At 39.2% G+C, this 72089-nt stretch overlaps 2 protein-coding genes and 1 long non-coding RNA gene across 3 annotated transcripts; all 3 read right to left on the bottom strand.

Annotated features, from left to right (window-relative positions):
* Positions 1-18454: 18454 nt before the first annotated feature.
* Positions 18455-36433, bottom strand: LOC132152562 (uncharacterized). The gene is made up of 4 exons (XM_059561315.1): positions 36224-36433; positions 35873-35977; positions 35555-35719; positions 18455-18699 (listed from the first exon to the last, which is right to left on the bottom strand). Exons 1-4 carry the CDS (start codon positions 36348-36350, stop codon positions 18455-18457), a joined length of 642 nt encoding a protein of 213 aa, XP_059417298.1. The 5' UTR covers positions 36351-36433.
* Positions 36434-38075: 1642 nt separating this feature from the next.
* On the bottom strand, positions 38076-38977 carry LOC132152349 (uncharacterized). The gene is made up of 4 exons (XR_009436493.1): positions 38854-38977; positions 38675-38768; positions 38415-38544; positions 38076-38325 (listed from the first exon to the last, which is right to left on the bottom strand). It is a non-coding gene; the product is annotated as an uncharacterized LOC132152349 (long non-coding RNA).
* Positions 38978-69868: 30891 nt separating this feature from the next.
* Positions 69869-71693, bottom strand: LOC132152348 (uncharacterized). Its single transcript, XM_059561116.1, has one exon. The coding sequence runs from the start codon at positions 71476-71478 to the stop codon at positions 70036-70038; it is 1443 nt and encodes a 480-aa protein (XP_059417099.1). The 5' UTR covers positions 71479-71693; the 3' UTR covers positions 69869-70035.
* Positions 71694-72089: the final 396 nt, after the last annotated feature.

The raw sequence follows: 72089 nt of genomic DNA, 5'->3' as shown, positions 1-72089 counted from the left end.
AAATAAAAGTTGGAATGTTGGGGTTATGTGAAGCCCTAGATAGGTAAAACCTGACATGGAATATTTAACAGGGAAAGAGGAGAGCATTTGTGTTTCCGAGGCAAGGCTGCCCAATGGTAAAGCAACAGATTTTGTTAAATTAATCTTATAACCAGAAAATTCTCCAAAGAAGTGTATAACATCTAATAATCGTGGAACTGATGTATTTGCATCCGACAAAAATAGCAGAATGTCGTCTGCATAAAGTGAAATCTTATGTTGTCTGTCATTTATTGTAACCCCTCTAATCACCGAATCATATCTTATTGCTTCTGCCAAGGGTTCAATGGCAAGGGCAAACAATAATGGTGAAAGTGGGCAGCCTTGCCTAGTGCCTCTACCCAGAAGAAATGTTTTAGATCTAATGCTGTTAGTGATGACAGCAGATGAGGGTTTATTATAGAGCAGCTGCACCCACCTCAAAAACGTATCTCCAAACCCAAATTTCTGCAAAGTGTAAACTAAATAGGGCCACTCAACACGATCAAAAGCCTTTTCGGCATCTAATGAAATAACTAAAGTATCAAGTTTTTGATTTTGTGAGATATTAATTATGTTTAAAAGCCTTCTGACATTGTGGCTAGAACTCCTTCCTTTAATAAAACCAGTCTGGTCCTCACAGACTAATATTGGCAATACCTGCTCTAATCTAAGTGCAAGTATTTTGGATAACAGTTTCAAATCCGAATTGAGCAGTGCTATCGGCCTGTAAGATCCACAGTCCTCTGGATCTTTCCCTTTTTTTAAAATTAGTGAGATATCAGCCTCTCTTAGTGAATCAGGTAGCAATCCTTTTTCAAAAGAGTGGTTTAACATCTCAAGAAAGGGATCCAGCAGGACATAATGGAATTCCTTATATAATTCAGAACTTATGCCATCCGGGCCAGGTGCTTTACCGGCCTGGAGACTCTGAAGTGCCTGCATAGCCTCTTCTCTACTGATTGGGGCATCAAGAAGGTCCTTATAAGTTTGTGGGAGAGTTTTCAAGGGTAAATTATTAAAAAATGAATACATTCGCTCTGCACTGTCCACACATTTTTCAGATTTATATAAATCTGAATAAAATTCCCTGAACACATCATTAATTGAAGGATTATCAAAATGTCGTTTGCCAGATGTGTCCAACACAGAGGTAATTAATTGTTGTTTTGCCCTAACCTTGGTCAGCTGAGCAAGATATTTACTTGGTTTGTTACCATGCTCATACAATTTCTGCTTCGAAAATAAATAATTTGTATTAGCTTTTTGTGTTAATAACAAATCCAAAGAGGTCCTAATGTTAGATATTTTTTCAAGCATTTTAGAATCTGAAGTTGCATTAAATTCCTTCTTAGTATTATCAAGTTCAGTTTCAAGAAGTTTTTGTTTTGCCAATTGTCTGTGTCGCTTGCTAGACAAATATGAAATAATCAGCCCTCTAATATATGCTTTGCAAGTTTCCCATACTAAAGATGGGCTCACTGAATCAGTAGAGTTAATTGAAAGAAAAATTTTGAGTTCTGTACAGAAAAAAGAGAGAAAAGCCGAGTCCTTAAGTAAGCTAGTGTTGAAACGCCACCTTCTTGTTCGTTGTGGGGCTCCCTGAACTAATAGATCTAAATATACAGCGGCATGATCTGATACCAGAATGTTACCCAGCTCACAGCAAGCAACCGATTGCAAAAACAGCTTATTAATTAGAAAATAGTCAATTCTTGTATGGCATTTGTGCGGGGCAGAATAGAAGGTAAAGTCCCTTTGTGTCGGGTTTAAAGTTCGCCAAACATCCACAGTTCAGTTCTTAACTCAATATTTATTCATTTGGATAATTATCAGGTAATTACATATACATTTTTATCAAGAAAAAGAAACCTCTCAACTTATGCTGTAAACATACAGGGAGCCCTTTCATCTGATATTATCATTAAAGGTTAAAATTTACTATTCAAATGAATATAATGCAGGTTTTTATAATAATATTTTTTTTTTATCACGAGTACATATATAAATATGTAATAATACATTTAACAAAATACTGCTCAATAAAATTTTTGGTGGTCAATAGCAAGTCTACACCAGACACACAGGTAGCATCCCTGAAAATATCAAGAAATCATTTTTGGTCAAAATCACACTCCGCTAATCTACAGTACTTAATCATTATCTATTGCTACGAACCAGGTTCACAAATTGCCCTCATCATGAATCTCGTTCAAGGGGTGGAAAGGAGGAGTCACATAATAGGAGAATCTGTTCATAATCAGCGCATAGAGCGCCTTTGGAAAAATGTTTTCCTCCATGTGCTTCAGTACTTCTACAATTTGTTCCACAGTCTAGAGGATTCTGAGGTCCTTGATCCAGATGATGATGTCCAAAAGATGTCCCTGCAAATCGTTTTCCTCCCAGAGATACAAAAGAGATTGGAGATTGGAAACAACAAAACACCTGTCCAAATCTGGACTGCAGGAATGCTTTCCAACATGGATGAAAACTGCAGAGCCATCAGCCATGTTTTTGGTGAAGATCAATACAGCACACACACTCTTTTGGCACAACATGGCATAGACATCTTCCCTGTGACTGATTACGAAGAAGAAAATTTTCCAGCTGTAGTTGTGGAACAACCCAGAATCAATCTGAGCCATCAGCAGCAGCAAAACATTTTGCTGAGACCATCTCAGATGCTACCAATAAGTATCAGACGTGTTGCAGAGAAATTGCAAACATATTACAAGATGGCTGATACACATCATTTTGATAGAGTGTGTTTGTTCTTGCAAAATGCCTTCAGCATTAGTGTTAAGCCCAGACTTTTCATTAATGTCATACTTAGAAATTTTTGTAGGATATCGAGCATCGCGTTAATTCAGTCAGGCCATGTTAGTCACGCTTGCATCAGCTGACAGTCAGCTGTTCCTGACATCTACCAATCCAGTCTTGACACCTATCACCTGCGGTCTATTTAAATTCCCATTCTTCAGTGTCTCTTCCATCGCATCGCTGCTTGCAATTAACTCCCTCCTCCAACCCCAACTCCACCAACTGAACCTGTAATCCGATCTAACTTGTTCTTTCTTTACAGTGTCTTCATTGGAAGCAGTCTCTATCACATTTTGTTTATAACTTATGTAATTGTGAATTGTAATTACGTATGCTTATAATGGTTCTGTTCTGTACCCCAGGGGGGTTTGTCTTGCTGCTCTCCCCGCAAGCATGGCTGCATGCACAGAACATAACCATACCGCCAACACTAACTGTATGCAATTATAATTGTCATAAATATACTTGACGGAAGTGGTCCTGATTGAAATAAGCTGACAGGCAAACATGCTTCATTTGTAGTTTAAACATCACCTTCCACATTGCTTCAGAAAAATGTTGATGTTTTCTGACTTGCTAATCAAGTCAAGTCAAGTCACCTTTATTTATATAGCACTTTAAACAAAATACATTGCGTCAAATAATTCCTAATCATCTCAAAGGAAATATGTAAGATTTTCCTAATAATATATCCAAAATGTGCACAGTGCAATATATTCATTCAGTTGTATACTAACTTTATTCCAAAAGTTCCCAAGGATTTGTTAATCTAGTGAAATTCCAATTGTTAAAAACTGGTTTGTCCCTGTTCGTTGAAGGTCATGGTCACCTATCAATGACGTAATATCCACGCTATCCTCAGTTTTCACTTGTAGGAACTACGTACACAAAAATCCAGCTGCACAGTTAGAGTAAATCCATTACAGCTGAAATGAAAAATGTTGACCGCAGCATTAAATTTATATCTGCACAATGATGCATCATGATACTTTTTTCCGTGTTTTTAGTGTTGCGCATTATAACCAATCACACATGAGTCTGTTGAGCTAATGATTTCAATGGCCAATCAGAAGCGTTCAGATGAGTCTTTGCTGCAACAGCGGAGTTTTGTTGCGTGTGCGCTCTTGTGAATACTTTCATCATAAACAACAAAGTGCAGATGTATGATGTAAGAGATTCAAACAGATTCATCATTCAAACACAAGAGACTCATCAAACAGTGTTTAGAGAGCTTTGCTGATTACAGTGGCAGTTTTTTAAGTGCTTAAAATCGCACTAGATTGAAATCCATCATAATGTTCTTTGCTTGCTTTCTGTATAATGTATTCACTGTTTCAATAACTGTGGAAGGTACAGGTAATAAAAAAATAATTCATTACCTCATCCGTGAACATGATTCGTGAATTCCATACATCTCTTTCCACTCCTCTTTAAAGCATCAAGCTTGACGCTTATTTTGAACATGCATCCTCTAGCGGCGAAAACTTACAGACTGTGCCTTTAAATATCATCAGGTAAACACTAGTCCGACTCATGCACTTGACTAAATGTTTTCAGATGGATTACTACACTACAATATAAACAAAGAATTCAGTCAAATGCGATCCAAAATTCATTCAGGTTTTATTGTTACAGTTATGAAAGGATATATTTAGATGTCAGATGGATCACTGTTTTAGTTACTGTTGTGTACTTTTTCAATTTCTAGGAATATATCTGATGTTGATAAATTGAGTAAATGAAACAAAGTGTGTATCTACAACTGTAAACAAAAACTAACATTAAAGGTAATAACAGTACAACAATAACAGTAAACACAGTAACTGTAAAACCTGTTTGAGATGGCATTATAGTTAAGAAGTGTTAAGAGGATTGTTTCATTAACTTGTGAAACTGTGCTGAAACATGAAGTATTTCATTTATCACCCTTACATGAACAAGGTACATGAATTATTACATGGTGCCGAAAGTTAGTGACTGCAAAATACCTTCGCCTATGTCGGTTCTAAAAGATTCGTAAGTACTGTGAATTGGAAGTCTAAGAACAATAAGGCATGTGTTGGCTTCTAGAAATACTCTGGTGTCTTCACCAGATGTATGAAGAAATTAGATTTTTGGCTGATGGAGGAATCCTAGTGGAGGCACAGATGAGGCTCCAGAAGCAAACTCCAGTACCATTGGCAGTGTCAACGGATTGCAGTCACCTTCTGTAATCACACAGATTAAAGAACGTTAGGGATGTCATTAGTAAAGATTCAACAACAAACTAAAAACAAAAATGTAGTCAAATAATACACAATAACTATATAGTTAACCAAGACTAATTTTAATCTTAGCTTAATAAAGCCTGGCCAGAAATCTTGAAGTTTTAATGGCTTGATGTTTTAAGGTTTTAAAGCCAGACGCACAAAGCATGATACGATTTAAAAACATTATCAGATTCAATATATTAAACTTTTTTTAATTAGAAAGAAATGTAACTTTGCAAGAAAACACTACCTTCTACATCAAGTAACCAGTCTCTCCATAAACAGTATTATTTTTCAGCTGCCTTTTGTTGCTACCAAAAGGTGAAAAGTCCACCTCAAAAAGAGTGGACAGATCTTTTGCCTCAAGTGGTCTGACTGCATTGATGAACAAGTCCTCAAAAATGTCAGGATGGTTCTTGAGCTCGTCAATCAGACCAAGTGTTTTGAAACCCTCTTCAAATCTGTCACAGCACATTTAGTCTTAATGAGATTTTAGACACAAGCAACTTTCAATTTACTTAATATTTCATTTGTAAGTCATTTAAATGGTTCTCATGATGGATACTTACTGTCTGAGAGCCAAATTTGTCTGCCAATTCACAAAGTATTCTACTGCAGATTGGACCAGGGAATCTCTCTCTTCAAGAGATGTACCTAAGTGCTCCCATCATGGACAGACTGTCTCCAGCATCTGAGATTGCAGAATTTGCATGTTCAACAGAGTCTGCTTCTTTAATCTACAAGTAAATAATTAGAAAATTGTTATGCCATGAAATCACAAAGCACATATTACAAATGATACAATAAAAATCCCTGAGTAGATGAGACAAGTCTAAAGTTACAATAATCTTTGAGAGTTTTTCTCTGCAGCTGCTGTCTGCTATTTCCTCAAGGGAAACAGGAAGTGTACACTGACCACAGAGTTGCATGAAAAGATGTTTAGAAAAAAAATGAGGGCCAACTCCACCATGAACTATGCACACTGCAATCATTTTTGCAATGGTCGAGTACAAGCCTTTCTCAAGAGCTGAAAAAAAATACAAAGAAATTATAAATAATTTATATTTTTATATTTCATAACAAAAAATGAAAAGCAAATAAGATAATGCTTACCATGAGTATCAAGAACCAGTAGTCTTTTGTCTTCCGGTCCTTCAAATATTTTGGACCTCTCGATTTCCCTCATTAGTAAGCCTAGGAATTCCCTGGTTGGTCCACCTTCATCTACAGCTCCTTCTCCATTCTCATCAGAGTCCACAAAAATCACATCCAACCTTGCTTCTGGATTAAAGTGCCTTCGCTTGAAAGCTTGCAGGCTACCTTGTAATATGCTGTCTCAGCATACATTTATTTGATTGCTTGTAGGACAACATGAGAGATTGACTCTGCTATGAAGCTTCTTCAAAATCATCTGCAGATCAACTCTAAAACACAAGAGTAAAACATTTTTACCTGAATGTGTCTGAAAAGGTTAACTGCTTAAAATTACTTTTAAATATAATGTAACGTGTGTTGCGACCCTCCCTCTCAAATGGTAAATAACAGAAATGAGCGGAAAAGGAATACACCGTTTCTAAATTTGGACCAGCGACCAGATTCGCTCAAGAGACTATGTCAGCAACAAGGGTAGAAGGAAATGACAACAACACTGGCTGCATTAGAAACAGGTAAGGTGTATTAAAGGGAATGCAATAATAAAAGAGGAAAAAATATAATAATAATAATAGTAAGTCAGAATTTCAATACATCATCAAAACCAACAAACAGAAAAAAAAACAAAATAAAAAATGAGAATATAGTAACCCAAAAGGGGGTAATAGAGATAAAATAAATAAAAAGAATGAAATAAGTAAATATTGTGACGTGGTGAAGAAGCACACGACACAAGGATCAAGGTAAGTTCCCCGAAGGGTGGATTTTATTGAGGTGGTGAAGGGAAAAATAGCCAACGTGAGGGGTTCCGGTGCTCAGTGCTCGGCCTTCTCTTCCTCCTTTGGTTCGCAGTGCTCTGTGGGTCCATGTCCTTAGTGGGCTGGCGGTCACACACTGCTGTCTGGGGGGGACACACAGAGAACTGTAAGCCGAGTCTTTTGGAGACATCTCTCACCTCTGTGTTCGTCGACGCTGCTTATAAAGCCCGTTCCTGGTGGGCTGCAGGTGTGACCGCTCAGCCAGTAATGAGCAGGTGCTTGGAGGTGAGGGCGGCCTTCACGCGCTCTCCGTTTCCAGGTTCCATGGGACCTTCTCTGGCTGCCCCTTCCTGGTCAGGTCTGTCAGGGGAGAGGCTAAGGAGGAGAAGTTAGGGATAAAACAGTGGTAGTAACCCGCCAACCCCAAAAAGGCCCATACTTGCGTTTTGGTGGTGGGCCTGGAGAGGATCGCCGCCACCTTCTTCTCCTGGGGTCGAATGAGGCCGCGGACCACTTGGTAGCCGAGGTACTTGGCTCCGGTGAGGGCCAGGTGACCGGGGGTTGGCGGTCAGCCCAGCCCGGCGGAGTTCTGACAGCACCTTCCGCAGCCGCTCCAGGTGGTCTTCCCAAGTTTCAGAGTGTATGACCACATCGTCTAGGTAGGTGGCGGCATAGGCCTGGTGGGGCCGCAGGAGGATGTCCATAAGCCGCTGGAAGGTGGCGAGAGCCCCATGCAGGCCGAAGGGTAGGACCCGGTATTGCCAGTGGCCACTAGGGGTCGAGAATGCCGTCTTCGGCTTGGCCTGCTCCGTTAGGGGGACCCTAGCCCTTGGTGAGCCGGCCGTCTACCGCTCCACCATTGAGCATGTCCGGGAGATGCGGGAGAGGATTGACAGGGTCATGCAGTTTGAGGCGGTCGTCCTCGTGCTGCTCTCAGGCAAAGGCCCCAGCCCCAGTTACCTGCTGGAAGAGGTCATAATAGAGGTTAGGGTTATGATGGGAAGACTCAACCTCTCTGGGGCTGTCCGAGGCCAGCAGCACGGGACGCCGTCGGGGCTTCGTGGTCGTCCGGTGTGGGGGGCGGTTCCCGGCGGGGCTGACAGGCTGGCTCGCGGAGGCGAAGAGGCGGTCGAACCCTGGCCAATCCCTGCCGAGGAGGACAGGGAGATGCTTGACGATCCCGACTTCCACCGGCCAGACTCCAGGGGGCGCCGTGATGGTGACGCTCCATGCCGGTACTTCTCTAGTATTGCCGTGGACACAGGTGATGGGCAGTCTGGCTTTGGGTTCCGGCCGTGGAGGAAGGACAGTTGGCCGGACAAGGGTGACCACGCTCCCTGAATTGAGGAGGGCGAGGACTGGCAGACCATTTATCTTCACTTCCGCCTGTGGCGCCCGCTTTGGGGTTTCCGCGTAGATGGCACAGCCTGCCAGCCAAGCGCGTCCAGGGGAGCGAGGAGCTTTGGTGGGCATGGGTTCATCCTGTGGCCCGGGAACCGCCGGCCTGCCGACTGGTGGCTGGGTGCCTTCCAGCGCGCATCGCTCCTGGACCACCCTTCGGGGAAAGGGCGGCGTTCGCTCCCCAGCCTCCGGTGTTGGGTGGCCTCAGCCAGCTCAATGGCCTCCACCAGCTCGTCGATGATGGTGGGGTTCCGCATACCAGCCGCCTGCCGGAGAGGGCGGGGAAGGGCCTGTAGAAGACGGTCCACTACAACGTGCTCCGCTACCTGGTGTGCGGTTGGACCCCCGGCCAGTAGCCAAATAGTTGGGCGGCACTAATAGGTGGCAGTCCAACCCGCTCCAAGATTTCCTTCTTCAATTCTTCGTAAGAGCCGCTCCGCTCAGGGGTAAGCATGAAGTACACCGTTGCTACTCCCGTCAGCAACGGCGCCACGATCCGCGCCCACTCGTCCCTGGGCCACGCCTCCTGGACGGCAATCGCCTCGAACATCTGAAGGAATGTCTCGACGTCATCATGCGCCGTTATTTTTGGGATAAGTTGGGTAGCCTGGGCTCAGGGGTCAGGTAGCGGAGTTCGCGGGGCGGCCGTCATGCGGAGGGCGGCAAGCTCTCGTTCTGTTTCCCCTTGTCGGGACGCCATGTGCTCCATAATCTGTTGCTGGCGGATGCTCACCTCGATGAGGTGCTTTAACAGATCCTCCATCGTTGGGGGAGGAGCGCCACTTGGGGAAACAGGAAGGGGACGTGAGAAAACAACCCCGGATAAAAAACGTCTGTCAATAAACCAAGTAAACAGTGACAGTGATGATGAGGGATCCTGGTCGGTGACTTCTTCACTGCAATGCCCGCATTCTCCACCAGTGTGACGGGGTGAAGAAGCACACGACATGAGGATCAAGGTAAGTTCCCCGAAGGGTGGATTTTATTGAGGTGGTGAAGGGAAAAATAGCCAACGTGAGGGGTTCTGTTGCTCAATGCTCGGCCTTCTCTTCCTCCTTCGGTGCGCAGTGCTGTGTGGGTCCATGAGGTCCGTGTCCTTAGTGGGCTGGTGGTCACATGCTGCTGTCTGGAGGGGAAACACAGAGAACTGTAAGCCGAGTCTTTTGGAGACATCTCTCACCTCTGTTCGTCGATGCTGCTTATAAAGCCCGTTCCTGATGGGCAGCAGGTGTGACCGCTCAGCCCGTAATGAGCAGGTGGAGGTGTGCCTGCTCTGTTTCCAGCACAATATATTCTTCTTATAACCCTTATGTATTTACATTTCTATTTTTCTATTTATTTATTTTTCTATTTTATTAATTGTTTTTCTATGTATTTTTGACCTATGTAGACTCAACCTAATAAAGTTAAATTACTCTTATTCTGCTAATATAGAATATATATTTCACCTATTTATTTAATTTATGTTCTAATTGGCTTATTTAATATAGATAACTTTGAATTTGACTGTGAATACAATTCTTCCAAATGACTCTTTGAAATATCCTTTTCACTCTTGTTCTTCAGAAAAACACAACAACAAAAATAAAAATAAAACCAAATAATTTGACAGTGGAATATGAGTAAAAATAGAGAGACGGAAATTAAAAAAAATAAATAACAATAGATCAACCTTAATGCTCACAATAACAGTCCCACTGTGGATTAGGGTTTCACCAAACTTAAGCTCCAGTTCAGTGCTGCTTACACGAGATCCATCTTCCGCAATTGAGTTCTGAGCAACACAGTTCAGTCAGGAAAAAAAACGAAGGAAAGCGTGTGTACAATCCTACTGCTCTCTAAATTCACGTAGCTCGATCCTTATATGGGCATGGCTCGCCAGTTCCTGCTCGCAGGCTCTTTTTTAGTGCAATGCAGGGACAGTTTAAGTTCAAAGTCTTCTTCGACGATCGTCTGGTTCCAGAAAATATGCTTGTGGCAGGGCGGGCGTGGTTTAGCAAAGTCTGCAGCGGGAGAGAGAATCAGGAGACGAGCGGTAAGTGAGTGGTTTGGCCAAAAACTATCAACACCTGTTTCTCGTTTCAGTAATTGGTGCGGAGAGAGTATAAAACGCCAGGAGAGACAGAAGCAGTCCCCTTGAGCAAGGCTGCTCCCCGGGCGCCGCAGCATAAATGGCTGCCCACTGCTCCGGGTGTGTGTTCACAGTGTGTGTGTTCTTCTGCACAATTTGACTTTGCTGGAGCCTGGAATTGAACTACTGGTTTTGTCTGGTCAGAGGAGAACTGGCCCCCCAACTGAGCCTGGTTTCTCCCAAGGTTTTTTTCTCCATTCTGTCACCGATGGAGTTTCGGTTCCTTGCCGCTGTCGCCTCTGGCTTGCTTAGTTGGGGTCACTTCATCTACAGCGATATCGTTGACTTGATTGCAAATAAATGCACAGACACTATTTAAACAATTTATTTTACAATGTTTTTGTGAGCTGTGTGATCCTAGCACGTGGGACTACGGATGGAAATTAGCCTTTGGCTATAATCCGGCATTTTTACATGCATGTACTCCATGTTATGTTCATTAAAATGCACTGTCCCAATCAAATAAAAAATTAAACAGAGATGACATCACTGAAGTCAATGATGAACTGCCTTTAACTATCATTTTGCATTATTGACAAACTGTTTTCCTAATGAATGTTGTTCAGTTGCTTTGACGCAATGTATTTTGTTTAAAGCGCTATATAAATAAAGGTGACTTGACTTGACTTGACTGTTCACTGTTCTGTGTGTGTGCACTTTGGATGGGTTAAATGCAGAGCACGAATTCTGAGTATGGGTCACCATACTTGGCTGAATGTCACGTCACTTTATCACTATATCACTTTTAAACAGAGGATTAGCTTTTATACATCTTATGTACACTACTGCACATAATACAACAGCCATTTATAGCTCTCAGTGATATGTGTTGGGTCCCCGCTATAATAACAGCAACATTCACAAATGCCTACTGAACAAGCGGGAACCCAGTGTGCCTGTAGCTTTCTCTAATTCAGTTTTATCACGTGATAGAAAGTCTAAGGCCATCTCAAGCCGAAGGGCAAACTCATCTAATCTGCGGCCTATTATGCATCAAACTAAAATTGATGTAAAGACACAAAGCACAGCCATCAAGTTAGCATCTTTAAACATTCGCTCACTAAAAAATAAATCATTTCTAATCAATTAATTCTAATAAATTTTATAACCACAAACAATCTGGATTTGATGTTTCTAAATGAAACATGGCTTGAAGACAGCTGCAATGCAACAGTCCTTAATGAAGCAGCCCCTCCTAACTTCACTTACATGAGTGTCTGCAGGACTGTTACGCCTGGTTCATACCGGACGCCGAAGCGACGCGGAAGCGGCGCGGAACGGAAAATCACGCGCGGTCCGGCGCCTGCCTGTTCACACCAGACGCGTATTCTCCGCAGCGGTCGAGAAGCACTTCTGCTCAGTTGTTGTTTATTCAGGGCACATCATGGGTAAGTAATAAATAACTACTTTGTCTTTGAAACAACAAAGATTTATTCAGGTTCTCCCAGTTCTACTCAAAATGGTGGAATGTTGTGGGGGGCGAGAGGTCTTCAAGCTCCTCAAGCATAGACATGCTCCTCTTCACACCCCTTTCTCGAGCTGGAGTTCGCAATGGGGTGTATTGTTGTCTCTGCTGTGAGTGGGACATTGTTTGTTGTTGATATGATGGAGTGGGGGGTGGAAGGTGGCTTCGTTGATAATGGGATGTTAATGGATCTGAATAATCTGGTGTTTGTGACTGGGTTGGCTGCTGCCAAGATAATGGGGTTGGTTGGATAGCTTGGGTCAGTTGTTTTTCTTCTTTTTCCAAGTCTGTGAGGTACTTTAAAATATGTATTTGATAATTTGTTTGTGAGCTACGACGCAGTCTGTTAAGTCTGGGGATAAGGCTGAGGGCGAAAAAATACATCTCCTCCTCATCTTTGGGGACATGCGGAGGGACCGGTGCTTGTTCGGCTGTGAAGAATTGCAGGAGCCGTTGTTCTGTTGGTCCTTCTACAGTTGACCTACAGTTCTACAGTTTTTTTTTCTTGTTTGTGAAGTATCAGTGGCGGCTCCTGATGACAAGGACTGAACTCTGGGGTGTGTTGGGGGGTTTGCAAGCTGGGTAGATGTAGTTCCTCCATCGGTTCGATGTGGAGAGGAAGATGCAGACCTCAGTGTCGGAGTTCCTGGTGTTGCAGGCTTTGAAAGCAGTCCAGAGGGTCCAGTCTCATCACAGCTTAGATCTGCAGATGTTCCTTCGCTCAGATCACTAGGCTGGAGAGTACTTTTCGAGCTTTAAAAAAAAAAGAGAAAAACCTTTTGTTATGATATACAGGCTACAACCAAAATATAAAAAATTATAATTTGCAACAATGAGTATGAAAGTTCACAAGATCAAATACATTTATCAAAAAAAAAATACCTCCATTTAGAAAAACAAATACTAACCTTCGGGGTTGCATATAAGGTATCAAAAAGGACATGATAGTGCTATATTTCCAGTCCCTTGCACTGCCCCCAGCGGACCCACTCGGAGCAGTTTTGTTTTTGTTCTTCACAAATGTGTCCCGTAATTGTTTCCATCTCCTTTTGCATTCTTCCACTGTGACACAGTAACATACATGAATTAATAGGAAACAATGCAATAACTAATTTTAATATTATCTGTATTATTACACAGTTATGATATTTCTATTATGATATTTCTTTTTAAATACTAATAAGTACTGTTTACTGTTGTTCTTGAATCATATACTTTAACATAGGCTACACACTTTTCCTCCTGGCGTCAGGCTCACATTTTTTTCCTGATTTTATCCCACAGATATCATTTAAAATTTAGTTACATTTTCTTTATTTTCCACAGATTCCTTGGTACAGGGGAAACATTTTCCAGCCTGGCTTTCCAGTACAGGTTAGGGAAAAAAGTACTGTGTCCACCTCCGTACACATGACCTGCCGGGCAATAGAGAGGCGGATGAAGGACACCCAGTTTCCCAGGCCCACGGAGCAGATGTGGAGAGACATCGCCTCTGCATTCTGGATTAAGTGGAATTTTCCGAACTGCCTTGGCGCCATTGACGGGAAACATGTAAACATCAAAGCACCATCACATACTGGAAGTCAGTACTTCAATTATAAAAAAACATTTTCCATCATTTTATTAGCACTGGTAGATGCAAACTACCGTTTCATCAACATCCAAGTGGGGGACTATGGACGGGCAAGTGATGGAGGTGTGTACAGTGGATCGGACTTGGGAATTTGCATGGAGAACAAAACGTTGCATGTTCCTGCTGACTGTCCTCTACCAGGAGCCGTCCAAAAAGGGCCAGTACCATACACCATGTTGGGAGATGCTGCCTTCCCTTTGAAAAGGTACTTGATGAGGCCATTCCCTGGGCAACGCCTTGGTCGGTGGCAAAAGATATTCAACTAAAGACTGTCCAGGGCCCGAATGGTGGTGGAATGCGCCTTTGGCATTCTGGCAGCAAGGTGGAGAGTTCTCTATACACACATTGCAATGGCACCAGAGAATGTGGATGCTGTTGTTATGGCTGTGTGCATCCTGCACAACTACCTCCTTAACGCAGTGGAAAATCAGAGTTTGTTGGAGGAGGCAGAAGAGCGAGGGGAACATCTCCAGGATGCCAGGAACATGGGTGGCAACAGAGGATGCAGGGATGCATATGAAACAAGAGAAAAACTCAGGGCAGAGGGCAGTGTGTCCTGGCAGGATCGGATGGTGTGAGTGACATGCTGAACCACAGCTAGAGGGACTTGGATTTGAGGGGAGATAGATATGCACATTATTTAGGGCCTTAATTTGCTGTATATTATGCTTGAAATAAATGTGAAGGAAAATCAATTTATTTGTCATTATTTCATGGACTCTTACATCAACCTCTTCTTTAGATAGGAATTTACATGTCTATTTACAGTAAAGCAGTCTTCACTGAACTATTTAAGCATTGCTTACATTTTTATGTATGATTTTTTTTTTACATACTTTAGATATAAAGATAAATCTATGGGTTATTATGAGCCAAATGTGTTAATAGATGACATATTAACATTACGTGAGGAATTTATTGTCAAAACTTTATAGGTACAACCACAATATGCAATACATAAAAATAATACTTCATGTCTCTTCCAAATGAGCTTGCTCTAGTGGAATATGAGGTCTAAATAAAAGTAAAAAGGTTTAAACAATTAGAGCTGTATTTCCAATGATACTTCTATTTATCCTATCTGTATGTAAGCTAAATTATTTTTTTCTTATATAATATTGCTGTAAAACTGCATTTAATGAGTAGCTATTTAATGAATGCTATATTTTAAGATGTCTATCAATGCAAGCGAGTGTCATTTGGTCAGTACTTGCCTTTTGAATATCTAGGGATTGTGCTGAAAGGTGCTCCACGCATTCTGTTTATTATTATTTACAGGCCTCCAAAATACTCTCCAACCTTTGTTGAAGAGGTCACAGAAATGTTATCAATGATTTCCTCAGAGTTTGACTGTTTTGCTATTGCAGGGGATTTTAATATTCACATAGATAATTCAGAAAACAAAACTACAAAAGAAATGTTAACGGTTCTAAACACTTTTGACTTGACTCAGCATGTGCATGGACCCACACACAAAGGTGGACACACTCTAGACTTAATCATCAGTAGGGGTCTAAACATTTCATCCATTGTTATTAAGGACATAGCACTATCTGATCATTTCTGTATTTTCTTTGAAATTTTGTTGTCTGCTACAACTGAATCTAGATCGGTCTCTGTCAGAAGGAGATGTATTAACGAGAACACAAGTGTACTATTTATGGAGGCTATATCTTTAACACCAAGCATTTCTGCAGACTCTGTTGATACTCTCCTTGATTCATTCAACTCAAAAGTTAAGAATGTTATTGATGATATTGCTCCAATAATAATCAGAAAGAAAACAAACAGACAGAAATCAGTTTGGAGAAGATCAACAGCAGTTCAGACTATGAAAAGACAATGCAGAAAAGCAGAGCGGATGTGGCGGAAGACAAAACTTGAAATTCACTATAGCATCTACAAAGACAGCCTTCATGCTTTTAATGTGAAACTTGCCACAGCTAGACAGAATTTCTTCTCAAACCTTATAAACAGTAACTTAAATAACACTCGTACTCTTTTTGCCACTGTTGAGAGACTGACAAACCCCCCAAGTCAGATTCCCAGTGAAATGCTCTCAGACAGCAAATGCAATGAGTTTGCATCCTTCTTTTCTGAGAAGATCATCAATATCAGGAAGGCGATTAGCACATCCTCAAGTAATGCAGAGGTCAGACAGATTAAGCCACAATATAAAAAAGATACTATGTCGATTTTTGAAGCAATTGATAGCAAAATTCTGGAAGACATAGTGCAGCACCTAAAATCGTCAACCTGCTATCTTGACACACTTCCCACATCTTTTTCCAAAAATGTGTTTAACTGCTTAGAAGCAGATCTTTTAGAAGTGGTGAATGCCTCACTTCTTTCTGGGACATTTCCAAACTCCTTAAAAAATGCAGTTGTTACGCCCTTCCTGAAAAAGAGCAATCTTGATAACACCATTTTGAGCAATTTTAGACCAATATCTAATCTTCCTTTTATAGGTAAAATTATAGAAAAGGTAGTTTTTAATCAGCTGAACAAATACTTACACTCAAATGGATACCTGGACAATTTTCAATCTGGTTTTCGACCGCATCACAGCACAGAGACAGCACTCATTAAGATAATAAATGATATTCGCTTAAATTGTGACTCTGGCAAAATATCGGTGCTGGTATTGCTAGATCTCAGTGCTGCGTTTGACACTGTCGATCATAACATACTACTAGAGAGACTGGAAAACTGGGTCGGGCTTTCTGGGATGGTACTCAAATGGTTCAGGTCATACTTAGAAGGGAGAGGTTATTATGTGAGTCTTGGAGAGCATAAGTCTAAGTGGACGTCCATGACATGCGGAGTCCCACAAGGGTCAATTCTTGCACCGCTCTTGTTTAGCCTGTATATGCTTTCACCTAAGTCAAATAATGAGAAAGAACCAAATTGCCTATCACAGCTATGCTGATGATACCCAGATTTACCTAGCCTTATCTCCAAATGACTACAGCCCAATTGACTCCCTCTGCCAATGCATTGATGAAATTAATAGTTGGATGTGCCAGAACTTTCTTCAGTTAAACAAGGAAAAAACTGAAGTCATTGCATTTGGAAACAAAGATCCAAAGTGTTCAAGGTGAATGCATACCTTAACTCTAGGGGTCAAACAACTAAAAATCAAGTCAGGAATCTTGGTGTGATTCTGGAGACAGACCTTAGTTTCAATAGTCATGTCAAAGCAGTAACTAAATCAGCATACTATCATTTAAAAAACATTGCAAGAATTAGATCTTTTGTTTCCAGCCAAGACTTGGAGAAACTTGTTCATGCCTTCATCACCAGCAGGGTGGATTATTGTAATGGGCTCCTCACCGGCCTTCCCAAAAAGACCATTAGACAGCTGCAGCTCATCCAGAACGCTGCTGCAAGGATTCTGACTAGAACCAGAAAATATGAGCATATCACACTGTGACGAGTGGGGCGGGGCCGAGGGACATGGGAGCGAGGCCGGTGGAGTGATTGGAGATGAGCTACACCTGTTCGACCCGCCGGTCTCGAGGCCCCAAAGGAGATGGAAGGATATAAAACTGGAGCGACGACAGTGAAGGACGAGAGAGGACCAGGCCTGGGATTTTAGTTGTGTTTTGGTTTTTATTTGCGCGCACCAGTCGTCCGTGAGGGGCTGGTGCGCTGTTTTGTGTTTATTTTGCTTTATTAAAATGTTGTTTGATTGTCCACCGGTTCCCGCCTCCTTCTTCCCGATGATTAGCAAGGTTTAATTCATTACACAGCCATTCTGTATCGGCGCCAGAGGACATCCATGAAATGGATGAGTCATTTAACTTTATTAGGCTATGAGTCTAAATAGGTCAAAAAATAAATAGACAAACAATTAATAAAATAGAAAAATAAATAAATAGAAAAATAGAAATGTAAATATATATAAGGGTTATAAGAAGAATATATTTACTTATTTCATTGTTTTCATTAATTTTACGCGTTACAGAAAGTTGGCGAGCCAGGAAACTGTTGCTTAGCAACAAGGACAACAGTAGGAAAGGCAGAAAACGATACAATTTATTACAGAAAAAAGTGCTGACTTTTCTTTGTGATAATGGAAATCATAGAGAGAGAAAACGTGAACGTGGAAAGTGCAGTCATAGTCAAAGGCCTCACGTTAACTGAGACCGATAGCGAGCTAGAGACATTCTTGCAAAAGTATGGATCAATTAGACATAATTTGATAATCGATGACCAAACTTCTGAGTTCCATCACCATGGTATTGTGGAATATGCTCACAGCACTTCCATGTTGAACTTAACACCATTGTTACCCTTAACCCTGGGAAGTCTCTCAAACCCGAGTGTTACATTCTAAGTACGAGCTCTGGCTAGCGTCTGTAAGCAGACAGCTAGCGGTACGGTCACTGAAGAGTATCTTGAAACATTGAAGGCCCTTGCTAGGGGAAGTGGGAAACCTTACTTAGATGTGCTTCAGGGGGAGTTGGAAAAGCTTCGGGAAGCCCACTCCGCTAACCGTACTCCAGTAAGAGCACAAAATGCAAGCATTGATGATTCTCAGAGTGTGGAAGCAATCGTTCCAGAAACCTGTGTGTTGTTCCCCGATACCCTTGTCTACCTCTGCTGAAACATTAGAAATGCGAACCCAAGAATCAAAAGACCCAACCAAGAGATGGGAGGCCCCTATGGCCTTCCCTAATCCAGAAAATGTTGATTGTGTTACCGTGACAACTAACCCTACTTTTCCTGCGAGCATTGCTGACCCACCGGGTATTCAAAGAATTGTAGTAGAGCACATAGTGAAGACTGCTGATGCCACAATGGCACAGCAGGCCTCAGTTCGACTTAGGGTTTTCTCAGGGAGGAGCCCGCACCCTCCAAACGAACCCGATTTTGATACTTGGCGAGCAAGTGTAGATCTCCTGTTAAGTGACCCGTCGGTTTCAGACTTGCATAGAGCGCGGAGGATCTTAGATAGCTTGTTGCCTCCAGCCGCAGATGTAGTGAAGCACGTGCGACCTCCAGCTTTGCCAGCAGTATATCTTGAGTTGCTGGAGTCAGTCTATGGTTCTGTGGAGGATGGTGATGAACTGTTAGCCAAGTTCATGGGCACCTTACAGAATCATGGAGAAAAGTCATCAGATTTTTTGCATCGTTTGCAAGTTACTTTGAGTACAATGATTAGGAGGGGAGGCATTGCGGAGAGAGATCACGATCGTTGCCTCTTGAAACAGTTCATGAGAGGGTGTTGGGACAATGGTCTCATAGCAAGCCTTCAGTTAGGAAGGAGGGAAGTTCACCCACCTTTGCTGAGTTGGTTGTATTAATCCGAACAGAGGAGGGTAAGCATGCCTCCAAGGAAGAGCAGATGAGAAATTACCTTGGGTTGTCAAAAGCTCCTAATACCTACCCGAGACCACGAGCTGCCACTCAGCAAATATCAGCTTATTCCCATGAAACACCAAATTCTGACACTTCTGAAACGGACCTCATAAAGAAAACTCTTGCAGAGGTCCAGGCCCAAGTTGCTAATTTAGGTCAAACAACTGGCCATAAGCAGTCAAGTGGGTCTTCTGAGAAGATGGAGCTGAGCACTTTGAGGAGGGTAGTGGAAGATTTGCGTACTCAGGTAACCACTCTTAAAGCATCCATGGCCCAAGAAGTAAGGCGCGAAAATTCAGATGATTCAGAAATCATTAAGCTGTGACATCAAGTTGCTGAACTGCAGGCTCAGAATGTTACTCAAAAGAGTTATAGAGACAACTCCCATGAGAATGCTAGTCCTCGAGTTTTCCCGCCTCAGAATTTGTTTGAGACTGACATTGGTAGAAGTGCCAGAAGGTTCCAACCAATGACCAATCGGCCTTGCCCTGGATATTGTTTCAGATTCGGCGAAGATGGGCATTTGGCTGTTGCTTGTGATAAAGCTGCGAACCCTGCAAGGGTTGAGGAAAAGAGGCGTAAGTTGAGGGAGCAGCAGGCTTATTGGGACTCACTGCATGGTCATTCCCCTTTACCTTTAAAAGTAAGGGAAGTCTCTGTAGCGGGGCATACAGAGAAGAGGGGTAAAAGGCAAGAGCAGTCGTCATTAGCCAACACTAAAAAGCCTGCCGAAGGGGTTAGTAGGGCTTAAGTGCACTGCGAAGATCATTATTGATGGAAAGGAAGTAGATTGTCTCCTAGACTCAGGCTCTCAGGTCACTACAGTTCCCTAGTCATTCTATGAGGCACATTTTTCTGATTATCCGCTGAAGTCATTAGAAAATTTGTTGGAAGTGGAGGGAGCTAATGGGCAAGTTGTCCCATACTTGGGGTACACTGAACTGACTTTAAAGTTTCCTAGAGAGTTAATTGGCGTTGAAGTCGAGGTCCCCATGTTAGCTTTTATAGTTCCAGATCTAAAGAATCTGTCGCAAGTTCTTGTTGGAACCAACTCCCTGGATGTGCTTTACAGCCATTGCATTAAGGAAAGTGAGAGTAGCCCTTGTTCGAGTCTCCATGGATATCAGGCTGTGCTTACAGTCCTTGAGGCAAGGTGGAAGAAAACTAGCAGTGGAGCATTAGGACAAGTGAAGCTGGTAGTGAATCTTCATGAAGTTGTGCCTGCCGGGAGCACGGTAGTTCTGAATGGATACATCCAGCATCGGGAACCCTGTATGGAGAAGTGGGTAATTCTTGAGCCACCATCAGCTCCATTTCCAAGCGGCCTCATGGTTGCGAGCTGTGTGCACACATTGCCTTCTTAACGCTCCTCTCAGCTGTTCGTTCTACTTAAGAATATTACTCAGACAGAATTAACTATTCCCCCTAAAGCCGTCTTGGCTGAGATCCATGCTATACAGAGGGTCATAGAGAAACCAGTTTAGAATTCAAGCAAGGTTGAGTCACCAGCACCTACCCATGCCAATCTTACCTTTGATTTCGGAGACTCTCCCTTGTCTTCAGACTGGAGCATAACAAACCTGTTAAATTCCATGCCTGAGGTCTTTTCTGTACATGATCTTGATTATGGCCGTACAGGTCAAGTAAAACATCAAATCAGACTAACTGATGAAGCACCCTAGGGCACGTCCGATTCAACCACAGGACATTGAAGCTGTTCGAAAGCATCTTTAGGAACTAATGACTGCTGGAGTTATTCGTGAGTCTGAGTCCCCGTTTTCTTCACCCATAGTGGTAGTTCGAAAGAAAGATGGCTCGGTACGGCTCTGTATCGACTTTCGGAAGTTGAATTCCCAGACGATCAAAGATGCATAATCTCTCCCCAATCTGGAAGAAGTATTTTCTGTATTTACAGGCTCAAAGTGGTTCTCTGTGCTTGATTTAAAGTCTGAGTTTTACCAGATTGAGATGGATGAGGCTGATAAGTGCAAGACTGCTTTCGTATGCCCTCTTGGATTCTGTGAATTCAACAGAATGCCCCAAGGAATCACGAATGCGCCAAGTACGTTCCAAAGATTAATGGAGCTGTGCATGGGTGATCTTCACAGGAAACAGGTACTGGTCTTTATTGACGGCCTGATAGTCTTTTCAGAGACCTTGGAAGAACACCAGTCGCGGTTAGTACAAGTCCTTAATCGGCTTAAAGAATACGGGTTGAAGTTGTCGCCTGAAAATGGCGTTTGTTTCAGACATCAGTCAAGTATTTAGGGCATGTTGTCTCGAGGGATGGGGTAAAGACTGACCCGGCTAAGATTGAAGCTCTTAAGACTTGGCCGAGGCCCACAAATTTGAAAGAACTGAGAGCGTTCTTAGGATTTTCAGGGTACTACAGAAGGTTTGTGTGTGACTACTCGAAGATAGTCAAACCTCTCACGGGACTCACTGAGGGGTACCCTCCACTTCGTAGGGGCTGCAGTGGGAAACGAGAGGGGGCCGAGTACTTCAATACCAAAGAGCAGTTCGGAGATCGGTGGACCATTGCATGTCAGAATGCCTTTGATGTCATAATTTCTAAGCTGAGCTCCACTCCTGTCCTGGGATTTGCTGACCCCAAGCTTCCATATATGCTTCACACCGATGCCAGTACTACGGGACTGTACTACGAGGCATACCAGGAGCAGGACGGGCAGATGCGGGTAATAGCATTCGCCAGTAGGGGACTGACAAAGAGAGAAGGGAGATACCCCGCACATAAGCTTGAATTTTTGGCTTTAAAGTGGGCTGTCACAGCAAAATTCAGCGACTATTTGTATGGTGTAGATTTCACTGTTGTAACCGACAGTGATCCCCTGATGTATGTTTTGACTTCTGCAAAGCTTGACGCTACCAGTTACCGCTGGTTGTCTAGTTTGTCGACATACACTTTTAAGCTCCAATACAGGGATGGGAGTCAAAACCAGGACGCGGACGGGCTTTCCCGGCATCCGCATAGTGAGCCTTTGGATGATCTCGTCTCTCAGAAAGAAAGAGAGAGGATCAAGCAGTTTACACTCCACCACCTGGCGGAGCCTGAAACTGGGTCTGAGGTTCTCATGGCGGATGTGGTGAATGCCATTTGTGAAAGGCATCAGGTGATTGGTTTGCCAATCATATTGGATACCAAGAACATATTGGTTATCACCGACCATTTCATGAAGTATGCCGTTGCAATACCGACTGCGAACCAAACAGCTCATACGATCGCAAAATGTCTAGGCGAAAATTTCTTGGTGCACTATGGGTTTCCTGAGAATCTACATAGTAACCAAGGTCCTGATTTCGAATCCCATACAATTAAGTAATTGTGTCATGTTGTGGGTATCCATAAGATTCGTAACATGCCCTATCACCCTAGAGGTAACCCGGTAGAACGTTTTAATTGGACGCTTCTCCAAATGCTGGGAACTTTGGAGAATGAGAAAAAGTCTAAGTGGAAGGAGTTTGTAAAGCCCTTAGTGCACGCATACAATTGTACACGCAATGATACAACTGGGTATGCTCCTTATGAGCTCATGTTTGGGCGGCTGCCTCGCTTGCCAGTGGATTTGGCTTTCAGCTTGCCAATAGAATCTCTTGCGAAATCTCACTCTCAGTATGTGAAAGATCTGAAAGACCGGTTATGAGGGAGCTACGAGATAGCTAGGAAAAATGCTGCTAAATTAGCAGAACATAACAAAAGAAGGTTTGATGAACGTGTAGTTGCTTCTACTTTAGAGGAGGGTGACAGAGTTCTTGTGCGCAACGTTAGGTTGCGAGGGACGCATAAGCTCGCTGACAAGTGGGAGCAAGGTGTCCAAGTAGTATTCAAAAGAGCGGGAGAATTACCGGCGTACACTGTCTGGCTGGTTGGGCAGAGTGGTTCTCTCAGGACGTTACATCGTGATCTGTTGTTGCCCTGTGGATTTTTGCAGCCAGATCAACATGAGCGGCAGCCTAAGCAAAGAGTTTGCAGGCCTAGGACTAGAGCTTGACCAAATAATGAGTTACAAGAGTCAGAGTCTGTGTGTGAGAACTCTGGGTCGGAGGATGATCAGTTTCTTAGTCCTCTGTTTAGGGATAGGCTGAACTTTGAAACTCAAGTTTTAGTGAATCCTGAGTCATTACCCTGCCCAAGACCCCAGAACGTCCAAATTGACTTACCTGTTGGAGAGAATGTACCTACCTGTAGGTTATCAGGGGAGATCTTAGAGGAACCTGTAGAGGAAAGCTTACCTGAATCAGGAAAAGTAGGAATGCCTTCTGATGAGCTAGAGTTAGATTCAATCGATACAGGGTTGGATTTCTGTTCCAAGTCGGTAGATGAGTTGCCTGCCCAGGAGACAGAAATGAAAGCAGATTGTGAGGGTGAGAACAAGAGTAGAGAGAATCCAGTTCCGAGTGAAATTATAGATGCTGTAGGTGACCAGAGTGAACAAGTGAATGACACTGACTTTGAGCACGGAGTGATTCCCAGGCATTCACAAAGAGAGAAACTGCAAAAAGCCTGCAAAAAGACTTGAGTATCCCCAATTGGGAAACCCACTTACCGTGGTGATTCAATCTCTGTTGCAAGGTCTAAGTGCTGCATTCAGCACTTCTTTAGAGGTGAATGTGGCTTCTGCTGATACTGCGCCTGTAGTTTTAACTCAACTCCAAAAATTTGCAGATGCAGCGGGACGTGGATGAATTCAGGAGGGGAGGATGTAACCCAGGTTACTAAGAGCCCTGTTAATGTAAAATACAAAAGGGAATAAAATACCATAAAACTCGTGAATATGTAAATCAGCACTTTATTTTAATAACATTGTGAAGTAGAAAATGCATAAATAAATAAAAAGAAATAAAACTATTAAAAAAAAATTGTATTCAAATAAAACAAAGTGAAAATTGGTCCAATGAGGAGAGTGAAGAGTTAGCCCCTCCCTTTGATCGGAGCTGTGCGAGAGAAAACGCTTGATGCGAGAGAGAGAAACAGCAGCTACGACACGGTCTTTAAAAAGAAGAAAACAGAATTAGAACACATAAATCAGCAGTTGTGTTAAGAAAAATAACAGCTTTTTTGAGAAGAAATGTGAATTGAACATCATCAGTCGTTTATCACTATTGATGCTGGCGCAAACTGTTATAGAGGAGAGAGAAACTCGCAGAGGTTGGAGTGTTGCCTGTCTGAAACCTTCATAATTAGAAAATTTTAATTCTCTTGGTCAGTAAAGTGATTAAATCCTCAATTATAGAGGTTGCTTTGTATAAATGTTCTGTAAATGGTGTTTAAGGCAAGGCAAGGCAAGTTTATTTATATAGCACATTTCGTACACAATGGTAATTCAAAGTGCTTTACATAAAAGAAAGTAAAATAGTAATGAAGAAAAATAATAACAAGAATAAAACAAGCAATTTTAAAACTTTTAAAATTATACTTATTTAAAATGAATTTAAAACAGTAAGAAAATGATTTTACATAAAATTAAATAAAAAAAACAGTGAAAATATATATTGCAATCAGTTCGGACATTGCACAGTGCTCATTCAATAAATGCACAGCTAAACAGATGAGTTTTAAGTCTAGATTTAAATGTGACCAGTGTTTTAGCACATCTGATCTCTTCTGGAAGCTGATTCCAACTGCGGGCGGCATAGTAACTAAAGGAGGACTCTCCTTGTTTTGTGTGAACCCTTGGTATTTCTAACTGACTCGATCCTAATGATCTGAGTGCTCTGTTAGGTTTATATTCAGTGAGCATATCTGAAATATATTTCGGTCCTAGGTCATTTAGTGACTTATATACGAGTAAAAGTACTTTAAAATCAATCCTAAATGTAACTGGAAGCCAGTGTAAGGACCTGAGGACTGGTGTGTGTAATGATAAAAGACTTCATAGTCATCGGGAAGAAGGAGGGGGGAACCGGCGGACAATCAAACAACATTTTAATAAAGCAAAATAAACACAAAACAGCGCACCAGCCCCTCACGGACGACTGGTGCGCGCAAATAAAAACCAAAACACAACTAAAAGCCCAGGCCTGGTCCTCTCTCGTCCTTCACTGTCGTCGCTCCAGTTTTTATATCCTTCCATCTCCTACGTGGGACTCGAGACCGGCGGTGGGTCGCAGGTGCCACTGATTTGCCCAATCACTGCCGGCCTCATTCGTGTTCCCATGTCCCTCGGCCCCGCCCCACTTGCCACATACCCCCATCGCCCCTTGTTCCGGTTCCCAGACGCACTGCTGCTCGGCCCTCCACCGGCTGGGCGATCTCCTCCGCGGTGCCTGGCGGTGGCACTGGACGGCCCTCGGCGGACAGCACGACACTCCTCCGCCGCCCGGTGGACGGCGACGGCTCCTCCGGTTTTGAGCAGCCGGCAGGAGTCCCCCGTTCCCTGCTCCTCCGGATACCTTCACGGAGGCAGCAGGCTCCGGCCCCCTGGCGAATATATCAGGTTATATAATATAACCTGGCGATATATTTTATATCCTTCCATCTCCTACGTGGGACTCGAGACCGGCGGTGGGTCGCAGGTGCCACTGATTTGCCCAATCACTGCCGGCCTCATTCGTGTTCCCACGTCCCTCGGCCCCGCCCCACTCGCCACAGGCTGCCTCCGTGACGTGCCCTGCAGTTGTTTTTGTGTTTTAGTTAGTTTGTCCTTTCTTTAGTTATATTCCTGCAATTCCTGCTGAACATTCGGCAGAACACACCACAATATATTTTTCCTGATTTAAATTATTCAGACGTTTTACTGAACGTTGTTATCGGAGGAGCAGCGGCGCTGATCAAACGCTTCAGGATGCGCAGACAGGGGAAGCAAGCGGGAGCGCTCGTCAGACTCAGGAAGTGCGGATTTCGCACGCTGTTGCCTAGCATCCAGCTGGCAAATCCACGCTCTCTACCCAACAAAACGGACGAACTCCTTCTGCTCTCTCGGACAAATAAGGATTTCTCACACTCTTCTGCTCTGTGTTTCACGGAAACCTGGCTGAATGACCCCATACCGGACAGCGCACTCCATCTGTCGGGCTTTCAACTTTTTAGAGCGGATCGTAACACAGAATCAACTGGAAAGTCCTGATGCCTTTACATCAATGAACACTGGTGTACAGATGTAATTGTGTTAAAGAAGATGTGCTGTCCTGATCTAGAAATGCTGTTTGTCAACTGCAAGCCATTCTATTCGCCGCGGGGGTTTCACTCAGGTTGACAGCCTATTTGGGCATTACCACCGCGTGCCGCGGCATTAATTGAATTCAGTCGCATGTTAAAATAATTCGCTTAACTACCGCCAGGTGGCGCAAAAGGACAAATTTTGAACTGACTGTAATAATAAAATGAGGGTTTGTAAACGAAGACGAAAGGACAAGTAAAGCATCAATAGCATTATATTATAACATTTTAACATCCTTAAAAACCATTATAAAATTTAAAGTAAGAGTTAATTTAAAAACGTGGGATAGTTTTAGGCTGCAGTAACAATGTAAAAGAAAGACCTTTACACAAAGCCTTACTGCATGCTATTGCCATTAAACATATATATATATATAAACAAACCAGAATAAAAATATTAAATGTTCTAATCCGTGTGTGTGTTCCTATATACTGTATATATATATATATTTATTTATTTATATATTTATATAGGAACACACACACAAGGATTAAATATATATATATATATATATAATAAATAAATAAAATCCTTCAAGTTCCATATGAGGAACGAAATGAGAACGGTCCAGCAATAAGACCGCACTAACAGCAATAATTCTTATTAACTGCTATTGTTCTTGATTTTTCAAACTGTCTCTAATTATGCTTTAACTGAGTGAGCAAAAATTGAGTATGGTATATTTCAGCTGTTTTATGCACTGGTGCCTCACGCGCACGTTCATTGTAAACAGCGAAGTTCCCGCATGAGCAGCGGTCTACTGTGGCATATTTTTGCTCATTATAATATTTTTCCATCGATACTGAAACACACGTGAACCACAAAGCCTATTTTACCTAATAAATAATAGTTTAGCTGCAAATACGCAACATCACAAATATGGAAACATTTGGATGTGTCCAGAATGAGAGAGGTAAACCCAGCAGGTAAGCTAAGTGGATATACTGTATATCAATTTATTTTATTTACTTATTTATTTCGTGTTTATCCCATTTTTTTTCATTGCATATGAAAATTTAAGAATAAAAAAAATCCTCCTACCCCCTAAAAATTCTCTTCACATACACTTGTGCGCTCTTGCGCAATACCTTCCTCTCGCGTTGCTCAACTGTGGACGACGTAAAAGTGTTTGATATAAAGGTTGCTGTCCCATATTATACATGAATTTGTTAGTTTAAAAAAAAATCTAATTATTCTGTTAGTTTCATGGTAAAATGCAATCAAGGTCTTCTGTTATATAGGCTATATTTAATATTCACTGTGGCATTTTCACCCGTTTAAACTTAAAATTCCATGAGATTTTAATTTCAGTTTATTAGTTTTAAAAATTCTGATTTAAACTAGTATAAAACGCATTAAATTGCTTAAATTATTTCTATAAGTTAAAGTAGCCAACCATAAAAATGTGTTGTCATGACTTTTTCATCGTATTTTTTTTACAGTCTGATAACAAGCTGTATTCGTTTTTCTTTTTTTATTATTATTTTTGTTTTAGTTTATTTAAAATAAATTGGCTAAAATAGAAGCAGACACGTTTAAATTAAAACAACCTCAAAAACATGACTAGTCTTGAGGGAAATATAGGTTTTATTATTTTTATCAATCGCAGATCTCACAGACGAACGTCTTAATATGATCGCACGTTAGAAATGTTTGGTGAGATAAAATGTGCACGATAACATTAAGCAAATATCTTCACCATCGTCACTCTTTATTATTAAGCAGGAGTTTACGTACAGTTAATGCGTGTGCGTGCTCCGTGCTCGTTTTGGTGTGTGTGTGTGTGTGTGTGTGACTGACAGACAGCCTCCGCGGCGCGCATTAGAGATCTCGCAGATCTCACAGACAAACGTCTTAATATAATCGCACATTAGATATGTTTGGTGAGATAAGATGTGCATGATAACATTATTAAGCAAAAATACATAGTACGTTGTTTTTTTTCCCCTTGTTCCAGTACCGAAAGCAGAACCGATAGCGTCAGATCTTAGTTTAGTTTAATAGTTTCAGTTTACCGGGTTTCGGTACACATCCCTGCTTATACCTGACTCATATTTTTTTCCTCTCACAATCTCTGATTTATTTTTTAGCGTGTTAAAAAAAATAAAAATAAAAAAAAACATGCAGCAAACAAAGAATAGGTGATGAATCCGTTAAAATGCAACTATAGACGACTTATATTTTTTTTTCCTCTGACAAACTTAATTTATTTTTTAGCGTGTTTAAAAAATAAAAAATGAAATAGACATGCAGCAAATGAAAATAGGCGATTAATCCGTTAAAATTGTATACTTCAGAGCAGAGCCTGGGCCTAATATAGGCTATCCAGGGTTTTTTTTTGTTCTTTCATTGCATCTGAATATTACTTGATCAGCCTCCCGCGATGCTCAGCTGTGGACGATTTAAAAATGTTTGATATAAAGGTTGCTGTTCATTTAAAAAAATCGAATTATATTGTTAGTTCTAATTATATCGTTAACACAATTTCATTTAGACTATTTAACATGCACTGTGACATTTTATCCTTTTTTACTCCTTGATATTTTAAAGTTAGTTTAATAGTATTTAAATTCAAGTTTAAAAATAGGTTCTAACTGCTAAATACAAACAACCATACAGCATGTGAATAAATAAAATGCATACTTTTCATAACATTTCATTATTCATAAAATGCATAATGTTTCTGGTGTTTGGATTTGTACTTCAATATAATGAGCTCTAAGTTTAATTGACTGGTTCTCTCTCTCTCTCTCTCTCTCTCTCTCTCTCTATTTAACAGCATTAGCTCAATGAAATACGTCTTCCTTCAGGTAGAATGAATGTTTTCCTGCTTGCTAAATATTGGTCTCATGATCAATAAGTTGTATTCGCCTCAATCTGATTCAGTAAAGTCATACCGCAGACAGTGAAGCTGCACAGAACAGAGGATTCCGCTTGGTCTGAAAGCCTTCCTCAAACATCCACGATCACAAATAACAATGATTTTCGTAAAATAATTATTAATTATTAATTGATGATTTTTTATTATCATTATGGTCTTGTGAAAAAATATATATACGGATAAAAAGCTAAATGTTTTCATTTAATTTTCATTTCGGTTCATTCTTGGTTTAAAAAAAATCTTCAGGTTCCATATGCAGAGCGAAATGGAAACAGTCCAGCACTTAGCAATAATTATTATTAACTCTGTTTTTACTCTTGATTTTTTCAAACTACTAAAATTTTACATTTTTGAATTATGCCTTATGTGTGTCCAAAAATTGAGTATTTTCTGTTTCAGCTGTTTGTTCGCGCTGGTGTCTCGTGCACACAGGGCCGGCACGTGCCTATAGGCGAACTAGGGCGGCAAGAAAGAGAGAATGCGAGAGAGCGAGAGAAAGATAGAGAGAGAGAGAGAGAAATAGAAAATTATTAATTTATATGTTTGTTTTACATTAGGTTACAGTTATCGCACTTATATCAAAAGCATTTTTTTTACCCACTCCATTAGTATGAACTTAAATTCACTTTAAATTTAGAATTAAAATTCCCGCCCGGCCGCGCTCTATTAGTATATGCGTGCAAAGTACTTTAATGTATATTCAAAAATGTCAAAATGAATAAAATTAGGCTATCTGGTTATGAGTAAAAAAGACGACCGCTTTTAAATGAGACACAATGAGGCTCCTTTTTTAAATTCATCGCCTCCGTTCTGTGAAAGAGCGATTTTCGCTGCTTCGAGACCATGGGCGCGTATTTGGATTTTAAAATGACATGCATCTCTCAAAGAAAAGGAGAATACAATAGTTCTTCAGGATTGCTTAAGACTCTTCAGGATTGCTTAAGACTGGAAAAGGCCCTGACTCATGGAGACACGCGGGACGTTGAGGGCATGAATTGTTCGAAGAGCAGACTGCTTTGGGCAGAAGCCTGGTTGCTAAACCACTGGATGCGCTTAAATTCATCTGTGAAAAAGGGATGGAATAAATTTTTCCAAATGTTTTTGTAGCATTGAGAGTGCTTCTCACTGTCACTGTAATCTCTGGAGAACGCGGTTTCTCAAAGCTTAAACTGATTAAAAATTATCTCTGACATACAAATTAAACTCGAGGACGCAATCAAAGCGTTTGTCGCTGCCAAAACACAGACCGAATTCTGTTCAGCTGGAGGGGGTTGGGTTTTGGGGTTAGTTATGCATGGCTTGTGGGGGTCGAGATAAAGGTGTGAATTGCTCTTTCATATGGACAGTGTCTTATGAGGCTTTCATAGTTGTTGAACCAGTTTATATAGGACTGTTGTTTTGGTTAGACAAAAAATTGGTTTGAAAAAACTAAGATTTTTATAGTTCTAGTCATTCATTTGTTATATTCAACTATCAGAGGTTTATATAAAATTTACATAATCAAATCTTAATATATTCTGCGCTCAAGCACATCCATTAAGTTTGCCACAAAGTACATGAAGTAGCCTAATAATTGTGAAAAATGAGACATTTTAATTATTTATTAATAAACAAATGTTTTCTTGTCTGCTGCAAGATGAAATTCACAGTGCTGGCTCTCTCCAACAGAGAAATGCAACATTCACAGATTGTTGAATGTTGAATATTAATGCGCCCTGTCATTAATGCGAATTAATAATTTTTGCACAAATACTTGCATATGAATATTAATATGAATATGAATAATAATTAATTATTTTACATGCAATTATCCAAAATGAAACCAAACAAGATTTGTAATGAAGATAAAATAAATAAGAATAAAAGCTGCACATCTACCATCACACCTGCAGTGCAAATCTTGCACATATTTTACACACCTACATTTAAATGCAGCTGCATTTTCTTTTTTTTTCATTAGATAATATGAAAGCAAGTAGGGCTGGGGGATAAATCGATTTTATCAATTAACTCGAATTTGTAATTTACATCGGTTTGTTTGAATGAAAATCGGTTTTCTTTTTAACATCCACCGACGCACCACTCGGGCTCCCGTAGTTCAGAGTGGCTCAACCCTCCCCCGCGCGTCTGAGACAGAGACATGCCGCCGAGCAGAGGATGAGCTGAACGGTGTGATTTTGACTGGAGCCCGTGATATAACTGCATATTCAGCAATAATTAATTTTAAACATATTTAGCTATGGCTTGATCAGGTCATAATGACTGCAATAGTCGAGCAGGATGTTAAAGGCTATATGAGTTCTTTTACTGATTATTTTCGGGTTAAAGCATGATTTAAACAGATAAAGCACATTCACACGCAATCGCTTTAGCAATAATGCATTCAAACAAATGTAATCTTACAGTGCTACTACATTATCAGTAGGCTATTTGATTTTGAAATCTTGAAGAAATTAATCGATCTGTTTAGATAAAATAACTGACAAAAATGTACTTTTATTTTCCTCACAAAAAAAATTTGCTAGTATTAACAAAAAATAAATCATAATAAAAAATAATATATAATAAATAATAAAAATAAAATAAAGGTCTTTCCAGCATTAAGGTAATAACATCACAGTTGTTTTATCATCTTGTCTCAGTTATAAGTTTATAACTATATTAAAACTTGTTTTGAAAAATTTCTTTGTCATTTGAATATTGATTTTAAAATCGATTTAAATCATAAATCGGGTTTTTTTAGGCCATATGCTATCGCCCAGCACTAAAAGCAAGTAAAGAAGGCTCCCTTTAAAATCACTTATGTTGTCAGTTAATGAAGCTCTTTTTTACATCGTGTGTATTTTGTTGATTATAATGAGAGAACTTGAGTTTAATCATGAGGACGTTTTATTAATCCCTCCATTTATTAGTTTCAAATATTTATTCGTGCAGGTTTAATTTTATTCGTTTCTTGTTGTAGGCAAATTAGGCCTAAATAATGGGAACGAAATTATACAGTGCTTCATGTTTAAACATGCAACAATTTCTTAATCAGTTTACAGACAAATGTTTTTTCCCCAATAAGTTAAAGGACAGATAACGAATAACAAAAATGCATGTTGTTTTATTAAAGGAAAAAATATATTTATATTGAAAATATAAATTAAAATGTAGGCATAATATATGAAAATATTGACATTTTGCATATTAATCCATGTAACCAACCCCACTAAAATAGGCTACCACTTATAATGCTCCGATGCAAAGTAAACCACAATTTCTTTTGAATAATATAACGCATAATTAATATAATATAAATAATACTGCACACCTTTTAAATGTGTCAAATCTAAAATATGGTTTAATACCATGTAGATTAGAGAAAATATAATCACGGGTTCAGGCACAGGCTTGACATTTATCCTGCTTGAATTCGTTCTAAGAAATGCACATAACTTCATAAGTACCAAACTTTCGTCTGTGGATATTAAATATTAAATATTTTAACTACAGTGTTTTTCTTTCATTTTCTCTGACTGAAGCCATCAAATCTAACACATCAGTGAGGCAAAACTGACGTCTATTAGCGAAAATGTGCTTTGATGCGCTTGTTTGATAACTTGTGGTTAAAATGCCACTCAGCGGTCAAAGGTTGCAAATGCACTTTATACCGCCGCGGTACATGCGGCGGTAAAAAGGGCCTTTTGGATGTCTACTTAGTGTACATTCCTCCACAAGGGCAAGTAAGCCTGGCTTTACCGAAACTCGCTGATCAGATCACAGAGACAGAACAACAACACCCGGACTCTGTTTTAATCAATCAGGGACTTTAATAAAGCCAATCTCTCCTGTGAACTGCCAAAATACAGACAGCATGTTACTTGTCCCACAAGAGACAGTAATATATTGGATCACTGTTACAACACAATAAAGAATGCATATCACTCTGTTCCACGAGCAGCTTTGGGACGTTCTGATCACTGTCTGGTTCATCTTATACTGACCTACAGGCAGAAACTAAAATTAGCAAAACCTGTATTAAGGACTGTAAAAAGATGGACTAATGAAGCAGAGCAGGATTTACAATCTTGTTTTGACCTCACTGATTGGAGTGTTTTTGAAGCCGCTGCCATCGATCTGGACGAGCTCACAGAGACTGTAACATCTTATATCAGTTTCTGTGAGGATATGCGTATTCCTACTAGGACTCATCTAACTTACAACAATGACAAACCGTGGTTCACTGCAAAACTCAGACAGCTCCGTCAGGCCAAAGAAGATGCTTACAGGAAGGGGACAATGTCTTGTATAAACAGGCTAAATAAACACTGGAAAAGGAGATCAGAGTGGCAAAGAGGAATTATTCTGTAAAAATAAGGACTCAGTTCACTTCCAACGACTCAGCATCAGTGTGGAAAAGTCTGAAAGAGATTACCAACTACAAGACACCACCCCCCAGCACTGTGGAGAATCAACGACTGGCAGACGATCTGAACGAGTTTTACTGCAGGTTTGAAAGAACACCCATCACCTGCCCTGAGCACCTCCCCACACAACCATTCACACCAATAACAACTCCCGCAACCCACCCTGAACACCTCTCCAATCAAGCACTCTCACCATTCACACCTCCTGCATCCCCCCTCTCCCCCACACCTGCAATTCAGATCAGCGAGGATGCGGTGTGCCAGGTCTTCAGGAAGCAGAAAAGGAAAAAAGCACCAGGCCCAGATTGTGTTACACCAGCCTGTCTGAAATTCTGTGCTGACCAGCTGGCCCCCATCTTCACACAGATCTTCAACAGATCGCTGGAGTTGTGCGAAGTCCCTTCATGCTTCAAACGCTCCACCATCATCCCCATCCCAAAGAAACCCAAAATTACAGGACTAAATGACTACAGGCCTGTGGCTCTAACGTCTGTAGTCATGAAGTCATTTGAAAAACTGGTGCTGGCCCACCTGAAGGACATCACTGGACCCTTGCTGGATCCACTTCAGTTTGCCTACAGAGCAAACAGGTCTGTGGATGATGCAGTAAACATTGGACTGCATTATGTTCTGCAAAACCTAGATAGACCGGGGACACCTGTTTGTGGACTTCAGCTCGGCCTTTAACACGATCATCCCAAACCTCCTCCTGCCCAAGCCAACTCAGCTCTCCGTGCCCACCTCCGTCTGTCAGTGGATCAACAGCTTCCTGACAGACAGGCAGCAGCTAGTGAGGCTGGGAAAATACACATCCAGCACCCGTACAATCAGCACCGGAGCTCCCCAGGGCTGTGTTCTCTCCCCACTGCTCTTCTCTCTGTACACTAATGACTGCACATCTAAGGACCCCTCTGTCAAGCTCCTGAAGTTTGCAGATGACACCACACTCATTGGCCTCATTCAGGACGGTGACGAGTCTGCTTACAGACAGGAGGTTAAAGAGCTGGCTGTCTGGTGCACTCTCAACAACTTGGAGCTTAACACGCTCAAAACAGTGGAGATGATCGTGGACTTCAGGAGAAACCCCACTGCTCTCCCCCCACTCACCATCATTAATAGCACTGTGACTGCAGTGGAGTCATTCAGGTTCCTGGGCACCACTATCTCTCAGGACCTGAAGTGGGACATTCACATTGACTCCATTGTGAAAAAGGCCCAGCAGAGGTTTTACTTCCTTCGCCAGCTGAGGAAGTTTAACCTGCCACAGGAGCTGCTGAAACAGTTCTACTCCACCATCATTGAGTCCATCCTCTGCACTTCAGTAACTGTCTGGTTCAGCTCAGCTTCTAAATCTGACCTCAGAAGACTACAGAGGGTAGTCCGGACTGCTGAGCGAATTATCGGTACAACCCTCCCATCTATTCAAGAACTGTACTTATCCAGAGTGAGCAAAAGGGCTGTTAAAATCACTCTGGACCCCTTACATCCAGCACACTCCCTCTTTGAACTGTTGCCATCTGGTCGACGCTACAGAGCACTGAGCACCAGAACGACCAGACACAGGAACAGTTTCTTCCCTCAGGCAATCCATCTTATGAACAGCTGATACACACTGAACACACTACACTTTATATTTATATACACATACACTTAATTTATCTAACACACATACTTAGTATACACTTAAATTTTGAACATAATATACATGTACATACATAACTGCATTTTTGTAATATACCTGCCTACAATTGTCAATTTGTATATTGTCATTCCTTATCTACTTTTTTTTATTTTTATATTTTTATATCCTTTTATTATGTGTTTTATGTTCTGTCGCTGTCATTCTGTTGTACTGCGGAGCTTCTGTCACGAAAACAAATTACTCGTATGTGTAAACATACCTGGCAATAAAGCTCATTCTGATTCTGATTCTGATTCTAAAAGAGACCAAGGACTCAGTCTTATTCTCTCTTTATAAATAAATGTGACATAAAACTAAACTACATAGAAACTAATTGTGCACTATTGTGGTAAGTGAAGACAAAGACAACTTAAATACTGCGTTGACAATTATATTTCCTGTTCCAATCTCTACCTGTTTCCCAAGGCCATATTGAAAAGTCTTGTGCTAAAAGGGCGTCTGCTGGATCCACAACCTCTGCATTTGAGACCAGAGCATTGTATGATGTTATGGCCTCTTCTAGTTTGCTCTTCTCTTTAGCAATGGCAGATCGCTTGCGTCGCCTGTCTTTGTTGTTGTCTACAAGGAGGTAACACATGAACACAGATTTCAGAAAAATATAATTTTAATAAAGTACACACATTATGAAATTTCCATTCAGATTTATAGATTACTTTCACAAGAATGTGTAGGATCCTACAAAATGAATAAAAAAAAACCTCAATCACAAACCTGTCTCTCTGTACAACTCCATTTTCTTTTGGTGGATTTTAGGGACCAAGCCTTCCATTAGACGCTGCAGCCCCTGTGGGTCATGTGAACTGATGGTACTCGGAGCTGTTTGCAAACAAAACGATAAGCGTACAAACATAATATTCAAAAAGTTATAACATTCAAATTTCACAAATGGAAGGGCGTAGGAGCGGGTGGGGAAGTGGGGACATGATCCCGAGTGGCAGTTAATGTGGTCCCACCCAATAAAAACAACGATTGTTGAATAAAATGAGTCCCCCTCAATATCAAACTCATTCCTACACCCTTGCACACATGACATGATTTCTTTAGATTTAGTAACAAACTTACTTGATGCTGCCCACAATTGAACATCTGTGACCCACTGCTGAAGATCTTCACTTGTTTTGTTCAGGTGGGATTTGGTCATCTCAATCTCTCCTGCCACCTCAGCTGTTCTCTGTAATGTCTGTAACATACATGAAGTTATACTTATAATGCAAACAGTGTTGGGTCAAGTTCTTGAAAAGTTTATTTTAGTTCATTTTCTGAGTTCACAAGTTTTGGGAAGTCCCTAATAAAAGGTCTCATATTGTAACCTTTTTTTAAATATTTTTTTTAATGTTTTTATGTACTTATGAAGTTATATTTGCAGTTATAAGTATCAAACACCAAGTAAATAGCGTTTTGCAAGCTCTTTTCTCAGTAGCTCTGCTAAAAACAGGTCTGTCTAATTAATGTTCACGAGCCTTTCTTCTGATTTGCCGATTTGAAAGACGCACAACCAGGCAGCCACAGGGAACACGCTGTAGTGTGTGTGCAGTGACTGAAGGAGGAGCCTAGGCATTTGTGACATCTCAAAATGCAGGAATTCAAAACGGCTCGTTTTCAGGTACAGCTTCTAAATCTAGGCAGTGTGCGTTTGTCTGACAATCATCAGTGTAGACACTTAGAAGGTAAATACATAGCACCTAGACCTTCATTATGATAATAAAAGCCAGAAAATGTCGATTTTGACAATATGTGACCTTTTAGACAAAATTATCAGGTATATGGAGTTCATATCTTACCGGTGACCATGATTGATATTTTCTTTACTCTTTGTATTTGTTTTATATCACACTGTTAAGATATGAACTCCGTTTACCCGATTATTTTGTCTAAATTAGGGACTTCCCAAAACTTGTGAACTCAGAAAATTAACTAAAATTAACTTTTCAAGAACTTTACCCAACACTGAATGCAAAGGTTAATCTAAATTAGAATTAATAAACAAAAACATAATACCAAATATACCTTAACATATCTTTGAGCAAGATAATTGTAAAGATTTAACTTTTTCCTTAGGTCGAACATGGATAGTGATCATATCTGTGCGTGCTGAGAAAAAAAAAATGAACATGTCCATTTTAAATATTGCACATATTTAACAATGACTTTAATTAAACCCAACGACTCACCAGATTTGGTCATAGATTTTGTTATCAATGCAGCACGAGACATAAATGAATTGACTGCTTCCACTTCCTCCCCAACAGTCAAACCTGCATTAGTAGGAAATATAAAAAATGTTAAGGAACAGATCCATCGGGGTACGAGTGGCATAGTGGTCAAAGTTGCTGCCAGGCAGAACAAATGATGTCATGATGGTCAGCAGTTCGAGCCTGACTATAGCTTCTCTGACTTTGCCAGGAACTCCAAAGTCCAGCAGAAACAATGCAACATTTAACATACAAGCGTGAAGTGATAATGACACAACAACAGTACTAAGAGGGGCCCAAAAACATTATATACCATTGTAAATGTTAGCGATTTACTTTAAAAGTGTAACTTAAATTACGATATGGACATTTAACCTGTCTATGAGAATAATCCAATGACAGGTTTATCAGTAGATACTCTAAAGCAGGGGTCTCAAACCGGTTCCACAGAGGGCCTAGTGTATGCTTGTTTTTGGTCTTTCCCTTCAATAAGTGACCAATTAAGATCCTAACCAATTAGTGACCTACTCAGTCTGGTACAAGGTAAAAGAGAAAACCTGCATACACTAGGCCCTCAATGGAACAGGTTTGAGACCACTGCTCTAAAGTTAAAACTCACCAGCTCCCTCTTGGTTGCGGCCACCCCACTCCACCTGTTATGCATAATCATTGCAGCATTGTATCAAAATTACTCATATAATAACCATTATGTATTTAGAATTAAAAATAAATATATAATCAATACAATTACCTCACATTTGGTTGAAAGACCTTTTGCATGCATAACTGATAAGAATGGTCGCATTTGCAAAAGATACTCTAGATCAGGAAAGGCCTCACACACTCTTTTTAAGTATGTGTAATATTTGCACATTGCATCAGTGCAGACAAACACAATCTTTTGTGTCTTGCCAAGCTCTTTTTGAAGCTAAAGAGGGTATGCAAACACTTCTCCACGGTACATCTGTAGTCCTGTTACAAAAGAGTTAGTTCAGAATTCTAGTAAAATCAAAGACAAGAAAGTCTTGGTTAGTTTGGGTTCATCAGAGTGCTGAACCTACCATTCAAAAGAATGCAGTGTCTACAGACTGAAATCATCACACCCTCTTCATCAAGTTTGGATTGAGACTTCTTGTTAGACTCACTACCAGCTTTAAAGTGTGAGTTTCCACAAATGGGTCGGCCTGGTGACTTTTCACAAACAATTATTATTGTTGTTAAATCATCATCATAGATCATCATAGATGACCTGTAAGTTGTACATGATAAAATTGTCTCTTATGACTGAAGCATTAATTGATTATATTTTTCCATAACTTACAGTTTTGATTTTGTCTCTAATAGTTTGCAAAAACTCTGCAACCTCTTCATTTTTGGCAAAGAAGGTTCCGTCAAAATATGGATTTTCATTTATCCTACAAAAATACAAAAAACACTGAATGGACTCTGACAGGTTTAGGTTTTATCTTTTAAAAGATAAATTACTCTAAGTTAACTTACCCGTTGCGATTAAACCTGTACATTATCCTGTTCCCATCAAGAGACACTGCCACCATATCCTGACTGCAAGCTGGACAGGAGAAATGGTCATCTCCAAGAAGTGTTTACATCTCATGTCTACAGTACGTCTCCTAATCATGATTCCACAACATTTCCTTTCCTTGTACATCTAGCCACAACTTTCTTATTTATAAAACAAACCTTTATGTCAATGGCTATAACCCCCCTCACCCATTTATCCTCTACATTATTACATTTTGTTTAAATCTGACTTACTCTGCCAGAACGCATTGAGCGCTAAACAAATTGAGCATTGAGCATTGAGCATTGAGCGTTAAACAAAGGTAAGCACCATTAATATTTATGAAGATAATGGCACGACCAGCATTCACTGAAACATCCTCAGCACCACAACAGCAAATCTTGTTGGGCAAAGCAATCGGTAGGAGACAATCTGGAAAAACAGACATCAATATTAAATGTAACAGTTTACACTTGATATGTAATGTAATCCAATCCATATAGCGGTCACATACCTTGCTCACTAACTACATGTTCACCAGTGCTGTCTTTTGTAACGATGCATTTCGGTGACATGGCTTTGTAAAAGCCTCCCACAAATGACTCCCTGTTGTGTAGAACATACTGGTGATGCACTGACACATCACAGTTACTGCAATACAGTTCTTTGGAGAGGCAGTCTCTGCATCGAATAACAGCCTCTTCCACATGACACTGTTGGCAAGCTTGTTGAGGTGTCCTTCCACTTGTTAACATGGCTTGTAAAAGATGTGGTCTTGATTTTTGCCACTTTTCGTCACATAGTTCATGCGGCAAACCCCAGGTCCGTATGTTGTAAGTTTCTGATGGATAAATGTCTGGGCTGTCTAAGCTCTCCTTGAGTTCTTGAATATTTTTGTCTTTAGAGGAGAGAGATAAATGGAGTTAAAGTATTTCTCAGTTTTTTCCAGCCCTGTACTAAATGGCGTCAGCCATAGAATTTTCATATCCTGTAAAATACAAAATTAGTTATGTATATATATTGTACCTGATGTAAGGATGAAAGAACCTGAGATACTTTGATCTCCTGAGAAACAGACAATACAAACATACACGGGCATCTTCGAGACACCCCACAGAGTGGAGGAGCAGGAGACCTCCTCTTCTGGCCATTTGTTTCATTATAAATCCCTTCACCCATTCTTCTACTCAATCTGCTCAAAATGATTACATGAAAATATCAGTGCAAGTGAACTAACACTCATGTCTAGTATCATTGGAAATGTCTCGGAAATGCAACTGGTACAATGGTCTCAATCTCACAAAAGTAGATTAGAAGATAATACAGACCTGAAGAGTCAAGAGATATTTTGATTACTGTAATGGGAGTGCCCTTTTCCAAGGTCTTCCATGTAAATTACCTTCTGTTCCCATTGAGGTGTAAACTACCCTGGTCTGGGACCTGACCTAATCAAATTCCAATTGTTAGTTTCTGTCTTCATCTCGGGGGATGTTTGTCTTGGTCTGAGGCATTTAAACGATTGCAGCAAAAGGATCAGGGCAATTTCTGTAGCCAGAAAGCCCATAGTGTGTTGTGTGTCTCTTCACTTCATACTATGTATTTTCTAAGGTCAGGTATTCATATTTTACTTTTAGATTCATCTTTGAGAATTTTATGTTTTGTATTGATATGATTTGATGTGTTTCAATTGGATATGTAATTGGCAGAATTCATATTTACCTGACTGATAATAAATTGTTACATTTGATTTTATTCTGTCTTACTCTGTAATTATTATAGTAGATTACGTTGAATCCTTGTTAGAGACATGAGCACCCGAATGAACAAGTTAATATAAACTAAAGAGTTTAACTAGAATAATCAAATGTCAGAAGAATAGGCCTACTAATTAGAAACAGACGTACAACCAATTTGCATTCCAACCTAAATTCGAGGTACTAAATGAAGTCAGATTAAATTAATAATGGAGTCAGATTTGAGTTTAACCTAAATTGAATAACTCTACGCGTTGAAAGACTGAACAAGCAGGAAACCTTCATCCAGCACCGGATACCTTCCTTGGGCCGAGTGCCTGGACCTTACACTGACATTGTCTCTTACCAATCAATTGAAGTGTCTCCTCAAAACGTCGAGGTGAAGTGCCTGTGTAGGAATACATACAATAGGTACACAATACAATCAGCAAGAATACATGCAGTGCTAAAATGTACAACAGTTGTGCATGTTGTTAGTTATAAAAATTAATAATAGTACATTCTCACCATCTGTTGTATCAGCAATGTCTTCTGATGAATCTTCATATTGAGGTCGTGTCGACCTCATTCGACATTCAGATGTGACTGGACAATCATATGAAAACTTTAGAGATTGTCTAAAAATTCATGACAATTTAGAGGAATGCCGCTTATAATTGACATAACACATACTATCTCTTGAGGGAGTTCGATTCTCAATAGTCAATCGTCCCAACCTGTCCCTCTTTCTCCACCGCACAATGTTCTTGCTCTTATAGTCTTGCTCTTATAAAACTCTTATAGTCAATGTTCTTGCTCTTATAGGGACAGTGTTTTCTCTACTTCCTGTTGGCCTTCTGTAGCTAATCGTAGCTCGGTGTAGCTGTTTTTATTTTATTTTTTCTCTAGAATCTCTATCTTACTATTACTCTCTGTTTTTTAAAGTGATAAAATATAACTTAATTCACACCATATTTCTGATATTATCGATCAATCTTATCAGATTAACTTTGATCGTTCACTTTTATTTTATATCCGTGAGTGCAGTACACCCGTAAAGCGTTAGCACTCGTTAGCTTGTCATTAGCGTTTTCATTCGAACCTATCGCTGTTTTCTTTTCTCCTCTCCTCTCTCTCGCTCCAGTTTTTCACAAGTTCATCAAACAACCGCAGAAAGAATATTTCATCAAGCACGGTGAGTAATGGCTTCTCCTGCTATTGTTATTTGCACCTCTTGCCACATGTACAGTTTATCTATCTCTGTCGCTGATGAGGGATTCACATGTGATAAATGCAGGGAAATAGTTAGCCTGACAGAGAAGATTTCAGAATTAGAGACACGCATCCAAACTTTAATTGAGGACAGTAAGAATGTTAGGGCTCTAGATACGGCTTTGGATGCGTCTAGCTCAGGGATTCCTGTACATTGTTCGGTTCCGGAAACAGAGCCCCTGCAGCAGGGCAACTGGGTGACGGTGAGACAGCATAGTCGTGGGTCAAAACACTGCTCTTCTGTTCCGATCAAAACATTAAACAGGTTCTCCCCACTCAGTGATGCACCCACTGAGAAACCTGATGAAAGTGCTCTAGTTATTGGTGATTCTATTGTACGGAACGTGAATATAGAGACACCAGCCACCATAGTCAAATGTTTACCGGGAGCCAGAGCGCCTGACATCTTGGCAAATTTAAAAGTGCTGGCTAATGCTAAACGTAAATACAGTAAGATTGTTATTCATGCCGGCGCTAATGTTGTTCGACTTCGCCAGTCGGAGATCACTAAAAATAACATTAAAGAGGTGTGTGAACTTGCAAGCACGATGTCAGACATTGTAATATGCTCTGGTCCCCTCCCTGCTTACCGTGGTGATGAGATGCATAGCAGATTGTCATCACTCAATGGCTGGATGTCTAAGTGGTGCCCACAGAATAACATAGGTTTCATAGACAATTGGACGAGCTTTTGGGGCAGACCTGACCTGTTGAAAAGAGATGGTCTTCATCCCTCCTGGGGTGGCGCCACTCTTCTCTCTAGAAATATGGCAAATAGTCTTAGTGTTTATACTATAGTTTATACTAACTGGGGCCCAGGTCAGGAAGCAGACAGACTGGCTAAACCGACCATTAAAAAACAGAAGCAATATGGATAAACAAATGATAAAGCTTGGCTTATTGAATATCAAATCCGTTTCTACGAAGCACTTTTTGTAAATAATATGATCACTGATCATAATATAGATGTACTCAGTTTGGCAGAAACCTGGCTTAAACCTGATGATTACATTATTTTAAATGAGTCCACCCCCCAAGATTACTGTTATAAACATGAACCGCGTCTAAAAGGCAAAGGTGGAGGTGTTGCTTCAATTTATAACAACGTTTTCAGGATTTCTCAGAGGCTTCAAGTATAACTCATTTGAAGTAATGGTGCTTCATATAACATTATCCAGAGAAACAAATGTTAGTGATAAATCCCCTGTTATGTTTGTACTGGCTACTGTATACAGGACACCAGAGCACCATACAGATTTTATTAAAGAGTTTGGTGATTTTACATCCGAGTTAGTTCTGGCTGCAGATAAAGTTTTAATAGTTGGTGATTTTAATATCCATGTTGATAATGAAAAAGATGCATTGGGATCAGCATTTATAGACATTCTGACATCTATTGGTGTTAGACAACACGTTTCAGGACCTACTCATTGTCGAAATCATACTCTAGATTTAATACTGTCACATGGAATTGATGTTGATAGTGTTGAAATTATTCAGCCAAGTGATGATATCTCAGATCATTATTTAGTTCTGTGCAAACTTCATATAGCCAAAATTGTAAATTCTACTTCTTGTTACAAGTATGGAAGAACCATCACTTCTACCACAAAAGACTGCTTTTTAAGTTATCTTCCTAATGTATCCAAATTCCTTAGCATATCCAAAACCTCAGAACAACTTGATGATGTAACAGAAACTATGGACTCTCTCTTTTTTAGCACTTTAAATAAAGTTGCTCCTTTACGCTTAAGGAAGGTTAAAGGTCCTATGACATGAAAATTTCACTTTCTGAGTTTTTTTAACATTAATATGACTTCCCCTAGCATGTATGTGGTCCCCAAGTTTCTAAAAAATTTAATCGGTGTAAATCGAGATTTTACTATCTTTCTCTGCCTTTGAGAAAACGGAAGCTCAAACGGGCTGATCTGGAATCTCCTCTTTGTGACGTTGTAAAGAGAAATGTTACCTCCCCTTTCTCTGCTTTGCCCGCCCAAATATTTACATATAATTCAGTCGCAATGTCAGGACAGGCGTTACAAACAGACTTTTATGATATGGATTCGACAGCACCGGCACAAACAGTGAGTAACAGTGTTCATTAATGCCTGATCTGTGATCAGTGATTTCTGATGTGTAGTTAATCATTCAAGTTCACACAGACTTTCTTTCTAAATCGTTTAATACTGTTTATGCATCAGTGAATCAAGCCAGTGACTAAACGATCAACTTCACGTTGTTTCTCTTAGTAGCATGAAACAAATCTGTTATTTAAATTGTGATTTAACTACAGAGAGCGATCAAAGAACGCTCCCTTTTTTCCGGAGCTGTTACACATCGCGAGTATATCTGCACACTTGCCCAAACTGCCGTTACAATGAATGACGCTGTTATGCTGCACAACGGAGCCCTTACTGTATTCATGTGTTTGCTGTTAGTTGTGGTGAAAGCATTTTGTGAGAGAAAACGTGTTGCAATAATGACGAGATGACTGCATTCACGCGATAAACAGACTCTGTCTACTCAATGCTGCTCATCACTGCAGCCTTTCATGTGATGGGAAAAGATCGAAAAAATAATTATATAATCAACAAATCCACGATTTGTCGATTTTTTATATATATATATATATATATTTGAGAGGGGTCCACATGTAATACGCATTTCAAATGCAAAGATGTCAGCCAATCACAACAGTTGTCGTTTACTCGGAGTCTCACAGCAGACACGCCCCTTCAAACAAAGCATTCAAGCCAGAGGGCTAATATCAGGATATAAAAAATGCTTTTTATTTCTAAATTTTAAATGTAAAAATCATACTAACAATATAAGTACACCTAAGGAAACATTAAAAAGCATTTAAAGAAAAGGAAATAATCCATGTCATGGGACCTTTAAGGAAAACAGTTTGACACCATGGTATAATGAGCATACTCGCACCCTAAAGAGAGCAGCCCGAAAACTGGAGCGCAGCTGGAGGAAAACCAAACTAGAGGTATTTCGTATTGCTTGGTGGGAAAGTAACCTATCCTACAGAAAAGCATTAAAAACTGCTAGATCCGATTACTTTTCTTCTCTTTTAGAAGAAAACAAACACAACCCCAGGTATTTATTCAATACAGTGGCTAAATTAACAAAAAATAAAGCCTCAACAAGTGTTGACTTTTCCCAACACCACAGCAGTTATGACTTTATAAACTACTTTACTTCTAAAATTGATACTATTAGAGATAAAATTGCAACCATTCAGCCGTCAGCTACAGTATCACATCAGACAGTGCACTATAGACCCCCTGAGGAACAGTTCCACTCATTCTCTACCATAGGAGAGGAAGAATTGTATAAACTTGTTAAATCATCTAAACCAACAACATGTATGTTAGACCCTATACCATCTAAGCTCCTAAAAGAGGTGCTTCCGGAAGTCATAGATTCTCTTCTGATTATTATTAATTCCTCATTGTCATTAGGATATGTCCCCAAAACCTTCAAACTGGCTGTTATTAAGCCTCTCATCAAAAAAACACAACTTGACCCCAAAGAACTAGTTAATTATAGACCAATCTCGAATCTCCCTTTTCTGTCCAAGATACTAGAAAAGGTGGTATCCTCACAATTATATTCCTTCTTAGAGAAAAATGGTATATGTGAAGATTTCCAGTCAGGATTTAGACCGTATCATAGTACTGAGACTGCTCTCCTTAGATTTACAAATGATCTGCTCTTATCATCTGATCGTGGGTGTATCTCTCTATTAGTTTTATTGGATCTTAGTGCTGCGTTTGACACAATTGACCACAACATTCTTTTGCATAGACTTGAACACTTTGTGGAACAATCAGTGGAAGTGCATTAGCATGGTTTAAATCGTACTTATATGACCGCCATCAGTTCGTAGCAGTGAATGAAGATGTATCCTATCGATCACAAGTGCAGTATGGAGTACCTCAAGGCTCAGTACTAGGGCCGCTACTCTTCACGCTTTATATGTTACCCTTGGGAGATATCATCAGGAAACATGGTGTTAGCTTTCACTGTTATGTTGATGATACTCAGCTCTATATTTCTTCGCGGCCCGGTGAAACACACCAATTTGAAAAACTAATGTAATGCATTGTCGATATAAAAAACTGGATGACGAGTAATTTCTTACTGCTAAATTCTGAAGAAACAGAGGTGTTAATTATAGGACCTATAAACTCCGCTTGTAATAACCTAGAACACTGTCTAAGACTTGATGGTTGCTCTGTCAATTTTTCGTCATCAGTTAGGAAACTAGGTGTGCTATTTGATCGCAATCTTTCCTTAGAAAGCCACGTTTCTAGCATTTGTAAAACTGCATTTTTCCATCTCAAAAATATATCTAAATTACGTCCTATGCTCTCAATGTCAAATGCAGAAATGTTAATCCATGCATTTATGACCACAAGGTTAGATTATTGTAATGCTTTATTGGGTGGTTGTTCTGCATGCTTAGTAAACAAACTACAGCTAGTCCAAAATGCAGCAGCAAGAGTTCTTACTAGAACCAGGAAGTATGACCATATTAGCCCGGTCCTGTCAACACTGCACTGGCTCCCTATCAAACATCGTATATATTTTAAAATATTGCTTATTACTTATAAAGCCCTGAATGGTTTAGCACCTCAGTATTTGAATGAGCTCCTTTTACATTATAATCCTCTACGTCCGCTACGTTCTCAAAACTCAGGCAATTTGATAATACCTAGAATATCAAAATCAACTGCGGGCGGCAGATCCTTTTCCTATTTGGCGCCTAAACTCTGGAATAACCTACCTAACATTGTTCGGGAGGCAGACACACTCTTGCAATTTAAATCTAGATTAAAGACCCATCTCTTTAACCTGGCTTACACATAACATACTAATATGCTTTTAATATCCAAATCCGTTAAAGGATTTTTAGGCTGCATTAATTAGGTAAACCGGAACCGGGAACACTTCCCATAACACCCTATGTACTTGCTACATCATTAGAAGAATGGCATCTACGCTAATATTTGTCTGTTTCTCTCTTATTCCGAGGTCACCGTAGCCACCAGGTCCAGTCTGTATCCAGATCAGAGGGTAACTGCAGTCACCCGGATCCAGTACGTATCCAGACCAGATGGTGGATCAGCACCTAGAAAGGACCTCTACATCCCTGAAAGACAGCGGAGACCAGGACAACTAGAGCCCCAGATACAGATCCCCTGTAAAGACCTTGTCTCAGAGGACCACCAGGACAAGACAACAGGAAACAGATGATTCTTCTGCACAATCTGACTTTGCTGCAGCCTGGAATTGAACTACTGGTTTCATCTGGTCAGAGGAGAACTGGCCCCCCAACTGAGCCTGGTTTCTCCCAAGGTTTTTTTCTCCATTCTGTCACCAATGGAGTTCTGGTTCCTTGTTGCTGTCGCCTCTGGCTTGCTTACTTGGGGTCACTTCATCTACAGCTATATCGTTGACTTGATTGCAAATAAATGCACAGACACTATTTAACTGAACAGAGATGACATCACTGAATTCAATGATGAACTGCCTTTAACTATCATTTTGCATTATTGACACACTGTTTTCCTTATAAATGTTGTTCAGTTGCTTTGACGCAATGTATTTTGTTTAAAGCGCTATATAAATAAAGGTGACTTGACTTGACTTACATTTGGCCTTACATGGATCCTTCTGGAATAAATGTATTGATTAATAAATTGCAGCTAAATGAAATTGTACTCATTGAATTGTATAGTCTAGTATGCAAATAAATGGCAACAGTTATCATTTTTATAATTGCATCCGTTTTGAGAATGTGTCTAGTTACATTTATTTATATTTGAGTAAATCAAGTTCATATTTGGGTTCAGATGGGTAACTTAAATCTATGCTCAAAAGCATTTTTATATATATATCTGTAAAAGTTATTCATTGGAGTCTATTAAAAATAACAAAATTGATATCTCACTAGAAAGGCACCGCAAATGTTCATGCAGCAATGTCCAACATAACATTAACCTATAACAGTTGTTCCCAACATTTTTATGTGACTGTAGCCAAAGTACCTCTTTAGTACCCTAATATTAATTTTACTATGCCTACGTGTCTTGAATTATGGGCCTACAGCTGTTTGTGAAACACTGATCTAAAATGCTTATAAATTGTTATTTTGGCTACCACTTGTTTGGGCTAACATAACGTATATTCTTCTTTGCTTACCTTTTCATGTACTTTGTCTCTTAATTCGGAACTAATTATATCAATTAGCCGATTATCAACATAATCGTCCACGTCTCCAGTGAGTGTAGAAACGTTAGGCCCATCAAGAGGAATCTGTTTCTGTAGTCTTTTCCTTCTTTCAATGGTCACGTCTACTCCAGAAATACGCAATATTTTACGTTTGCTTATTTTTAGATGTTGTCTATTCAATATATCGTTCAACTGTTTTACCTCTCGGATTAAACTCGCAGTGGTGTGTACCTTCATATATGCCGCCTCGCGTCATAGATAGATATGGCCCGTGTAAACCCCACTTCCGGAAAATTAGGGTTCAGGTTCAAATGGCACCATTACAAACTTGTGAATGTGAATGTGATCACATGTGCTTTTTCACATGTGAAATGCATTTGTTTTGTTTTTGTTTTTGTTTTTCTGTAAGGGGCAGTTTTGCCCTTAGGCCTCTTGCCTGGGAAACCTGTCTGTTGCTAAAGCCGAACCTTCCATGGGTGCTGCCTGCTAACCCTAAGCATTGAACAATAAAGTGCATGCACAATCATGTTTATTGTAGATGATGTGCACATCGCTTCCTAAATGTAAAGGAACTGGACAATATATTTGTGAGGTATTTTGGACGTTACTCAAATTTCACTATTTTTATTGCTTTGCTAAAATGATCAGACACAAATAAATGTGTATCTTCAGTATTGGTCACTCAGACTGAATGAAATGCATCAACTTCTGTGTTGGAGAGAACAGATGTATTCTGTAGCAGGTTGGTGGAGTTTTATGCACACCATTGTATTTCAAGATGCTAAATATCTCACTGGTAGAGGAACATTGTCCGGAGTAGAGTTTTTCCTCATTCCTCAACTTCTAGAAGACTTCGTTGGCTGTTAGGTTGAGGATTATATAAATTCAAAATAGAACACAACCAATGTAAATACATATGCGGAGTGTCCACACATAGTGGTTGAAAATATATATACAGGTGCATCTGAAGTCAGCACATGATTGTGTTTGTACTGAACCAGATTGAGAGATAAAAAGTTTCTGCAAATGCTTCTCAGGCTGACATTTCTGTATTAGAAAATCTGTATTCTAATTTTTTTGAGATACCATATCTTTGATTTCTATAAGCTGCAATAACACACACACGCACACACACACACACACACACAGAAAATGGGTTACCCAATTTTTCAGCATAATCAAATTCTAATGTTCAATTCACAATTTAAGTGTTATCTTGTTGATAACAAGGTACGAGATGGTCTGGTTCTTTTCACAGCTCATTCAACATGGAAGACTTAAGTCAGAACATATATGGGATGATTACATATATTCACACTTAACAACTGTGATGGAATTCACAAGGACCCTAAGTACAATTTGCACTGAGATCCCTGGCATAGTATAATAGTAAGAACACTTACAAATATGAAATGTGTCCCCTCCAACATCTCATTTAGTCCTACGCCCCAGTGGCAGTTCTTGAACATTTCAACTGGGGGGCCAAGCTGGGGCCAGTTACAATGTACATTATTGTTTAGGCTGGCCACAGGGGGTCCAAGCTTGTTCTCACAGGGGCACTGCACCAAATACTTGTCCAAATATGCAATTGCTGCAAAAATGACAAAGTTTAACATGCATTACACACACAACCAATGGATCTATTTTAAATGTGTGCAACATACTTATATGATTTCGTTAGGAAACAGCAATTCTGTTTATTCAGTTCACATTAGAATAAAAAATTCTTAAAGATGACAATTTCAGAACTACGCTTAGAATAGCCTGGCTAACGTCAGACATTGTGCGCGCAAGGCAGCAGCAGCAGCATATAGATAATATCAAGATATACAGTCAATGGGAACCCAGGCTACTTAAACTACACCTACGCGTATAAATACTGATTCGAGGATTTTAGCGGGAGGCCTTGGCGGGAATCGATTATTGTGACATCACAGGTCTGGACCAGAGTGCATTCTCGCCCATCGTGACTGCAGACGATTGTGAAAAAAAATCTATCAAGCGAACACATTAAGAAGTAAGTACAATAGTTCTACATTTCGACACCCTGCTTTACTGATATTGGGGTCCGGAAGGTCGGGGCATTTTTTCATTTGTTTTTATTAAAAGCTGTGTGTATTTATCCAGGTATGCCGGGAGGTAAGAAGAACCAATGTCAGTGTGTTGCTTGCCAGCATTTAATATATGTTGCATGCAAAAAATGCCCTCACTTCAAAGCACAGCAGCCTTACAAGAAAAGACTGATTTAGGCCAGAACCAAGTTTGCAGCTCAGAAGTCTGAATATGTCAAAAACATAAAGAAGAACTGTAACCAAACCCATGTGCTAGAGTCAAGCTTCAAAGTGGTAAGTGGTGCATACAAATAAGAATGCAATTTACTGTAAAGTTTGACGTTTTGAATTAAGATTATTCTGAACATGTTTAATCTGCATTGTATGTAAGTATACTTACACTGAAAAAAAAGGAAAGCTGGGTTGTGAGACTGACATAAAAATATTAAGTTTGATTTATATAACTATATTGTGTTAAACACCAAAATACAATAACTGTTAAACACAATATAGTTATGTTAATCAAACATAATATTTTTATTTTAATCTGCAACCGCAACCGTCCATTTTTTCAGTGTACCCACAGTTATTTTTTACCCAAATACTCTTAGTAGGTGAACTCACATGTTGTAAAATATCAGTATTACTGTTCATTTTTTATTAAACATTTAGCTACTCTAAGTCCCTCCGTGGAACTGGTTTGAGACCTATGGGTAACGTTAACCGAATATACTTCAATAAAGGAGTCGCTGGAGAGCAACATGACAGGATAAAGAATCTGATTTAAGTAAACAAAACCCTGGGCAGCGCAATGCCAATTCTGCACTGGTTCGTGCAGGTGGCCCAAGGAAAGTCAGACAGTACATGTTAGACTCGAACTTACGACCATCGTGACGCAGACTGTCCGGCAATGCAGCGACTTAGCCCACTATGCCACGCAGACCCCTGTACTTACAGTACACTATTATACATTATGTAAACTTTTACCTAATCTTAACCCTAACCTCTGTAAGTTCTTGCCTAACCTTAACCGTTCACAATATAAAACTGTCATTTCTATAGCACACAAAAATGTAATTTGTTGTATGAATAACACATAAATGTACAGTGTAATCCCGTGTTAGCAAGGGGTGGAATCGGGTTGCAGAGCCATATTTCCATTATGGAGATCATATTGCAGCTTTTCATATTCAATGAAAAAATAAGTAATACAATTACTAGTTTGTTACTAGTTTACTAGTGTACTTGCAATGTAATTTACACATATCTTGGTGTGATCACATTTTAGCTGGATCGCCTTGAAGCTGTGATGATTAAGTCTAGAGTGTGTCCACCTTTGTGTGTGGGTCCATGCACATGCTGAGTCCAGTCAAAAGTGTTTAGAACCGTTATCATTTCTTTTGTAGTTTTGTTTTCTGCATTGTCTATGTGAATATTAAAATCCCCTGCAATAGCAAAACAGTCAAACTCTGAGGAAATCATTGATAACATTTCTGTGACCTCTTCAACAAAGGCTGAAGAGTATTTTGGAGGCCTGTAAATAATAATAAACAGAATGCGTGGAGCACCTTTCAGCACAATCCCTAGATATTCAAAAGACAAGTACTGACCAAATGACACTTGCTTGCATTGATAGACATCTTTAAATAGAGCAGCTACACCCCCACCTCTCCTAACAGTCCTGCAAACACTCATGTAAGTGAAGTTAGGAGGGGCTGCTTCATTAAGGACTGTTGCATTGCAGCTGTCTTCAAGCCATGTTTCGTTTAGAAACATAAAATCCAGATTGTTTGTGGTTATAAAGTCATTGATTAGAAATGATTTATTTTTTAGTGAGCGAATGTTTAAAGATGCTAACTTGATGGCTGTGCTTTGTGTCTTTACATCAATTTTAGTTTGATTCATAATAGGTCGCAGATTAGATGAGTTTGCCCTTCGGCTTGAGATGGCCTTAGACTTTCTATCACGTGATAAAACTGAAATAGAGAAAGCTACAGGCACACTGGGTCCGACACATATCACTGAGAGCTGCTATCAGTTGTTTTTGGTTCACCTTCAGCAGATAGAGGGTTTGGGCCCTGGCGTTGTGGCAGTGGTCGAAGAGCTCTTGCAGGAGCAGGGACCACAGGCTTTGGTGGTTTTGGGGCCTGCCATTTTTTTTTTGTGATATCTGCAGGCTTGCAGCAAATGAGTGAGAGAGTTTAGTCCCAGCATACACCAATTCCTCCATTTTCTGTGAGAAGCACAGAAGTGGAGATGCTGGAGAAAGTGATAATGTGTCTGGTGAGATGGGCTGTGTCTCTGGTGTTTCCGGTGGCTGTGATATGTTGTCCTGGCTTCCCTGGCTGTTTTCCAGAAAGTCATCCCTGGGTGCTGAATCTTGTAGCTGTTTTGATACATCACAGTCTGTCTTTGAGGAGCTCTGTGGGCAGGGCTCAGCCGGGATAGTGTCCATGAGCAGTGCTTGTTTTGGCTGTGTGGTGTTATCAGTGTCCTTGTGGGATATGTCAACCACATGATGACTCGGACCCGGTGTGTGTGTGCTGAATGGATTGACACACTCTGCTGAAGGATGACGGAGGGAAAAGTAGATATTGTCCTTAAACACTCTAGCACCAAGTTTGTTTGGGTGGAGGCAATCCGGTTTAAACAATTGTCAATGGCCCCAGAAAAGATTGATGTTGTCAATGAAATTCACTCCTTTTATATTACAAGATCTTTGTAGCCATGTGTTCAGCCCAAGCAACCGTGAAAACATATTTGTTCCCCTTGCTGGGAGTGGTCCACTGATGAATGACTGAACTTTTAGTCTTTGAAGTGTTTCAAAGAGTTGACTGAAGTCCTTCTTAAGGAGTTCTGACTGCTCTTTCCGAATATCATTCTTCCCCACATGGATGATGATTCGATTTGCAGTCTTGTGCTTCATCAGAATGTTCTGAAGTTCCTTGTTCACATCAGAGACCGTTGCTTGAGGAAGGCAGCATGTTGTTGTGGTCCTGCTACGGATGTTTCTGATAACAGAGTCACCCACTATCAGAGTCCTTGGCTCGGCTGCGCTCTGAGCTGAAAGCCGCTGTCTGCTCGACCTTGAGCGCCTGTTAGTAGCGATGTTACCTGCTGGCTGATCAGATCCATGTTTAAATACATTTGGGGATTCCTCACCCACATTCATTAATGCCTTAAATCTGTTCTCAAGATGTATAGGGGGTGGTTGAATGCCTTAGTCATAGTCGAATCTGGGGTAGAGGAAGCTACGGCAGCAATACGAGAAACTCGTGACAATCTTTCGTTTTCCTTTGGGTCTCGCTCCCTGTTTGTGCCATCGATTAGTGTGGCGATCAGTTTCAGCTTGTTCCTCTACACTTGGTATAAACTGTTGAGATTCATAAGATTCATGGGACTCACCGGCTGTATGCTGAGAGGGTCCATGACGACGATCTGCTAAGTGTTCCATCTGTTTTGGAATTCCAGCAAGTAACTTTGTTTCAAGAATCACAATCCTTTGTAGAAGTTTGCAGCAGTTCATGCATCAAGTAGATCCAACAGGAAGCATTTTTTCTCTCTTCTGTTTGAATGTAGGCAGTTGTTTTCCCCTCTCTGGAATGTAAGCTGCTGGCAGTGGGAGGCAAAGTTTTCTTTTTGTAGTATTATTCCAGTCCCAAAGAGTTTTTAGTTTTAGCGTTTGTGCCAAAAAATCTGTTTTTTGAGCTCTGTGCTAATCTGCTGATGTAGAAATCTTAGAAAAATCAGAGAAAAGTACAGAAATAAGAAGCAAAGCGCAGAGCAGTAAGCTAGAACGTCCGAACGGTAGCAAAGCCGGAAGCGTAAATAAATCTAAACGCACAGAGCAAGAAACGAGCGAATAGCAGCATAGTTGAGTTTGAGGTGAGCATCGAATACGGCAATGTGTGGATCAATTTCAAAGGCCGACCGTACATATTCGAACCTGAATACATGGACGAAGAGCTATAACTAATGGAGGAGATGTGCTCTGTGTGTGATGTCACGGGATCTGGTGTGGTAGCATCTGAGATTAGCAGCCACCCATCAGGTAAGTGTTATTTAAATATACTTCTGCTGTACTTACAAACTTTGCAATGCCTCATTTTATAAGTGCAGAACCTATTTGTACTACTGTCAAAGTTTGGTATGATTCTGGGCATTATTAGTGGGGTAAATGTATGAAGCACGTTTGGATCCATTAGTGCATGCGTTTAGTCAATCAGCTGATAGCGCTAACTCGACCAATGTTATAACAAGGGATATAAGCTGATGAGGGGTTGTTTGGCTCGATGTCAAGGTGCCAAAAAACCCTAGGGTTAACTGACTCAGAACCATCACTTTAAGATTTTGTCATATATTGATTACAAAACACAAATATTTTGTACAGCCTTGTTATGCATATTTTGTCATGTTTTAAGTCTTCTGTGAAACTAAGTCACTTTACAAGCCAATCGTTCATCATAACACAACAGTGTCAGTTCACATTACATTTGGTTTGGAACCAAAACCTCAATGTTAATTTGGCAGCCAGTAATTGGATGGTTGCTCCAACGTAAACATCTTTGCTGAAGTGTTTTTTAAGTAAGGAGTCACACTGAAACCCTCAAATATCTTGTGGTTTAAGTGCAAAGTCATACCAAAGACTCCAGTTGAACACTTCTTGGCCTCCAGCCTCAAAATAGAGTGGTTTGGATTTAAGAACTTGCTTACAGACTACTCTACTGCTCAATTTGCAACACACTACAGAAATATCAGATTGGCACCCACCTACAGCTTACCATGCTAAAATGTTGACTTAATCTCTTTTCAAAACAAAGAAAAGCATTGTGTCTGTGTACAGTAGATGACATTGGATTCATATAGCGCTCAGACCAATATATTGTCCATTTAAAACAGTTGAGAATGGATCCATGTATTAAAAGGTTTTACTGAGGACATAATGTTCCATGTGATAGGATGTTTGTGCAGGAAATAACTCAAATAGCTAGTTACAATGGCAAGAAGCTGCTATGTTTAGAGTTGTAGGGGTCTCGTTTCAGCTCATTTCATTTTGCTGTTGGTACTGTCTTGTCTTATTTTGGGGTGTTTTTTGGAGATATCTTCATATACACGTCTAAATTGTAAGTAGACAAGCATAAGTTTATAACCATGCCTTTGTTTACCAGAAATGTGTTCATTAAATGGGCCTTGAAATATAAATGCGACTTATAAACCAAAGCAAGTTATACAGTATATGTTTTTTCCTTGCAACAATGTTTTTTTTTGCTGAGTGCAACTTAAACTTTTGTGCGACATATAGACCGGAAAATATGGTAGTCTCTATGTTCAGCTCTAGGGATTGGTACCAGCAACTTTGGGAATGTGGTCTGTTTCTACACTGTAAAGATAAAGCCTGCTGAGTTTCTGTTCTATGTCTTTAATTGCACTCACCTGGTGAGCCAGGTCTGAATATGTACCAGACCAGATGGTAGCAATGAAATAATGTGGAACTGGTTTTGTGGTCCAGAATTGGTGATGAGGGTCATTTTGATGATGTTGGTAAATGGTAGGCAGGAGGGAGATACATTAATCCATAAAAATACATTGTAATGTTGATTAAATGTAATACACAGGCACAAAATAGAACATATTTTGGGCGAGACCAACAACCTGACACTGGAATGTTAACAAAGGCTTAAACTGAAGACTTAACTTTATACTGAATCCACTAGCAGCAGCAAAGAAGGCATGTAACATGACACATGATGTCACAATGACAGGAAACAATGATGGACAAGGGAATTATTAAACAGGGGGTACTACTAATAGGGGAATAGAAACCTGGTGTGGAGGATGAAGACAAACAAGACAATCCATTGCACAGTTGATTTAATGCAACAAGTCTAATGCAAATGTTGAATGATAAAAAAAAACATATTTATCTTTTTCAGGTATTTATTCGATGGCGTCCGTGTGCGACCTGGTATGTATGTATTTTAGGCAACATTACAACACACTCTATGTCCTGGAACAGTGATTCTCAAAACTCTCCAAGGGGACCCCTGATCACCACACAGTTTTGTTCTAGCCCTGAACAAGCTCTCCAAGTAGATTCAGGTTTGCTACTGTAGCTCTGGAATACATCTAATACAGGGGTGGGGCAACCTGTTCCATGGAGGGCCTTAGTGTATGCTGGTTTTTGGTCTTTCCCTTCAATTAGAGCACAATTAGGACCTAGACTGCCAGGTGAGGGGAGATCCTAACCAATTAGTGAGCTTCTCCATCAGTCTGGTACAAGGGAAAAGAGAAAACCTGCATACACTTGGCCTTCCTAGGACCGGTTTGACACCCCTGGTCTAATATATTGCATGGCTGTGGGTTTCTTCGAGAGGTTTTGAGAACCATTGGTTTTGATGTTTTCAAGACCAGTTTTTGGTTGCTCTGTATAGTTTTAACCCAAGGCTACAGTAAAATGTACAAATTCACTTATTAGTGAATGAAATCAGTAGAGAATGAGTAGGTAGAAAGTGTAGTTTTTAGTTTAGTGTCTTGTCTTGCCATAATATTGGCACACATTTAAACATGTATGATCAGTACTGTGGATCACCCGTATGTGGTGCAGCACTTTAAGTCACTGCCTGGCAGCACAACCTCATCAATATGGCCAGTGCTTTTGAATCCTGGTCAGCTCATTACAATTACACCAGGTGGGTCTGCTTGGGGTGGCATTAATTGGTACAACACTGCCCAGGCTAGACAAGTAGACAGACACAATCAGGCTGTCAGTCTTGTGGGATTTCTTATGTGCAAGTCTGCCACCTGTATATTCCATAATGGTTGTATACTGTTGAATATGTAGAACCTCGGATAACCCCTAGATTTTAAAGCAGAACTTGGTAACAATTTTAAGTTAATAAAACTGTCTAGAAATCATTTGGATGGTTCAACAACCTGTTCTGGGCTGGGTTTCCCGAAACCTTCTTAACGCTACGTCGTTCTTAAGTTACACCTTAAGCTGTACCTTATCGTTAATACGTGTTTCCCGAAACGTTCTTAGTCAAGTATACCTTCTGTAAGTCGTACTTTCGTAAGGTTGGTCTGGACCACTCTTAGCTTTACCTTATCACTGTTGCAGGTCTATATGAATATAATTCTGAAGTTTTAATACACCCAGACAGTGTTCAGTTAGGCTAATTCAAGTGTTTTTTCATGCAAATAATAAAATTGTCATTACACTGATTGTTGTTAGAATTGTAATTATATTGTTATATATACTACAATTTTATAAATTTATTTTAATTAACGAGCGCTTTTAAATGCCAGTGAACGCATAGGCTACTGTCAGTTAAGTCCTATTCGGAAGCTAATATTGTTTCTCATGGTCATGGGCTCGTACAGTAAGTCGGTTATTTTAGTGCTGTCCAATCCATAATATCAGTGTTTTTTTCTCACCCAACCCGCGTAAAATCCCTGGGCAAATTAGTACCTACTGTTTTTTGACAAACAGGTCGTACGATAATTTAATTGCCGTCTGAATCCACATCTCCGAGTTTACAAGAAGAGATTCAAAATCCACTGTTTAAATCCTTTTTGATCACTGCCGAGCATCGTACGTATGACGTACACTTTTATTACTGAAATTCTGTAAAGTATTTACAAGAACAATATTTTATCACAGCTCCATCTCAGCGAACAATAATAGGAAAGAGAAGAAACCACATAAATAATTCAAATGGTTATTATGGCAGCAATATATGATACAATTTTAAAATATGTAGGCAAGGCTATTATAGGCTATTATATATATATATTTTTTTTTATAATATCCCACGAATCCTAATAAATGCATTTATTATAATTTTCAACTATTTATGAAGTACTTATTTTATAAAGAACACAGCTTTCTCACATAAACAGCCCCTGCACAAGAGAATAATTGATTCTCGAGCCATCGATATTAACAGATTCAGCAGCATCAACACGGACAGCACCGGGTAACGTCGCACGTAAGAAGGTATATCTTAAGCAGCTTCCTAAGGTATATCGGGGAACACACCTACAAATGGTATACCTTCAGTTAAGTTATACCTTAAGAGTCTTCGTAGCGCGCTAAGAGACAACGTTATCGGGAAACTCAGCCCAGATCTACTGAGCTTCTGCTTTAAAACTTTGGAATCACCAGGAAATGTGTGTGTTTCTTTGAGAAAATTATACCTTCATTCACCAAGGTGACATTAAATTAATGAAAATATGTATTGTTTACCAGTGCCTATGTTGCAAATGTCTATCACTGTTGGAAATGACAGATTTATAATTAATTATTCAAATACAACAAAAAAGACACTTGTGTCCTAATAAGTGTTTTAGCTCATCCGTAAATAATTTGGTTTTTACTAACATTTCTGATCAATTTAACAACACCTTGGTGAAGGAAGGAATAGATTTTTATCAAAACACTTGAACATTCCTGGGTGATTACACATTTCTGAATGGTGGTGTAGAGACGTCTGGGTTGAACAAGCATTGTGAATCAGAGGAAGCGATTCGACCATCTTGCACCCAAGTGAGGTTCCTGCTGAGACAAAGCTTAGAGAGGAATTGTACATGAGAATTGTGTGGGAATACAAACAGAGGGAACAATGATCATTATTAAAGACAAAACTATGCAACCATATGAATCTAACCATATCTTTTAGAGGTGAAACATTATACCTGTTAACTTGGACAGCTATTAGAACAAAACTTACATGACATAATATACATTTTCTTATTATTGCAGTCCTATCTATAGTAAAAAAAATGTCTATGCCAATTATATTATTAAATATGGACGCTATATAAAGCTGTGTATGCTGACTGGTAGTACAGTATTTTCTCTTTCGTTACATAAACAGTAGCCCCCACTGTACTTAAGTTAAATAGGATAGTGAATAAGACAGATTAAAACAGTTGCTGCATTTTCTCATATGATTTCTTACTCTCTTTTGAAACAGTGGGACCAAATGGAAGAACAGTTGGGAGCCTTTGTCCTGCCTTTGAGATGTTGGAGTTAGCACCAGAGAAGCAGGGTCATACAGTGTACTGTACAGTCAGTTGAGTTATTATGGCTTGTGGGTTTGTGGGTTTCTTAGCCTACTGGTGTGTTCGTTGATGCTCAGGTACTATTTTAAAGAATAGGTTATTTGTTTTCGGATGTTCTATCTTTTAAATGTATATTTATTTTGCTTAAGGAACCAATTTTAAATAAAGTGCATGCTTGTATCACCCTGTCTAAGGTAAAACTATAGCTAGAACCAACTGTAATCAATTTGCCATTGTAATTTTAATCAGTGTAAATAAAAAAGAATATCATTCATTTGTTCATTTTCCATTTTTTAATGAGCGTAATATGGTTCATTATACTGGACATTTACTCTGTTTAGCCATTAATAAGTCAAAGTCAAAGTCAAAGTCACCTTTATTTATATAGCGCTTTAAACAAAATACATTGCGTGAGATGAAGTGACCCCAACTAAGCAAGCCAGAGGCGACAGCGGCAAGGAACCGAAACTCCATCGGTGACAGAATGGAGAAAAAAACCTTGGGAGAAACCAGGCTCAGTTGGGGGGGCCAGTTCTCCTCTGACCAGACGAAACCAGTAGTTCAATTCCAGACTGCAGCAAAGTCAGATTGTGCAGAAGAATCATCTGTTTCCTGTGGTCTTGTCCTGGTGCTCCTCTGAGACAAGGTCTTTACAGGGGATCTGTATCTGGGGCTCTAGTTGTCCTGGTCTCCACTGTCTTTCAGGGATGTAGAGGTCCTTTCTAGGTGCTGATCCAGCATCTGGTCTGGATACGTACTGGATCCGGGTGACTGCAGTGACCCACTGATCTGGACACAGACTGGATCTGGTGGCCAAGGTGACCTCGGAACAAGAGAGAAACAGACTAATATTAGCGTAGATGCCATTCTTCTAATGATGTAGCAAGTACATAGGGTGTTATGGGAAGTGTTTCCGGTTCCGGTTTACCTAATTAATGCAGCCTAAAAATCCTTTAACGGATTTGGATAATAAAAGCATATTAGTATGTTATGTGTAAGCCAGGTTAAAGAGATGGGTCTTTAATCTAGATTTAAACTGCAAGAGTGTGTCTGCCTCCCGAACAATGTTAGGTAGGTTATTCCAGAGTTTGGGCGCCAAATAGGAAAAGGATCTGCCGCCCGCAGTTGATTTTGATATTCTAGGTATTATCAAATTGCCTGAGTTTTGAGAACGTAGCGGACGTAGAGGATTATAATGTAAAAGGAGCTCATTCAAATACTGAGGTGCTAAACCATTCAGGGCTTTATAGGTATTGTTTCTTTTCAGTATTTAAGGGGGGGGGGGGGGTACAATAGTGTTTCATGTATTCAGAATTGTTCACAGTGTTAAAGAGATGGATTCTCATGCTAAACATGGCCAAAGTTTAAAAAAATAATTTAGAAGAATGACTGAGAATTTCTGTGCCGATAATCTTGCTTCCGGGTTGGTACAAGTTTCTGCAGTTTTTTTCGATCGTGACTCTAATGACATAGACGAAAGGGGAACTACTTATATGAGCATTTCTCCCGTGGAGCCGTCCCTGTGATAAAAGACCCCATTCATGTAAGTACAATTGCATCAGATTTCTGTATTTTGTTGGAAATCCACACATAAGTGAATATTTGTTAATGGGAACAACGTGAAACATCAGCATTATAGCTCTGCTCACGGCAAAGCTGTATTTTTCTTTTATAAATATAACACAACTAAAGATTTTTGGAGATATGAAGGATGCAGTACTACTCTATAGGTACTAAAGATTAACATGAGATTAAGTGAAACTGTGTATGTTATGTAACCTTTAATTTTATTTGTACAATTGTCATTTTGAAAACACTGATGCCAGCAGAATCACTTGAAACCTATACTACCAATTTAGTATGATTTTACACAGAACCCATGAAGCAATATACATGTAAGGCCCTAGAAATATCATGGATGATGAAAAAGCTGAATCCAGATATATAATAAAGCAGAGTCCTAGTGACCACTAGGTTTGCTTAATAGTACAATATTTAGCACTGATAACCACTTAAACCCTTACCCCTGTTTCACACCGCAAGCGTGAGCGGCGCGCGAGTGGCGCATATTTCTTTCGGCATCCATGTTAATCAATGAGTGCATTCATATGGAAAGCCAAGTGGACCAGAAAATGCGTGCTTTTCAACGCCGTATTAATTTTAAAACGCCGTTTTCATAACGCCGCCAGGCGTTAAATAAGCGCCGTTACGCGATAAGTTAACGCCAGACGCCACCACGCGGTTTTTTTTTTTTTTTATTAGCAAACAAACGTACATACAAAATAGGTACTGAATGAACAATATTAACAATTCTTCGAGGCAGACATAGTTGCAAATACAATATGTAATAGTTATGTAATACATTAAATGCACAATCACGAATAGAAAGAAGGAAAAAAAAAAAATGCAATTATAGATAGCTAATTTCTTACAAGGGGTAGCAAGTAGTTATTGGGCACTTAGTTCACTGAAGAAGCTGGCAACTGCAGTAGCTTTTTCATTTGAGAGAGCATCAAGAGAAGCAGCAAAAAGTTTAAGTTCATTAGAAAAGTGAGGAAAGGATGGAGGGGTTTTCAGAAATCTGCATTTATGAATGAAGTATTTAGCAACATCAAAAAGGTTGTTAATCAAGTAATGTTGTGAGTAGTCTTTCTTAAGCACACCAAACTTAATTTGTTTGTATTCAAGGGGATTTACTCATGTAATTACACATGACATTTTACTGCACAATTGAGCCCAAAACAACTTTGAGTAATTACAATTAAAAAATATATGTTCAGTGGTTTCAATATCACTATCACAGAATTGACAAGAGTTTTCTCCAATATCAAATTTTGATTTGAGAAGTTCTTTAGACGGGTATATATCATTTATTATTTTAAAATGAAGCTCTTTCACTTTAGGGAGACTTGGAAAGGTAAGATAATTCATTCTCATTTCCTTCACCTCTTTAGGGTTAAATTCTTTGAAAACATAATATCGTTTAATTCTATTTGGATGAAGTTTATTAATGAAGACATTTCTAATATATTTGTTATTACATTTATGATCTCTAATAAGCAATTCACCCAGACAAGGAGATGGAAGAGAGAATGTTACAGAGTAATGTGAAAGAATCCCTTTTACTAATAATACCATGTTTTTTTGGTATGGCATTTACAACACTGTAAAACTCTTTAGGATGACATGCAAATCCATGTTTTAAACAGAAATCCTTGTAATTGAGAACATTTCCATAACTGTCTGTCATGTCCAATAGGGAAAGAATATTATATTGAAACCAGTTTTCATAAAATAAAGATTTGTTATGGTGCAAAATAAAACGATTGTTCCAAATACAAGTATTGTGTGGACTAAAATTGTGAGAAAATGCTAATTTCCAACATAGGAGAACTTGTTGGTGGAATGCAGACAATTTAAGAGGTAATTTGGATATATTAAAGTCACATCTAATCAAAAATTCCCAGCCACCTACTTTCCTAAATATTGAAGAAGATATGATGAACCATAATTACAAAGAAATGATCTTAACCACTGAGTTTTCAAAACACTATTCATTATTTCTAAGTCAATAACATTTAAACCCCCTTCTTCATAACTGTGAACTAAATCATTTCTGTTAATATAGTGATGCTTATTTTTCCAGATAAAGTTAAACAATGCAATATTACATTCTTTTAGTAAATGAGGTGGGATAGCTAAGGAGGAGGCTGGATAAACGAACCTGGAGAGTAATTCCATTTTAGTCAATAAGACTCTTCCAAATATTGAGAGATCTCTTTGTAGCCAGTTATTGAGAATTGCTTTTGCTTTTGAAAGATTTTTAACAAAATTTTCTTGAACACTTTGATTGCTATCTCTAGTAATAGTTATCCCCAAATATTTTACACATGTTTTTATGGGTATGTTACATAAAGAGTCTAATTCGCCGCCATGAATTGCAAGTAACTCACACTTGTTCAAATTTAAGTGTAGGCCAGATGCTTTGGAAAATAGATTAACTAGTTGAATGGCTTTATTAATCTGAAATTGGTCCTTTAAAAAGATCACTGTATCATCAGCTAATTGACTTATACCAATTTGTCTTCCAAATACACTGAGTCTATCAAAGTTGCTATTTTTATCTATCAAGATAGCAAGCATTTCTACTGCCAAGATAAATAGAAAAGGGGAAATGAGACATCCTTGTCTTATTCCTCGTGAAATGTTGAATCTCTGGGATGTTCCAAATGAAAGGGATATAGATCTATTGATGTCTTTATATAACATTTTTATAAAAGAAATAAATTTCATGCCAAAACCAAATTTTTCGAGGGAGTTAAATATGAAATTATGTTCGATCGTGTCAAATGCCTTTTTAAAATCTAAAAAGAGAATATACATCCTCAATATATTCACAATAATCTAAAATATCTAAAACCAATCTGATGTTATTATGTATTGACCTACCTTTTATAAAACCAGACTGTGATTCACTAATTATTTGATTTATATTTTTCTTGAGCCTACTTGAAAATATATGCGCTAGAATTTTATAATCACAGTTGAGTAAAGTGATGGGGCGAAGATTATCTATATGTCATGCATCTTTACCCGGTTTGGGGATAAGAGTAATTAGACCTTGTTTCATGGTTGAAGATAGTGAATTATTTTGGATACATTCGAGAAAGGCTTGAAATAATAGTTCCCTCAAATCTTCCCTAAAGAATTTATAAAATTCGGAAGTAAGGCCATCAGGGCCTGGAGATTTTCCTGAAGATAATTTATCTATTGCTTTATCTAATTCCTCTATCTTGATTTCAGCCTCACGCAAGTCTTTGAATTCCTGGTCTAACTGCGGTATGCTAGTGTGTATATTATCAAAGAGAATATTACAGTCTGATACAGAAAAGAATGAGCTATATAAAGAACTATAGAATTGAAAAATCTCTGAGGAAATCATTTTAGGGCAGGTACTTATAACACCGTTCACATAAAGAGAATTTATGGCATTTTTCTCCTGTCGCCTTTTTTCAAGTCTGCAAAAATAATTATTACTTTTTTCCCCTTTCTCTATCCATCTTGCTCTAGATCTTACATATGCTCCTTTAGCTTTTTTAATATATAAATCATCAATTTTGGATTGCAAGGATAAAATTTGTAATTTAGCTTCATTGTCCATTTCACTTTTATTACATAAATTGTTTAGTTCTCTTGTTAATTTTAACTCCATTTGTGTTCTGGCCCTACTTAAATTTTTACTAAATTGTATAGAAAATTCCCGAATCTTGTGTTTTAAATATTCCCATTTACTTATGAATGAGATTAGGTCCTTATGCAATGCTATATCATTAATTACGGATTTAATTTGTGAGCAAAAATGTTGGTGTTTTAATAAATCAGCATTGAATTTCCAATAACCCTTGTTATGTGATTGCCCGAGTTGAATGATATAGAGATACAACAATGATCAGTCAGAGGAGCTGCAGATATTGAAATATCTTTGATAAAGTCGGTTAGGTTATTTGAGGTTAACCAATAATCAATTCTCGATTTGGAAGTCCCATTATCTCTGAACCAGGAAAATTGTTTAAGATTTGGATTCACAGCTCTCCAAGCATCCACTACATTATTATTCAAACAAAAATTAAAAAGGGTAACATTAGGGTGAGAGGTATTAAATTTGGGCGGAAAACGATCTAACGCTTCATCCATAACCATGTTGAAATCTCCTCCTATAATAATATTATCAGTTGGGTACACAAGTTTCAACTCAAATAGAGAATCAGAAATTTCAGTGAGTAATTTGTTATTCAGGGGAGCACTGTTGTAGCCATACACATTGAATAAAATAAACAAAACGTCATTAATGTGTATAACAACTGAAGCCCAATGGCCATTTGAATCTGTCTCTACCTTTATAATTTTGCCTGGTAGGTTGTTGAACAGTATTGCCAGTCCTGCAGAATGTGTAGAAGCATGGCTGAAGATGATTTTGTCCCCCCACTGACTCGTCCAGAACTTCACGTCATCAAGGTTGGAATGTGTTTCTTGCAAAAATACACAGTGTGAGTTTTTGCTTTTGCAAAAAAGAAAGAAAGCTTTTCTTTTAACAGAGTTACGAAGACCCCTTGCATTTAAAGAAATACAGGAAAAAGCTGATTTCACTGAGAACATTTAACCAACAGGAAACAAATAAAAAATAAAATAAATACGTAAAATAGGATAAACAATCAAATGAAAAATATGTAACCGTGCTCTAATGAACACAAAATAAGATATCTCTCAAACAGAGCACTGTAACAAAATCTCGCTCAACAGCAAGGACATAACAAAACATCCCACTTACACCTCATGCCAACACTTGAGGTAAACGAATGTGCACGAGGTTGTTGAAATCAACCGTCCTAGACAATCCGGGTGACCTCGGTAGTAGGCTTTCTTCCCTGCAGCTCTAGCCTCACTGATCCTCGGCCAAAGTGCAGCGCGGGCTTCTCGATCTTCCTTTGATAAATCTTCACTGAACTTTATTCCCCTTAGTTTGCAGACATCCGAAACTTTGGTGGATCGCCAGAACTCGTCTCTGTGTTTCCGCATGCAGAACTGAATAATCACCTGCCTGGATTTATCCTTCGTTTTGGAGCCTACGCGGTGAACTGAATCCACGATGTCTTCAAGTTTGTGCTGCAGGTGAGGAGCAATTTCAGCTAACAGTGAGACGACTTCTCTTCGGATATCTTCGCCTGCAATTTCTTTCATTCCGATTACTCGAAGATTCCATCGTCTTTTGTAGCGTTCGAGCTCCGACGTGCGGCTTACCAAATCTGCGTGCGATGTGACAACAGAGGTGAGTTGTTTTTCGAACAGGTTTATTTTAGTTTTACAGTCCTTTATTTTCGCCGCGTTTAATTCCACAGCTTTTGTCAGGTTGACGATCATTAGACTGTTCTCAGTAATCTTATGTTCAATGCTGCTCAGCTTCCCGTCTTGTAGATCGAATCTGGCAACTATGGTTTCCAGGAGAGCGACGTTGGAAATCTCAGGGGTTTCGTCTCCCTTCTGTTTCTTAGCCGGGGCTTTGGTTGGAGTGTTCTGCAAGGAGGAAGATTCTTTGCGTTTCTCTTTGCTATCGACGTGGTTCAACTTCCATGACGTATTCGTGCTCGGCAAGAGCAGGAGTTTTTACAGTCATCCCTTTTTGTCTAGGGATGACTATTTTAGGGTGATTGGAAGCTTTTTTTGCTGACATAGTCCAATACTCGCTTATACGCAACAATTAGGATGTTTTAAAGTTGAATGTTAACATAAATCTCAAGATTTGCTGGAGAGCGGAGAAATGTCCATGTGCTTAGCCCACCATCTTGTTCCCTTTCGACGCCACCACGCGTTAAAATAACGCCACATGCCGACAGACGTTAAGTTAACGCGACATGCCACTTAAGATGCAGATTTATTTACTCATCTACATGGACACACCTCTCATGGCTACAAGGACTCTACGGCAAGTCAGAGCATCCAGTTTGCAAGAGCGCGAAGATGGCAAGGATAGCCCTTACAATTATACATATAGCTTTTGTCTCATAAAGTTATCACCCCAGGCACGAATGAGTGCAAATTTGGAAATGATTTTATTCAACAGTTAAATTAATAAGAAAGTAATATTATAATTTTATTATTATATTGTATTTTGAGTAGGCTATCATTTCAATTTAATAAATAGTTGGCGATAGTTTCACAAAACTATTACTGGTCTCCTCTCCACCAGTAAGCTGGTGTGTGGTGGGCGTTCTGGCGCACTATGGCTGCCGTCGCATCATCCAGGTGGATGCTGCACATTGGTGGTGGATGAGGAGATACCCCCTGACAATGTAAAGCGCTATATAAATGTAATGAATTATTATTATTATTATTAAAAATAGAAATTCTGTTTATTTACATTTACTCAACCCAATGATTCAGATGCAGCTTCTGTAACAAAAGTATAGCATGTGTAATTCTAAATTAAATATTAATATTTAAAGCTACATTTTTTTTGCTTTTTCACATTTAACTCAATTAGGCTCTAAAATATCTTCTGAGGGTACTTTTTCTTCCTTTTTAAAAACATGATAACATAAACTGAAATCATACTCAAAAGTAGATACCTAATTTATTTTACAATAAAGCAATTATGAATATAGATATAGGGAATATAGTTATGGAATGACACAAGTCCAAATTTGGAAATTATTACAACGGTTAAATAAATAAGAAAATGTATGGCAAGTCCTGACCTTTTGGATGTATTTAATTATAAATACCTTTGTAATCTATAATAACAGTACATTTATTCATTCTTGAATATTAATATAGGTACCAGTAATTTTGGCCAAATTATATATACTTTGTTTGTGAATTTGCACATGCTATAATGTAAGCATCATTAATGACCCCTTTGTGTTTAATAAAAAAATAAAAAAGATTGATTAGTTAAATTAAAGAATAATTTAATAAAAAATGAGATTGATTATTAATTGTCTCTCATTGGCCTGATTAGCTTTGCCCTCAAAACCTTTCTTATTTATTGGTACAGTATCGCATGATTTGTACATAATACACTTTGCATAAACGTTTGCAATTAGTTTTTTAAAAGGTAACGTTACAGTATCAAGGCCTCTATGCTTACATTTCTTTTTTTATATTTTGTTTTTGTTTAGGATCATAAATAAATTAATAGGGCAATATTTTATTTTTTTTTATTTTTTTTTACCTTTTTGATCCCATTTTCCATCTCATTTATATTAAATTAGTAAAATACAATCCAGAAGAATAAGATACCAGTCAAATGAAATCAGCATCAACATTTCAGCTTTGCAAGGCACAGAGCTCTGCTGTTGCATTAATGATTATACAGACTTTTTGAGAAGACTTAGAGGTGGCTTTAATGTATTTCATAAGAACGATGTAATGAAATTAATGTTTAAAATATAAAGTTTTGAAAATGGAAATATTAAACTATTTAAATGACTCCTTTATACTTTCAAATGAATCTGAAACCGACAGTAGGTGGCAGCATGTCACTGCCTTATCAATGAATCGTTGATTTAATCGATTCGTTAATTCATTTAAGAACAAAGCAAATGACTCTATGAATTGGTGATGGATAAATCATTGACTCGCTAGATTTGTACATAAATGCAGATTCATTCAGAAACGTTGTTCAGAAACAGCTGTGACTTTGTTTGAATTTGTTTTTAAGAAATAGAGCAAATTAAGTGTTCCTGAAATTTAAGCTCATATGTTCAGTGGCGCCTGCAGGATTTCTTCCGAGGGAGCCCTCTCTACACTGTTCTGATGAATGACAATACTGCAGTCTGCTTTCACGATCTGAGGTGAACCAATAAACATTTACTGCCTTCATTCAATCCCCATACTCCATCTCTTTAATCATATTTACTATCCTAACTGCATTATTATTTTTTTCAGATTTGCCTTTGTTGTTGATGCTAATACAAAATATCAGGGGGGACTCCCATAAGTCTATTTTAGGAGGCGGGGGGGGGGGGATCAGCTTCGCAGTTCTGCTTAATTCAGCTATGATTATCATTTCAGTTCATGTTTATAAATAAATAAATAAATAAATAAATATAAATATATATATATATAAAAGAAAAAATAATGTAGTTTAAAAATGTATATTTAATTTAGAATTACATATGCTCTACTTTTGTTTCAGAAGCTGCATCTGAATCGTCATATATTTACAGACTAAAACAGTTTGGTTATCAGCATTCTTCAAAATATCTTCCTCAAACGCAATAAAGGCATAATGTTTGAAACAACATTGGGTTGAGTAAATGTAAATGTAAATAAACAATTTCTATTTTTGTGAAACTATTGCCAACTATTTATTAAATTGAAATGATAGCCTACTCAAAATATAATATAATAATAAAATAATAATATTACTTTCTTATTAATTTAACTGTTGAATAAAATCATTTCCAAATTTGCACTCATTCGTGCCTGGGGTGATAACTTTATGAGACAAAAGCTATATGTATAATTGTAAGGGCTATCCTTGCCATCTTCGCGCTCTTGCAAACTGGATGCTCTGACTTGCCGTAGAGTCCTTGTAGCCATGAGAGGTGTGTCCATGTAGATGAGTAAATAAATCTGCATCTTAAGTGGCATGTCGCGTTAACTTAACGTCTGTCGGCGTGTGGCGTAATTTTTGCTGTGAGCTGCTCACGCTCAATTAAAGTGAAAGCAAATTTTGATGGACAAAATAAATGTGATTTAACACAAAACGTGCTCAAAATGCACAGAATAAGCATGTCAAGAGTTTTAACAACAATGCCAATGTCTAGTGTTTTAACAATTATGCCAGAATAGAAAATTAAGTATAACAAATATGTATTTACCCATATAAACTTTTTAATGAATCGTTTTGGGTGAAAGTATGGTGTATTGTTATAAAAACAAATGTTGAAAGAATTATACCCATTGTTTGAAATGGTTATACTGTCTGCCGAACACGCTTTGCAGCCGCTGCTGTGATGCTGTACTTATACGCTTCCAGTGTGAATACTCGAGAGAGTCTGCTGCTGCAGTGACGGTGTAGCTGCTCGCGCGCCGCTCATGCTTGCGGTGTGAAACAGGGGTTAGTAGTCTCAGACCCAGACGTCATGCCTATGGGCCGCTGTGGACAACTGTGCCAGTGAGCATTTATATGGATCAACTAAATGCTGGATTTTCGAAAGTTTGTAAAGTATAAACTCTTTAAAATACGTCCAAGAGTTTTACACACTTCAAACAGCCTTTTACTCCTATCATATCAATGTTTTTTAGTCTTCTCAGAGTTTTTTAAAGCAAAGGTTTTTCCTCTTCCCAATCTTTTAGGCACCCCAGAGATCTGTTTTGTTCCTCCTTCTGCTTCCTTACTGATTCTTTCCAGTGTTCTGGCTTTTTCGGGCTCCTTGATTTCCTTCAACTTGTCAATCATAAACTCAATGTCCTGAAGTGTGAACAGTGAATCTGCATTGAGTGCAATGATCTGCAGAGTTTCCACACAGTGAAAGGCTTCCATCACAAGCTTTATTTTCTCTTTCTCTAATTCTTGCAGTTCTTCTTCCATCTTCTTGACCAAAGACATACCATCCCTAATTTTGTCTTCATATTTCTTCTTTAACTCTTCATATGTCCTCTGCTCTAACTTTGTCTTTGTTTCATATATTTTGGCTTCTTTGACATGTTTGCTGTAGTGGCATTTATTTGTGCACACTGTACAGTAACCATTTTTCATCACGCTGCACCATGACAGATTTCTGGCCCACCAGCATCCTGGATAATGACAGTTCTCCTGACAGACAGTGCAGCACATCGCTGTTTTGGCTACAGACGGATTAATATCAACCTTCTCTTTGTAGGGCACTTCAATCTCATACTTTAGGGTTTCATTGTTTTGGATAAAATCCATGTTCTGCTCCAGGACTTCTTGAGTTTGTTTCAGCTCCTTTTGCTTTTTGTCTATCTCATCAACACGTAATTTTAGATTGCAGATGTTCGTTTGCAACTTGTTTTGTTTCTGCAAAACATTTTCAGTCATGTTCAGTGATTTTGATTTTACAGTCTCCATGAACTTGAAAAATATTTCCATCCCCCGATAGCTGCTCTTCCAAGATTGTTCCAGAACCTGCTCTTGTTCTTCAGGATATCCTTCATCGGAGGTCTGAACTTGACAGTTGTCAAACAGGAAAAACACTGGCTGATTCTTTTTATTTACTGCACACTTGATTTTAACCTCTTTAACAGCCGTCAGGGCATCTTTAGGATGAGCTCCAGTTGAGTGTGTGAAGAGCAAGACAATGTTTTCAGCAACATCTTTTCCAAATAAAGACTGAACGGCATTAAATATGTATATTTGTCTGTCAGAGAGTCGATTTTGGGTCGCTTTAACCACCAGACAAACAGCATCTATTTCATAACCCACTTCTTCAGATTTTATTAAGCTACACAAACGCATGGCAATCTCTTTATCCATCTCATTAGTCCGAGTGTCTCCAAATCCTGGTGTGTCAATGATTGTTAAATCGACTGGACTATCTTGCAGATAAAACCCATAAAGAGTGATGCTGGAGGTCTGACTGTGAGCTTGTGTTTGGTCACTCTGATCATCTGTGATCTCAAACCAAATTCTGTCTTCTCTCTGAACACCTAAGATGTAGTTGACCATCGTGTTGATCAGGGTTGTTTTCCCTGTTCCTGTTTCTCCCACCATTACAAACGTTTTATGTGGTTTGTCTTTCTTTCTTTCACCAGTTTTCTATATTCATCAGGATATTCTGCCCTCAGTTTCAGAAGGTATCGAGTAGGAGTACCACTTCCAATTACACTACTTTGGTTGATGATTTTATCAATATTGTACATGTTTGGTCCAAAAAGGGGAATGGCTGAAATAAAAAAAGCAGAAAACAATGTTTGTTTGTTTTTAACCTATAAGAACCTATAAGTGCAATCAATCAATTAACCAATCAGTAAATATATTTGAAAAAAGAACATTACATCATCTCTGAGGCTCAAAAATCTACTGTATAACTATGATCCAGAAATCTTAAAAATATAATGACATATTAAAAAAAAAAAAATTCATTGGGAATGTGATGTACACTCACCACCAGTTTAAGTTACTGTAAAAATTGAATTCATTACTAGCTACTAATTACATCTTTAACAGTGTAATTAGAATATGATACTTATTAGGCTCACTGAAAAAAAGGAGTACATTACTTAATATTAATTACTTTCTAAAGTCAGTATCAACATCGATGGTGAGCGTGATTTCACCAAGTACAACATGTTCCTGGACCAACATCCTTGTTGATCCTGGAA

Source organism: Carassius carassius, chromosome 11 (assembly GCF_963082965.1).
Source record: "Carassius carassius chromosome 11, fCarCar2.1, whole genome shotgun sequence".
Taxonomy (NCBI): domain Eukaryota; kingdom Metazoa; phylum Chordata; class Actinopteri; order Cypriniformes; family Cyprinidae; genus Carassius; species Carassius carassius.
This window is presented reverse-complemented; position numbering and strand designations above follow the sequence as displayed.

Excerpts from the sequence above, each read along its gene's own strand:
- LOC132152562 (XM_059561315.1), bottom strand. The coding sequence starts at position 36,350 with ATGTTACAGACATTACAGAGAACAGCTGAGGTGGCAGGAGAGATTGAG. Across the intron at positions 35,978-36,223 it reads TCAATTGTGGGCAGCATCAA|CTCCGAGTACCATCAGTTCA; the intron begins GTAAGTTTGTTA and ends GTTTGCAAACAG. Across the intron at positions 18,700-35,554 it reads AATATGGCCTTGGGAAACAG|TTCATCACCATCCTCCACAG; the intron begins GTAGAGATTGGA and ends CTTGGCTAACAG.
- LOC132152348 (XM_059561116.1), bottom strand. The coding sequence starts at position 71,478 with ATGGTGGGAGAAACAGGAACAGGGAAAACAACCCTGATCAACACGATG.